At 45.0% G+C, this 72,089-nt stretch overlaps 1 protein-coding gene across 1 annotated transcript; it reads left to right on the forward strand.

The window, feature by feature from the left end:
• The first annotated feature begins 7,060 nt into the window (after positions 1-7,060).
• On the forward strand, positions 7,061-29,010 carry LOC119459616 (sulfotransferase 2A8). Its single transcript, XM_037721307.2, has 3 exons — positions 7,061-7,304; positions 17,855-18,330; positions 27,929-29,010. The coding sequence occupies exons 2-3, from the start codon at positions 17,875-17,877 to the stop codon at positions 28,415-28,417; spliced, it is 945 nt and encodes a 314-aa protein (XP_037577235.1). The 5' UTR covers positions 7,061-7,304; positions 17,855-17,874; the 3' UTR covers positions 28,418-29,010.
• Positions 29,011-72,089: the final 43,079 nt, after the last annotated feature.

A 72,089-nucleotide genomic window follows, 5' to 3' on the forward strand; every position in this document is an offset into this window, starting at 1 on the left:
CATAAAAGGCATGCGCTGTCGGTGTTTTGTTTGATGACATTTGTTTGTGGGCTGTCATTCTCAAAATTCCGTGGAATAACTTTATCAAGAATGTAAGACAAAGTACGCGCAACTGTAGGGATAGAATGGTGTGGATATATAACTCGCACATACCGCATGACATATAGCAAGGCGTGAAATACACATATACACAAATATATATATATATATATATATATATATATATATATATATATATGTATATATATATATATACTCTGCATAAAGCCAGCAGACAATGAAGCCAAGGAAAGAATCGGGGAAATAAAGTGTGATTCAAATTGGAATGTAGAAAATCATAAAGAGCAGGGAAATGAAAGTGGACGAAAAGTTAACTTGTCGCCGGTGGGAGCCGAACCCGCAACCACCGCATTACGCCTGCGTTGCACCAATTGTACTACGGCGACGGCCATCAATTCGTCCACTAACTTCGGTATTTATGTTTACTAGATCTAGCCCTAGGTGTGTTAACCAGCGCCACTCAGAACCATGGTGGGCGGATGTGGAACATCCGAATATCAACTGGAATTTTAGCTCACGGGATGCTGACGCCGACACCGTATTTTCTGCGAATAGGGGCCCTTGACGTTTTCGCGTTAAAATAAAACCGGCTGTGATGGGGTTTCGACTCAGTTGATACGATATAGCTGCAAAATAAATGCATAATTGCTCAAGTTCACACATGTAAGCATTACAAGAGTGTGTAATAGTAGATTCTTGGTTGCGATGGGTATACATGCATGAGCTAACTAAATAAGTAGCAAAAGCGAAGTAGCAGCCGAACCAAACAATGCTTGCGCAGTAGTAGTCAATTCTCGGAAGTTCTGTGGCATTTTTTAATTAATAATGTCTCTGGAAACACAATACTAACAACAATACTAACGGCCGAAAACACACCGGCATCCCGCCCAACCACAACGAGCGTGCCCATCTCGTCGCGAGGCAACTTACCCGCCGCGACGCGATCACCCAGAGGGCAGCCGCCGTTGTTGTGCGGGACCCCACCGGAGGAATTATCAACACAACCCAAATCGCGGCGGTCGGAGCTGGGGGCCACGGGGACGCCGACTGTGATATCGAGGAGTTTCCGGCCTCGTACCGAGAGGTTCTTGCACACTATAGGCAAGGACGTATGACATATCCACAACCCCACGGGCGGCTGGACAGGTCCCAGGCAGTCGACCTGAGGCGGTTGCAGACGGGCACTTTCACTAACCCCTATCACCTGCACCGCCTGTGGCCCGCGCTGCACCCATCGCCCGGCTGCCCATGGTGCGAGCACAAACGGGCTGATATGGCCCATATACTTTGGGACTGTCAACGCCCTGAAAAAGAAGGAACAAGAGGAAGGGGGAAGATAACAGCAGGACCTTCTGAAGCGGGGCGCCTCGCTGAGAGATGGCAAGCCGCCCTCCTCAGCGAGGCACCCGAGGACCAGGAATGGGCCGTCCAGCGGGCCAGGGCCATTGCCGAGGATCTCGAAAGATTTTTCTCCGGCGATGTACCCCTGGCAGCCTAGCCCCGGGCACCAACAGCCTTAACCGCTGGACAAATAAAGTTTATTTCTATCCTATCCTGGAAACACTCCCCAGTTTGTGGTATGGATGTATGTCCGCACCTAACCTCTTTCCCGCCAACTTGGGTTGCTGTGCTGAGGGAACGAGGTTAAAATCAACAGTTGGATCAAGTTAGGTCACTGGTTATGTAACGCTGGGTATGGGGTCTTGTTTAATGAACCTCTTTCACGCCAAGTTGAACCACTGCATATGTGCCGCTTTTCAATGGCCCTCTTTCACGCCAATTTTGGTCACTGCGATGTCTGACACTGGGTATATGTCACAGACCGCGTGAACAATGCGCAGACGCCGGTCCAAATTCCAAAGCCGACTTATCATCTTCCGAAAATAATCCCATGAAACCAAGGATAATTAATAATGGGCCCTCTGGTGCGCCAGCAAACGCCGGTTGCTGTCCAAAGACCGAGTCAGAGCCCAGAGTTGTCAAAACACAACAAAATATATTCTCACACAAGGCAGTTTACACACACACTTGCACACGTAGGCTAGACACAAGACAATGCAAATTAGATGGGTATTCACAAAACACAGGAAAATAATTGACTACAAGCACTAAGAGTCCAACACGTAAAGTACAAAGTGAATAGGAACACTAAGTGTACAATCGTATTCACCCGTGCTCGTCTTGGAGTCAGACGATCTCGGCGTAGCTCGGGGCAAATCACGAAGAAGGAACTTCTTCCGGAAATGCAGACGCTTGATGAACTCGTCGACTAGCTTGCCGGGGAATCCCCTTCTTCCGCAGACGGTCAGTCTTCACGTTACATCTCTTCACCGGAGCGGGCTGAACCCCTTCTGATTCTCGCACGGCGGTTATATAGCCGTCACAGTCGTTCTCGAACCTTCTTATCGGAGTGGTGCTCTCGTAGCATGACCAAAGCCTGGGAATATTCTAGTTTTTTCTCGCACCTTCGACCACCGCCGTCGAAGCATCGTCAAGGGGGGGGGGGGGGGAGGGGGGGGGTTGATGACTCATCCTATTGGCGCACGCTCACGCTGTAGTAATCTCTCTCTCGACTCGCCAGGTGAGATGGTGTCTCGGCACCCGCGCTCTCTATCTCTGGTTACCGTCGCCTCGTCTATGCTTCTAGACGTCTAGACTCCGTTAGTCGCGTCGGCTCTTTGAGACGTATGCGCTGTCCCCCTTTGTTGAAGCTGCCGCGGGCCCGGCGTGTTTCTCTCGCAGGCTTGCGTAACACGCGGCGCACGCTTTGATTACACGCTCTTTTGTGACAGTATGTGCTGCTCTTTAATGAACTTTGACGCAAAGTTTGGTCAATAGGTATGTGCCACAGGTATGTGCCGCTCTCCAATGGACAGATCGGGAAGCTGCGCACGTGTTTGATAAGTTTTGGTACGGAACGTGACATGCTCGGAACGTTGACAAAAGGCCGCAATGTCAGGAGTGATTTTCAGTTTAGCCTCTTCGTGATAGCAGTGAGAAGGGCAATTTATCGTTTAACCGTTCCAATTGTTTTGCCATCTGTCTTTCTCTCTCCGTCTGTATATATAGTCCATTGCATGAATGAATGAATGAATGTATGTATGTATGTATGTATGTATGTATCTATGTATGTATGTATGTATGTATGCATGTGCGTGCGTGCGTGCGTGAGCGTTTGTGTGAGCGTGTGTCTGTGTGTGTGCGTGTGTGTCTGTGCTTGTTTTAAGACTGCCTCGTATGGACCGTTAGGCAAATAAACGCGCGTATTTATGTTCGGTGGACATGGGTAATCCGGACATCAACACATTCTCTGCTTACACCAAGCCCGCACGTTAACCTTATCTGTGTGCGCTTTGTGTACGCGTGAATTATTATGATTTTTTCCTTATTTTTTTACGTTTTAATGCGTAAATTTCGCGTTCTTTGCCTACTTTAGGCAAAGAATGCGCTTTATGAAATCTTTATTGCATTGGCATTGTCGGGGTACGTCACGCACTTTCCCGGGCCTATCTTTCTAGCTAGCTATCTATCTGTCTATCTATCTATTCAGCTATCTATCTATCTATCTATCTATCTATCTATCTATATATGTTCTTACGCAGACCCAGTGGCTCAAGTTGTCTTACAGGTTGGGCCGCTATGTGTGTCCTAGATGACGTGATGCCGACGTGGCGGTTCTATCGTCCTTATTCCAGCTTCACCACCTGACTCTCGTCCTGCCTTCGCCGTAATGCATCCGGCGCCAATCCAGTGCCCAAGGTGCCTAGTAGCTTTTACTACTAGGCCTTGTGGTCTTGATATTGTCGTGGTCGTTGCATCATGGTCGTTCCAGACAAGTCCTCCGACTTTCGTCATGCCGGCGTCCCCACGCCATCATCGCCATACAGACCTCATGCAATCGTTGTCACTCCGCCCGCAATGATACCTTCGTGGTCATTGCATCGTCGTCACTCCCCTGAGCTTCGTTTTCCGACCCTCGTCCTGTCGTCGTCATCATGCCATTGTCTTCCCACAGTCTTCGTCACAAAGTCGTCATCACGCCGTTGTCGTCACACACGTCATCTCACTGTCCCCGTACCGTTGTCATGTCATCGTCGTCACCTGCGATGCCGTGGCCGTTGTTCCACCATCATCATTCTAACTTCGTCATCCGAATCGTGCCATGCCGTCGCCGTCAAGCCGCCGTCGTCATGCATCCGATGTCATGCATCCGTGGTCATGACGTCGTCGTAATACCGCTGTCATTGTCGTCATTCTAGCTTCATCTCGTTGTCGTCAAAGCGGTTTTTATATCATCGTCATAATTTCAGAATCGTCGTCTCATTGTCGTCATACCGCTTTTGTCATTCCATCATCGTAACACAGTCGCCGTTCTGCCGCTCTCCTCGTGGGTGATCTTGGCATGCGAGTGCCATATCGAAGTGGCATGATACCGGAAAATGTCGCATGTAGCCGATGTCTCGGAATGACCATTACAGAATGTAAACAAGCGTGAATTCAACAATACCGCGTGTCGCTAACATTGCCGGATGCTAATCGCATAACCGTCGACAGTCATTGTGAGAAGCGTTCTGCCGTAATTTTTCATTTTTTTCGTACTCTCCATATCCTGAACCAAGAAGGAGAAACCATCACTGCTCTACGGTGATCAAATATCCTTCCATGTTATTGCTTCAATTCCAAAAGGTGGTATCGATGCGAGGCCGATTTTGGCAGTGATTCATTAATTAACAAATTATTAGATATATTCCGGTATATGTTTAGATTGCAGAACTTGAGCCTACCGAAATCCTAGACAAACGATTCTTTTTTTCTTGCATATGTCATCGCTTAATTATCTTCATTGCAATGTCAGGTGCCTGGTGTTTTCAGCAAGACCGTTTCTTGACCTCATTGGTTACACGTACTATTCTTGTTTTCTTTTACCTGAGCGGTAATAAGTCTCTATCTACTCCCGCTCGTCTGGGTACGGCACATTGCTTGCCGTCATCACAAGGCGTGCGGCAAGTACCGCGAGCATGTGCCCAGTAATTGGGGCCGAATTCTGCTTGGGCGTCGTTTGGTGTCGCATGTCCCTTTGAACGACTTGTGCGCTGACAAGGCACTTGGTCGTGCATCCAGATGTCTCCATGCTGCATCTGCATCGTATCGGTACACCAAGAACCTGCTGGCTAAATAGTATCCAACTTCGCTGGCAGAAATCATCGCAAAGACGCGAGTTGTGTTGCGGTTACCTTTATATTATCGCGCCAGTATGAGTGCCGAGGTCCCGGTTGCAGTGGCGGGAATAGCTATATGTTCATTGTGGATCAAATCTCTCCATAATGGTAGCAACTTTGTGCTGCTCACAATATAAGAAAAACTACTAAAACTTATTGACTGATGTGTTAAAAGCATTTTCGATAGAAGCTGAGAACCGATGAACCGAATACCAGCAGGTAGCCCCTATAACCTCAAATTAGCTAACAACCTCTACAAGCTCTAACTTCATATCTGGTTACGCATGGAATTTCCGGTTATTATTTGCCAATACATTCAAATTTGGTTATGTGGCTATTCTGGGAGTTGTTGAGTTCAGCATCGAATTACTCTGCTGTGCTTATCATATCGCCGCAATTGCTGAAGTAGTCCTTACTTTTAAATACTGAATTCAACTGAAAAGTACCGCCACATTTCATTGGTACGCATATTTTGCCAGCTTCTTTAGCACATCATTGCTTTAGATATCTACGATCATCTTGAGACAAATAAGGTCTTTTTGATAGCCAACATGGTTACAGGAAAGGATTGTCTTGTGATACTCAACAACTATAATTCACGTGTGAATTACACCATCAGAGCTGAAATTTGGGCTAGTATGTGCGAATTGATACTTGAGTGGAAGCAAAAAAAAAGCAAATACGCTCACCCTGTCTCAGCATCATTTCTTGTTTCCTCGCTTTTTTTTTTTTTTTTGATCTTCAAGTCGAGTGTGAAATACACTCTGACATGAATAATAACAAGCGCATTTACTCCTTGAAGAAGCAGCGTCAAACTGTCAGTATGGAAGGACACGGCCGAGTATGCTCTTAAACCTATGCAAAATCACAACGTCCCTTATGATGTCATATACACACGCTGGATATTTCCAAGTTTTTATCTGTGGTCTGCATACCGCTACGCATAAAGCATAGACTTCCTTACAAGTTTCAAGAAGGAAGTGCTTCTGAACCACAAAGCAAGCGCTATGACAACAGTTACTCGTGCCTGTTTGCGAGTGAAATCTGAAGGCGATTCGAAGAGTGGTGGTTAGCTGTTCGATAAAGAACTGTGCTTCGCCACTTGGAGTTAGTTAACGTATCTGTCGTTTGTGCACCGTGGTTTCGACTTCGACATGTTAGGATTTAGAAATGTTCGGGCAGCTGCAACAAAGACATATTTCTGCAAATTACTCGAGTAGGTCGGTAGCGGAGCGTAATGGCATTATTGGACCATTTGTGAGATGTAGACGCTGTCATAGTATCGAATCGAGAGACGGCGAATAGAACGCGTCTTTTTTCGCTCTGTGGAAGCACCCGTCAATGTTTTGCAAGCAGATGGTGCAGTTTTAGTACCTGTGACGAGAACTCCGATAAGCGGCAGTTGTTTTCGACTGGAACACACGCTGCAGGAACTTTAACGTGGATGAAGCGCATATTTTTTTTTCTGTTTTGCATGCTTATATGACTGACGTGTCCTAACGTGAAACATGTCGAAACTGGTGGCATCCGCCGGACGTAGTTTCACAAAAATAAACTCCTGGATCCGGCCTATGCACGGACTAGAAATTTAAGCAGATACGCCTGATGTACCTTGACCCATGAAATAAACCCTGTAAACCATAAAACAAACTAGTGCCGGAGAGTACCGCCATATCAGTAGATCGGAGATTGGAGCCAAACAAGTGCTGAAAGCTGCTGTTTTTTGTTCATTTTCTCTCAACTGCGTACGTGCATGACATTCGCAACGTCCCCTACACGTGTATACACTGAGGATTTGCGTCTATATCCTATGGCATTGGTCGCTTTGTGCAAGCGTACAATAGTATGCTAGCAAACAGAGCCATAAATGTTAGCGTGACGAGCGCAGCATAGGCATACGTCGTGTCTCCGGTCACGTTAAAAGTATAGCCTAGCCCAAACGTCCATTCGGTCTCTTTTGACAGGCAGCAGATCTGCATTCCTGGCTAACAGAAGTTGCAACATACGCTTTTACTCTGACAGCGGGTGAGATGCATTATCACGTTTATAAGGACTTCTAACTCCGAAAGTTCGTTCTGCGGAAAGTATGTGATGTTAGAGTGCCTGTGTTTAAATGAGGGATTCCGTTGTTTTATTTTAGTCAACCAGCTGAAGTTGAAAAAAATCTTGTAGCCCTGCTGTTCTAAGCGATAATGACTGTGCAGTATAGCTGAGCCGTATTAATTGAGTGTTTCTATACGACCGCACCACAAGTACCCCAGCTGCGAACGTCACTAATTGGGCACCCCACGTTCATGTAACCAAGTTCGTCCAAGAAAAACGGCACCTTCACTTTCCCATGTATCAGTTCATCATCGACTTGAACAGGCATCGTGTTCAAGATGCCTGTGGGACAGGCATCTTTGAAGAAATTTACTGTTGAATTGGAGCAAGGGGCCTCAATTGTTTGTTTCGAAAAGCAGTTATCACCGTGAAAATTACCAGCTAGTATTAGTTCTTGCGCACGGCACACAATGGTTCAGGAAGGTTAAAAAGGGATTTGCGTCCCTTTTTAAAAGGAGATGCAGCCATGTGTATTGCGACTCAACCAAGAATCGTGAGTTTATAGACGAGCATTTTAGGCACCAAAATAAGACCGCTTTCTATGAAACTCATATTATGACACCATATTATGACAACTTTCTATCACATTAAGCTAGCATGAAAGTGAGGCGTGGCGTCTAGATGCAGAATTTTCTGCAACCATATCTACCATGGTATTTCATACTACGTGTCACAAAGGAGGCCCTATTAAGAAAAGGTGAGGCACAAATAGATATATGATGTGTGTTTCGTTGGCTCGACGTGTTATCGAAACTGTAAAACCAAAAAATAATAAGGTAGTCGATTATATCACGATGAAAACTAGAAAGAAACGTACTAATATATCAGTCACAACAGCCGTAATTTGCACCATTTATAAAGCTATTCGGTTCGAGGACATGTATCTATCTCGAGTACATGTAACATCCTATATATATTCTGTTCTTTGGAGACATACAGTAAGATAATGCTCATATCTAGTGTATCAATTGATAAACTATAGATATGGGTGGGTAAGGTGTACTCTATGTGCCCAGTCATTATGCACAAGTACCTTTGCTCGGTTATCAGCTGGATATGTGTAAAATTGGCGCGAATCAGGCTGTGCCTGTATTATTGCAATATATTCTGCTCGTAATTTGGTTAAAATACCTTACTCCCAGTGCATCTTGTTGGTAAATCTTGTGCTTAACCAATTTTGTTTTATCTCACCTAAATTGCTGCATGCCCTTACTTCACAGTTTTAATTCGAATAATTTCGTGCCTCAGTCGAGTCACTTTGCAGTAAATAAGTAGGCGTCCGTCTCACCTAGTTTCGGACCTCCTCAATAAATAGAAATGCATGGCCGAAGATTATATCAAACCTCTGACCTTCCGCACGGGACCTTATTCCTCTATTAGGCACATTTATCTTATGCCAAAGCGCACCAGCTCTGTGAGACGTTTGGCGTGTGCGTCCCGGACCAGATTGTGACGTTCTGTGCTCGCGACAGGTTGCGCTTTGGCACACGGTCTTAGCCTGCACAGCCTTCAGAATCTTTTCGCATTCCCCTGTCCTTTTCTAGCACCATCTAACGCTACATAGAAGCTGTGAGGCACGTGCCGCCTTCATGATCACCTCAGGTCAAACAGGTTTTCAAATTTCTTGCCGAAGTACAAAGGTAATTGTAGTTTTAACGCGCGCTACATGGCCTAGACAGTACGTGTGCTTGTACAGCATATAGTCACAAATAAAATCACAGTCCGTGTTTCCGTGGCTTACGCCCGGCCAGGACCTATGCATAATCGCACGATTGACAAGTAATAAATTCACGTGGACCGGTCGGGGTGCAAAACGCGCTGTCACGGTCTTACAAGCGTCGTCAGCGTCGTCTTTCGGCTGTCGTCACACATTCGCTCACGTTGCACATACACTCTGGTCTACCTGGTAACTCTTTCAAGAAACCCAAATGGCGCTGGATAGCCAGCTAAGCGCAAAATATTTCGCATGGCGTCGATACACATAATGCGTGGCGTCTGCACAGTGTTTTCTGGCATGCGAGACCTAATGACATACGCACTCAAGCACACACACACGCACACACACACCATCATCATAATCACCGTATTTTTATGTTCGCTGCTCGATGAAGGCCTCTCCAAGCAATCTCCAATTACCCTTGCCTTGCGCTAACTGAATCCAATTTGGTTCTGCAAATTTGCTAATTCCATCACCCCACCTAATTTTCTGCTGTCCTCGACTGAGCTTCCCGTCTCTTGGCACCCAATCTGCAACTCTAATGGTCCACCGGTTATCTGTCCTACGCTTTACTTGACGTGTAAAGCTCCATTTTTCTCTCCTAATGTCGACTACAATATCGGCTCCCCCCTATTGATCTCTGATCTTCCTGCTTTTTAACGTTACAGCTAACACTTTTCGCTCCATCACTCTTTGCGAGGTCTTAAACTTGGTCTCGGGTTTCATTGTCAGACTCCAAGTTTCTGCCCCATATGTTAGCACCGATAGAATGCAATGAGGTCACAGTTTTCTTTTAAATGATAGTGGTAAGCTTCCAGTAAAGATTTGGTAAAACCTGCCGTGTTCACTCCAACCAATTTTTACTGTTCTGTGAATTTCCTTCCCTTCTCATATATGTCCTTCTTCAGTTTGTAGATAAATACACCTGATTTGAAGAAGGGGAACCGAGGGACAAGATTTTTGTTAATCATGGCCATACAAAGCGAGCACTAAACCAACCAAGTGGCACTACGAATTGTGCTACGGCGGCTATCAATCTGGCCACTATCTTGGGTAGTTATGAATAATAGATCGAGCCCTGAGAGTGTTAGGTGCGTTTTCGCTCGCGAAAAACGCACCTAACACTCCCAGGGCTTGATCTATTGCCCTGATCTATTGATCTATTGCCGCCAACGTGGCGAGAGCCCGCGTTGCCGCCAACGCGCGAGCACCTGCATGAAAAATAGAGCGGCGCTTTCGCGCCGAGTTTTCCGGTTCGCCAGACAACATAACTCCCAACGACATGAATTGTCTCGGTTACCGCACATATAATATGCCCTTAAAATTACATAACACTACAATAAAGGAATCTTCGGGTAATTAGACAGCGCCATTTTCTCCAAAGTTTATTTACCAAGCTTCATTTCAAACAGCAAGATTGTCTGCGAAACTGCGACTATGTACCTTCCGCATGCTGAGCGACAGCTGCATGTTTAAAACGTCGCGTAAAAAATGGAGTGTTGGCCGCTTACTACCGAGCAAAGGAGGCGATTGCTACTATTTAGGGCCTCGGTGAAGGTTTTTTGTCCATTTTGGGTGAACGATGCGCAAACGAACTAGTGTAGCCCGTGTTTTCTTCGACGCGAGTCCCAGTTCTGCCGAAGAAAAAAAAAAGTTCCATCAAAGAGTTTCCGCCGAGATGCGCGGAGAGTAGGGCCACCTGGTGGAAAAATGAAAAAAAATTAAACGCCAAGTGACTGCACTCGGAACTCTGATTGGCGGACGCGCACTCTAAGCCACCATAGCGCCGCGTCGCGTGAGGCGTTTTTTTCTACTTCGATTAGCAGCACGCGGCGGCGCGATTTCGTAATGGATGCTGCTGGGCACGCGTCATAATGACGCGCGCGTCCACGATCCGCGCGTCCACGATCCGCGCGTCAATCACGCCTGAAATCGCGCCATGTGGTGCCGGCTTTAGACAACGTCACTCGGCGGGCGGATGTGCAACATGCTGTTTTTATCCGATGTCGTCACGTAACGCGTGAACTTTGGATGGCCGGCACGGGGCTAATAAACCTTCATATGCGCTATCTAATTACATCGAGACTACCACATTGGAGACCCTCGGTATGAATAAATGAGAGAAGGGAAACCCAGACGCTCGATTTTTGTTAATCATGCACACAAGGAAGCTAGGATAAGCAGATATATATTGTAAAAAAAAACAGAGACAGACACACCCATTCCTGGGCCGGCTGTTCTAATCTCTTTCTCGTCGTCCTCTTCCCTTCGTTCGCCCCCTATAGCGCCCGGTGTCCTAGCGCCCGAGCCCAAGTGCAACTCTTTATCTTCATTACACTCTGCACGCTGCTGAAGATAGCTCTGGCGGTTGTGAGGGCGCGCTGATGCTGGAAACCCATTGCATGGTTGTCGTCGGAAGTAGTCGTCGTCGTTAAGACCGTCCAGCGCGCAACCAGCTCCTCGGGGGTTCGGCACTGACTGTTGCGCTCTGGTCGCACGTCTCGTCGACGACCATCCTGTCGCAATTGGGCACGTAGGGCAGGGGATATTGCACTCTGACCAGCCGCTCTGCTCAGCCGTCACGTGACTTCCTCGCCACGCTGCCGCAAACTGATCGAGGCCCGCCGTTGCGCTAGAATAAGCCGCGACCGAAGAAAAACTGCGACCAATGCGCGACTTGTCTTCCGCGCGTCTCGTCCGCAGTCTCGCGCGTCTAGGGCGTCTATCGCGTGCGGGCAGGTCTTTGATGACAATGCCTCCTACGAGGCCTCCCTTAGTGCGGTGTGAACGGCCACGAGCTCGGCCAACGACTGCGTGGACATGCAACGATGGAGCATCTCCCTGTCAGGATCCCTGCATTGGTTGGGTTCCTGGAGTTGTAGCGTCGTCACCTTCATGCACCCCGGCGTTGATGTGTTAGGGAGCCGCTTCACTGACGGCTGTGGACCAAAAGTGGTCTCGTTCTCTGGAAGTGATAGTAAAGTGTCGGAAGTGGTAGACGCAGAGTCCGAGACCCGTAGTGGTAAAACTGGCTCGCATTCTGGGTCTACAGCGGGGCAGGTGGCGAGGCAATCTGCCAAAACGTTCCCGGGTGCCAAGTCCCGGGTGCCAGAAGAATGCGAAGTCGAAGTAGCAGCGGTGTTCTGCTCCGTGTTTATGGGTTGTGGTGGAGGCGATGACGCCGGTTTGTGATCTGCCGCTCGGTGGTTACTCTAAGCGGGAGCCGCAGTCGCCGTGCGCTTCCCACCGTCCGCGATGGGGCCGACGACGACACTCGGGGAGCCGTCTTCTGCGGCGGGGCAGCCGGCGGGCCTCCCTGGCGAGGCGTTGCAGAGAACTACTGCCGCGTCTAGGTGTTGCTCCTCAGGAGCTCCGGCCGCAGAGCACTGTTGGCCGGGCTCGTCGCAGGCATACGTGAGCGGGCCGAAAGCAGCGATCAGAGCTGCATGCCATTCAGGCCAGGAGCGCTGCTTGAAGCCTTCGTAGTTTTCACATGCCTTGGCGGCACCGCAAAGTGGTTGTGTCGCAGCCAGCCATCATTGTTGTTCAGGCCAAGCATGACGTTCACCAAGATATTGATAGTGTCAAGCCAAAGGATGACGTCGTCATGAAAGCCGTGGAACGCTGGTATTTCCACGAAAGCCGGCTGCAAGGAAGCGTGGACCGCGTTCCCAGGAAGGACGCAACCTCTGACAGATACCAAGGTGGTCGTCATACCCTGGAGCTGTTGTGTCAGTTCGGCGATGGCATGGACGAGGGTATCGGTAGATTCCTGTCAGAGAGCCGCCCAGGAGGCTTGGACGCCGTCTCCGGAAGGTGCAGCGGGTACATGCGACGGTAGTAGGGTGTCGGGCTCCATGCATGCTGGAGGAAGCGTGAACGGCGTTCCTGGGAAGGAGGGACCCGGCATGCCGAAGAACCGTGCGAAGAACACTTAAGGCGGAAGCGCCTTAGGGCAGGTTCATTGTAGACTGCGCCAATGTAAAGAAACAGAGACAGACACAGTACCCGTTCCGGGGCCATCTGTTGTTGTGTTGTTGTTGTTGCCTCAAAACATGGCTCGTACCCACAGGGGGGATTGACCAAATTGTTTGAAATGTGCGTCTAACAAAATACCAAATGGGGGTAATGGGCAAACATTTGCCATGAAGCAATAGTCAATTCAATGCCAAAAGAAGTTTTGAGAAGGCATATTCATAAATTTAGGGAAAAAATTAAGTGAAGTGTCCCATGGTTGGAACCCTAGCAGTGAAGCCTTCCTGACGCTTCGATAAACTTGTGGATAGCAGAGATCATTGACCCATAGCCTGTGCCTCATGGACACACACCAAACATCAAACTGTTTGGTGTAGTAAGCACTAAACCCAGCTTACTTGTAGGAAATACGAGGAACATTCTGCGAAGGGAGGAGAAGCGGCGGCAAGAAAGAAAGAAATGGTCCATAGTTTCTGGTTCATTAAAAAAACACAGGGTAGGTATGAATAGACCAGATCTATGAAGGTAAAAATTTAGGTGGGGAACTGTACAACGGAAGCATGATAATGTCACCTCGCATTGTCGTGAAAGGCATTTGCTCGTGTTCCACCGGAAATTTAGATATCGAAAATCCTCTGCGGAAAATAGGGAAGATTTATTACAATTTAGAAATAAAAAGCGTTTCAATCTAGCACCTGTTATAAAAGCGAAATCAGGAAGGATATTTTAGACAGGACCATTTAGTGACAATGATGCGAGCGAGTCAGCTGATTCACTTAAAGAAATTCCGCTATGACCGGGGACCCATACAAAGCGGACTTCAGACAAAATGTCTGGAACAAGAGTCAAAAATATACTCAGTAGGTGTGACCGATTAGTAGAAGTTAAATGTGTACAAACCGACAGCGCATGGGTAACAATTATTACTTTCGATGTCTGGGGACCAAATTTTCTAATGGCTAGAATGATGGCCAGAAATTCTGCAAGAAATAATGGGGTGTAATCTGCTAGACGGATAGCAAAAGACCACTTAAACTGATTTTAAAAGATGCCCACTCCGGCCTTCTTGCATTTTGTGTTGCGTCCGTAGAAATAACCAAGTGAGACTGATATTTACTAAGGTGATCTTGAAGGATACCTTCAAGTATGTGTGATGGAAGACATTTTGCGTTTTTTGGATAAATATCATCAAAAATCAATTTCACCTTTAACGAATCAGTTTTTGGAGAAATCAGGCACGGTAGGCAAACATGAAGTTTTGATGACGGCGTCTGAACAAGAACAACTTGAGGATGTCGATAACGCCGCCAATGTGTTCTGAAGAATGAATCCGGAGAATTGATGAAAACGGATTGCAAACGGGATAAGGATGCATCATAAAGCTTTAAAAAAGTCAGGACAGTAAGTTGCCTAAACCTGAACTCAAGCGGGAAAGTTCCAGCCTCCAGATAAAGCACATCATTAGCCACAAAACGTGGCAACCCAAGACAAAGACGTAGCGCTTGCCTTTCTAGCAGCAATAAAGATCTTAGCTTGTAGGCTGCACATCATGAAACAAGACCACAGCCGAATTCGAGAATAGAAATCATCAGCAACGTAGCCATACTCATACCCGTCTTTTTATTACTAAAACGGCGCAACAATCCCATTGCACGTTCTCCTTTTTTATAGCATTTGTTTCGATTTCCTGCTGCCAGTTTAGTGTACCATCATAGGTTAACCCCAAGTACTTCACAGCTGCAACTTGCGGTGTCGGCTCATTTCGATAATGAAGAAAAATGAAAACGGGATTTGATAATGGAAATACAAGTAACGCGCATTTCTTAACGTTAAGGGAAAATGACAGTCCGTCCAGCCAGACCTCGAGTGCAGACTAATAGGATTGTAAAATTTGGTGCAACGTATCGATATCCCGTGATGAGGACAAACATGCAGTGTCATCAGCATAGAGATAGAGTTGCACATCCTGATGAATTGGGCAATACTAATATCTTTCTCGTCGTCCTCTTCTCTTCCTTCGCCCCCTAGCGCCCGGTGTCCTAGCGCCCGAGCCCAAGTGCATCTCTGCATCTTCATTAAAATATATACATGTATATATATATACATATATATACGAAAAATGAGAAGCACAACTTCGCAGTTATCTTAGGTGTATTGACCCAACAGTTTTGGTCGGTGGACCGACCAAAACTGTTGGGTAAATAAACCTAAGATAACCGCGAAATTGTGCTTCTCATTTTTCTAAATACGCTTGGCCCATTGAAAAATGCAGTTACTATATATATACATATACAGAGAGAGAGAGTAATAAGCTCTTTACTGCAAGGGAGAGATTTTTGTTTCACCGGAACGCTACTCAGAATTTTGAGGTGGGAAGGGAATAAAGAATACTGGACGTGAGTGAAGAAATTGAAGAATAAAATACGAGTGAACATAACAATCACATTTACCTACAGGTGAAGTGAACCTTGGTTAAAGCCTTCCTGAGAAGCCAACCTAGAGAATGAGCTATTTCAGTTGTAAGCAGGCTTTCTCAGTATCCGACGTCGATGCAACTTGTACCTAAATATGCAGGGCTACACTGGTGAAATTGGCCGTTATGGCAGTTCCCTACTGGTAGTTCTATACAATTCTTTTAAATTGTAGGGCAACACTTTTATTTGGTTATACATTTGTCATTTGAGAATACCACCGAATAAACTGTAAAATGAAACTGATAGGTGTTGTCTCAAGTCTTAAAACTGCCGAGTATAATAAAGAACGAAATATTTTCTGCATTGTCCTGACTGGGTCGGCTGCAAAGCGATTTGCTTTCCTGAGAGAGAAATATACGCTCTGCGATTAGACATTATTGACGTTGTTAGAAGCGGCAGATAGTGGCATAAGGAAATTTCGGCGCTGTCGCCAAACCAACAGTTCAACAAGGGGCTTATTCCACAGGACAGAGCTCATATCATTAGCAAGATTATGTACTTTAGTGTAAGTTACATTTTTTCATATTTCAATAACTTCCAAGTTATTCGTATATTACTTGGCATCATTAGAACTATTTCTTTAATTGTTATTTCAGCCGAAACAATCATTAGTAGTGCTTACCTGTGAATAAATACGAAAAAGCTGCGTTATACGAATGTATAACGACAAAAACCAAAATTGAGAAAGTCTTTCCGTGTACATGGTGGCCCAACTATTTCATTTTTGCTTTCATGCTCATTTTTTTTTCATTTCACTTTGCATGTATGGCAAACAGACACCATAAATGAGTAAGGAAATTTCTAATGTATGTCATAACATTCGATTGCTGATATTTTCTCTTACTGGAATCCACTGGGCTTACCGCATTGTTCAGTGCGGCATTTATATACAATCTGAATGAAATGGTAAATCAGTTTTGCGGTAATTCGCAACGCCTCGGAAAGCTAAAGAAAGGCAACACTGTCATCCACGTTACTGTTGAACGAAGCTGCAAATCAATGTAAGTATCACTCTTTAATGGCTTCATACAACTCCAAGTGGATCACAGCTGTACGTTCAACCTCAACACTTCACTCAAAGCTATATACAGTCTTATTGCAACATACATTTTTACGTAGAATGTCATCGAGAGATATCAATTATGATTATTCAACTATCCCTTCGTTGGGATACTTAGTTACAGTCCCCGAGCCTCGGACGAGACAGAAATCACTGAGTGACTTGAGACAAGCTACACTATTCGGTTAGGGCATAGCCTAACAACACATTACAAGGTTACATATAAGCAATGCACACTCGTAATACTTTGCCGATGGCGCGTGGTGCCCCTACAGTTCGGTTCATTGAAGTTTTCAAGTCGCGGTGACTTACGGCGCGATGATCATAGTCTGCTGAAGCTTTCCTCCATGCCAGCCAGCCGGGATCCATGCTTAGCACTCGCTGTCATTGCGTATGTGTCAGGATTAGCGCTGTCCGGGGGAAATCCGGCACCAAAGCTGCGTTGCCGGGCAGACAGATGCGGGGACAGTAAGTCCGACTCAAGCCGAAGATGACGGTCCGACAACAAGCTTGGACGCCAACGGCTTAGGTTGAACGGGAAAGGCCAGTCGTTTTAGCCGAGTTGTAAGCGGGGTCTGAAATCATGGATTAAGTGTAGACGGCTTCCTTGAGATAGCAGGACATGCTGCTCGTTGCTTCCCATCAGAATCCACCGCCGTTGACGGCGGTGTTAACTGTCACGAATCGTCACCACGCACACACAGCTCCTCTTTTTCAATCACATCAGATAAACAAAAACAAAAGCTGTTACGTAAGAGAAGGATGCTTAAACATCGTCCATCTTCCGTCAAATGCTCCATGCAATTGTCGCTGCCACCGGTTTAGGTTACATAACTGGAGAGGAGACGAACAGCGTTTCATCTTGAAAACCTTGTTTCTTCAAGGACATGAAAATGGCCGACGTGTATCTTGCTTAGAAGCCTGTGTATCAAATATATTGATTGTACAACCTATAAAATAGCTTCTCTTATATGCTTTGGCATACCAAAAATAAATTCACCTGTTTGAATTTTTGAATAGTTATTCGGTGTACGCTTGTAACCTCAAGCGAGAATATTATTTTTCACTCAGCCAAATTATCCCGGAATAACTCTTTGCTTCGCAGTGCTTCTCTGTGCTATTTATGACACCATTATAACAGGCGTGAGACCAGATGCTACAAAAATTATACATGATTAAGTATGAGTGTTCGGAAGATATTTAACACAAGGAATGATATTTTAACATTCCTTACTTACATGTGCAGGGACTCTAATTGCTGGCACGATGGACGATGAACTGTACCAGGAATTCGAAGGACTGCGAATTTTGGATCTGTACCACGAGGAATCGCTCAGCTCGGCGATAAGATATAATCCTCAAGACGGAGACGTCATTCTCGTGACGTACCCGAAGAGTGGCTCCAACTGGACGCAGTTCATCCTTTGGAACATACTGACACGGGGGAAGCAACCTGATGACGTCGGTGAATTCGGCCTGCTATCTCCGTTCCTTGAAGTGACTGGAGCGGGGGTAGCGGAACACCCAGCGAAGATTGGCCCCATAGCCACTCACCTGCCTTACAATGTCTTGAAACCGGTGGACCACGCAAAGTACGTCTACGTCGCCCGGAATCCTTATGACTGCGCCGTCTCTTTGTACCACTTCGTCAAGGGACTCACACCGACGACATACACGGACGTTTCTTTCGAAAAGTTCCTCTCATTGTTCCTCACAGGAAAGGTAACCTACTGCTTCCGACACATTTGGTTCTTGAGCCAGTATAATGTTAGTTACCACTTAATGGGGGTAATCTTGTCGCTTACTTATCGCGTGTGACGCATAAGGCGCTGCCCATCTACCCCTGGTTATTCTTAAGCCACCTGTTGTGCACTATAAGTATTATGCTTTTAAGGAAGGAGCGTTTAACAGGTACGGCCTTTCGATTTATTTTTGGGGATTATCTCCTGCGACACTAAACTTTGATATCAGATTTTGCGCTAACCGATACATTGTTCTTTGCTCCAAGGTTTCAGCAGAAAAATAACTCTTGGGAATAGCTGCGTATAGCTGGTGTAGTAAGTGAGTGGCTGCAGACGTGTATTAGACGCGTGGTGCCCCTACAGTTGGTTCATTTAAGTTTCAAGTCGCGGTGACTTACGGCGTGATGATCATAGTCTGCTGAAGCTTTCCTCCACGCCAGCCAGCCGGGATCCATGCTTAGCACTCACTGTCATTGCGTATGTGTCAAGATTAGCGCTCTCCGGGGGAAATCCGGCACCAAAGCTGCGTTGCCGGGTTGCTCGCTGTCGGAAAATCATCCTTTGGGCAAGCGATGGAAACGACTATGTCAAGTCCACAGGTAAAAACACCTGGTAGTAGTTAAATAAAACAACTGATTTCCCTGTTAGCCTACAAACAAATACGTACCCTTCAGCCTCCACCTAATATTCGCTGAAGTTTACAGTACTCCAAACTGCCGGTGCCATGGCCCTCACCCGGCTACGCTTCCGCATATGCTGTGGGAGTGCCCAGCACAGTACACTCACATTCACACCACGACCCTCTCGTCGAGGTTGCGTGAGGCTCTGCGGAGCTCCGCCCTCGACGACCAAACCTGGGCGACCCAGCACGCCCGTGAGGCGGCGGCGAGGCAAGCCCTCGACGTCCCCTCATGGGAGGAATAGGCCCGGCCATCATAAAGTGCTGGTTCCGCAATAAATGTTTATTCCTCCTCCCCCCTGTTAGCCTCCTGTGCCATCTGAGTAGACACGTCTGTTTCGCTATTCAATTGCCGACTGAGTTCATGAAGTTTGCAGTACAGCTATCACGTTTGATGAAGAGAGCTAATCGTCAACAGTAATATCCTGTCGCAGTGATCACTTCGTCTAAATACGTGGGCCTATTTTACACAGCCAGGCCTATTATATTCAGCAAGCACTAGACGATTTTGTGGCCTGCTTTAGTCATTCGTGTTTATTTTTTCTTTCATGATTCGTGCAATATTAATTTCATTGTCACCCTAAATCCATGCAGAAGCATTGCCGAACATAATTCTAAATTTCCGGATAGCAGCCGGACACCTTGCCATGGCGTAGCTTTTAGCTAAATAAATTTGCGAGAGTATTGAATAATGAACAAGGTTGGTATTCATAATCATAATCTGAATTGACTAATAAACATTTCAGTAACGTTACAAGCATGCGGTATAGAGGAAAATTGCGAAGTCATCGATTCTATTAGTACCCCCTAAAAATTACGTCTAGGCATCATGAGAACTTCTTGTCCCTTTTGAACAAAAACCTTCATTCTATAGCTTCCACGTGCTCCAATTCCTTTTACCTCTTTGCTTTATAACATTGTAATTTTTATGGCGGACACTTGGATCCTACGCTCTCACATTCACGATTTTAGGATAGAACCGACTATATAGAATGCTGTTGCCAATGATGCAACTTTGCTGAAGAAACCGAGAAATCAATATGCCGTGAAGCACGTTACACTTTCGAAACCGGTGACGAATGAAATCTAAATTCTTGGACGAAGCGTGATTAGGCCTTCGCTTTGTTTTACCTACAAGCTTACCGATTAAACACCTTCTGTACGACAGCGCGATATATATATATATATATATATATATATATATATATTATTGAAGAAGAGCGACGATGCAGTGGGGCATCCTTACCAGTGCTGTCTATTGGGTCAGTCTCTCCAGCGCACAGCTCGGACTCCGCCGCTCGCGCTCGCGGTTCCTTGAACTGACGCAACGGTTGGCCCTAACGCCTGTGCGCAATAAACGCCTTTGCAATATATATATATATCATCAGAAGCCAACAAACAATGGCACCAAGGAAAACATAGGGGATATTACTCGTACTTACTAATTGAATTAAAGAAATGATAAATTAATGTAAATGAGAAAGAATGAAAAACCAACTGGCCGCAGGTGGGGAACGAACCCAGGTCTTCGCATTACGCGTGCGGTGCTCTCACCATTGAGCTACCGCGGCGCCGTTTTCCCATCCACTTTCCGGGGTATTTAGGTGTTACAACTAGAACTAACCCTGGGAATGCTAGCCAGCGCTACCACTCACAAACCATATATATATTTAAAGTGAAGTAGACACGCGTATGCAGCGGTTTATTGAAATTGCGGCCGAGGTCCGGCCTTCATCAGAATGAAGGCCGAACCCCAGCCGTAACGCCAATAAGCCGCTTCATGCGCGCGTCTCCTCCACTGTGAATATTTACCCGGACCCAGAATCGCTATATATATATATATATATATATATATATACACGAGAGCAGGAGGGAGAACGAGGTGCTTGGTTTTGGTAACCATAACCTTATAAAGTCCACAGTCAATGAAGCCAAGGAAAGCATCGGAGAAATGAGCTGTTATCAAGCAAAGTAGACGCAAATGTAGAAAGTTATCAAGCAAAGGGAAATGAAATGAAAGGGGACGCAAAGATAACTTGCAACCGGTGAGAGCTGAGCCTACAACCCCCGGATACATCTATAAAAAAATCAGAAGCAAAACTTCGCGGTTATCTTAGGTTTATTTACCCAACAGTTTCGGTCTGTGGACCGAGCTTTTTCAAGGGATGTGTATAGCTGTGTTAGCTAATGTGTTAGTTAATACCCCTGGCACACGGGCACTCGAAGGTCTTTTAAGTAAGAAGGCTTCTCCCGAAAAAGAGTTTCGCCCGCAAACACAAGGGAAGTTTCGGCCGGTCCACCGAGCGAAACTGTTGGTTTAGTAAACCTAAGATAACCGCAAAGTTGTGCTTATGTTTTTTCTAAATACGCTAACTGGAAAAAAATCCACTTACTATATATATATAAACAAAAAGAAAATAAAGAAATGTACGTGAAAGAGAGAGAGAGGGGAGAGAACTATAGAGCGAAATCAAGAATTTCAGCCAATAGCCATTCTAGAGTTTGTGTAGGAAAGGCTTACTTTAACGATGGCGCGATTTACGAGGACCACCCCTTCAGCTTAGCGAGCAGACGCAGTACAAGAAGCGGTTGCAGGTAAACGTGGGAACAGGGTCAGTGCACGCGGTGCTGTTTGTTCTCTGCTGGGTTGGACAGCGTCCCGCCACGGTGCCCGTGAGGGAGGTGAGATGACTGTACGCCGGCTCCAGTTGAACCCGCAAGGCGCGACTTGTTTGTTCATTTACACCTCAATGGGCATCGTTCCCGTAGCCAGGAAAAAAGGTTGGGAAGGATCGGGGAGGAAGGTGTCATGCCCACACACTTGGAATTGTTGAAGAAAGCAACCGCGTGAGGAGACAGCAAGAACGGGTTGCTACAATTACAAAAAAAGCTACTCAAATTCTGAGAATTGTCTACGAATGCGTAAGCACTGTTTGCTTCGGCTGTGACTTCGCTTTTGGTTACTTTAGCTAATACCACTGGCACAGGGGCGCTCGGAGGTCTTTTAAGAAAGAGGACTTCTCCCGAAAAAGAGTTTCGCCCGCAAACACACGACAGGGAGCGATCTCTTTTTTTCAGAAGTGGTCTTTCCTGGAAGCGGAGTTCATCGATTTCTTTTACGGCCGAAAAGGAGTGGCCTCGAAACCAGTGGGCGTTAGCAATTATTATATATTAAAGAAAATAAGCAAATGCCTATTTTTCTGTCGCCTAGGCTCATCATAAAACGTAAATATATGTCTCGCATAAGGTGTACTAAACCCAGTAATGCTCATTTTCTTCTGTACTCTCGTAATCAGGTTGAACTGGTTCTGCAAACGCTCTTTATTAAGTCTTATTAACGTTTCTTAAGCTGGCGTTGTCAAATTTTTTTTGAAAAGTGTATATTCTAATATGTTTTCACTTTATATTTCGAGATACATCAATTTATTTTGACGGATTTGGTTTGGAACGGTAGCGCCACGCTTTCGGTAGCGTGTCCAGAAGGAATCACTAAAAAGAGATCGTTGTTGCCGTGTGTCTACTGCGCAACACCTCTTCATTAAAAAGTCTATTAACTTGGTAAAAGACGGCTTACGTAAAAGACTTTTTGCGTGCCCGTGTGGCCGAAGTATTACTTGCTTTTGTTAACATATGTGCATCTACCGATAGCCTTTCAGTTGGAAAAGAATTGATTAGACTTTACTCACGGCATCGGGCGCCTTCGAAGCGATCGTACCAATTCAACCGGAACGCCGGGCACGAGCGCGCCTCGACGCAGCAGCGCGGGCGAAAGAGAACACCAGCTGCCGCAGTATCGAGTGAGGTGTAACCCTTCGCTGTCCCTCTTTCAAGCTTGTGTTATGCGAGCGTTTCTTGTTTTCCCAAGCTCTCGCCTTCGCTCTAACTGCGCCTCGGTAAGGCCCAATGATAACGTGCCAACGTGTTGATGTGCGAGCTTACCGCGAGAATTCTGTTCATAACTCCAAGGACGCCCAGCGGTGTTCATTTGGGCATTGCGTCACGGCAAAATCCCAAATTGGCCCCACAGCCAACTTTCAAGCTGACCCAACCCCAAATTTCAAGTTGACCCGCACCGAAATTGAAGGTGGCCCAACCCCCCGATTTCAGTTGGGCCACACAAACCGGCAAACTTCAAGTTGACCCAGTCCTAAATTTAGGTTGCCCCTCATGCTAACATCAAGTTAGCCCACCCCCAAATTTCAAGTTGGAACACCCACCAATATTAAGTTGGCCCACCACCAAATTTAAATTTGCCCAGCCCCAAATATGAGTCTGCCCACCCCAAATTTCTAGTTGGATAACTTCGACATTTAAGTTCGCCTACCCCTCGACTTAACTTGGCCAATCACTACACCGCTAGACTACTTCAATACTACTACAAGCTTCCACATGCATTTTCTAAGGAGCCCTATGTATCTCTTTGGGTATTCTCCTTTCACATTTAAGCTACAGATCATCTACACTTACACTGCTATAACGATCAAATGTATTCGCAAACTACGAATTTTTGTGCAGCTACAAGGCGTTACACGTTTTGCGTGACACGCTCGGGTTTTCGCCAATGAATGCCTAAGCACTAAAAAGTCGCTGTTTCGCCGAAAGGCAAAGCATCGATTGCGATAGCAAATTAGTAGTCAGCTATAAGAAGTGAGGATATTAGTTTTGTCGGCCATACAAACATGCACACATTCACTTACTAACTAAATTAACAAGCACGGTGTCACGTGCGCAAAGGTAAACATGAACACATCTCGCTCAATAACCGCGGAAACTCGCTGTCAAAACGTGGCAGTGAGGAAGCACGGCTTCAGCAGTGAGCGAATTGACCTTCGTGTTGTCTCTCCATTCAACGCGAACTAAACGTCGAAAGCAATCGCATACGAAGCTACCGGCACTGGGCGTAATTTGTCCACATCACAGATCGCTTTGAAGATGAGGCCCTTGAAGGCGCGCTTTTACTCCACGTCGCAGATCGCTGTCAAGAAACGGCACCCGCGCGCGACAGAAGACGGCGCTCCTGCGCCCCGCGTTTCTCCCTCACGCGCCCGAAATTGAGCAGCAATCGTCGGCTGACCGTCGCAAGCTTTCATTTGCACATAGAGCGTACGGCGACAATGTTATTGTGTTTGGACTTTACATGGAACATCACGGCAACGACGACGACGACGAAGGCGAAAATTAAATTAAATTATAGGGTTTTACGTGCCAAAACCCCGATCAGATTATGAGGCACGCCGTAGTGGAGGACTCCGGAAATTTGGACCACCATGGGTTTTTTGACGTAAATCTAAGTACACGGGTGTTTTCGCATTTCGCTCCCATCGAAATTCTGCCGCCGTGGCCGGGATTCGATCCCGCCACCTCGTGCTTAGCAGCCCAACACCATGACGACGAAGGTAAAAAAAATGCGCTTGAAGTGTCCATGTAATTGCTATCGCAATAATACTTGGAGGAGGCTTAAGCTTCGGCTTTAAGAGTTCAATGCAATAGCATTCAAAGGTCCCTGATTGCTTCTCGCGCTTCCCGGCAACTGGAGCTTATGTAACGGGAAACGCTAGCGGCGAACGCTATGCACGAGGGTGAATGAATGAGCTTTTTGGTAGAAACGCGGCCTCTTGCGTCGCCGATCCCGGAGGTTGTGCACAACCTCGCCAAAACAATTACATCATTTTCAGGTTTCTGTTATTGCTTCACACTTTTAATACTTCAGTCTGAGAAGATTTAACGTTAAAGGCATGCACTGTCGGTGTTTTGTTTCATGACATTTATTTAGGCCTGTCATTCTTAAAATTCGGGGTAATAACTTTGTCAAGAAGGTAAGACAAGGTATGAGCAACTTTAGTGATAGAGTGGTGTGGCAATATAAACTACATATACCGCATGTTTACAGCAAGGCATGGAATATCCACGCAACTGAATATTATTTTCTCTAACGAACAGCTCCGCCGACATGTGCACCGGATGTTCTGCTACATGGGGCCCTTAACATTACCGCCTAAATAAATAAATAGAGAATGAGAAGCCAACAAGAGAAAAGAAAAGCAGTTGCACGGAAACAAGGTGCACGTAATTAAAAAGATCACCAATATTAAAAGGACTAGGTAAGCAGTCTGCGACGATATAATACGATAACCGTAGGCATCTGTGCATTCTGGCCGGGAATGCTCTGTTGAGTACGGACAACAGGCGCCGTCCCAGAGCGTGGCGTGTAAGCATAAACCAATCATTGATGCATAAGTTGGAAGGTAGGGCATAGTCGGATACAACTTAAGTCTGCAGTGAAGCCCCGCCCACGCCCTCATAACCACCAGCCACTGTTCCTCCGCGAGGCTGCAAAAAGTTCATACTTCAAACTTTCCCTGTTCCCTTAATAAGGCGGTAATCACAAGAACAAAATAATTAGCGCACAATTCTATGCGTTTTCACTCGTCTATTATAGTGGAACGTACAAGTACGACAAGTACACTCGTATCAAGTACGACGCCACTTTTGAAAAGCTTGCATGACGACAATTTTGTTTGCTTCTGTGATTGGCTGGTGGAGTAACACAACCCCGCGCGGTTCGTGTGCCTTTGTTTCCAAGTGCTGTTCTTTTTTAATTGTATCCTACTATAGTTGGTAGCATAAAGAAAACTTGGCCCACATTCAAAAAAAACTTCTTACGCTAGAATTTTTTTGTAAGAAATAATTTTAGCCAATCTGGATGCCAGACATATCATTAGCAAAGGCGACCAGCCAATGGGAAAGCGAACTTACGAAAGAAAAGCTTTGTTAATCTGGCCCCTTGTTCGTGGAAGAGGATTTAGTTTTTCAAAAAGGAAATAAGAGGGCGCGAAGTTTTTAGATAAACCTTCATTTACCTTCTAATGATATTAATGCTGAGAAGGCACCATAGCGTTCACTTATTTTATTTGTATTAAATTGGTAGGTGACATAGAATTGGCGTTGTTCGGGTTCTCTGGTAGAGCGACAGTTGCTTTCCAGTAATGTAATTTTAGGTGCTATAACGTAAATCTCTTGCGAACTGTTTCCATTTCTATTTCTACAATCAGCCCTCCACGATTGGTGAAAAATTTTGCAGGCCACACCCACATCATCTCTCTGTCACGCAACCTCACGAGAAATGCAAAATCTGGTCCCCTGATTTGAGATGCTCTCACTGATAAGGCATAATTTGACCTAACAAAATAAAAAAAATAATCATTTGCAATTGCATATATTTTTCTACCATCTGCCCACCGCCATTTGTCAAAAGTTTCTGGGCTGTGCCCACCTCGCCTTTCCGTTACGAGACGTCACGAAAACTGCGAAACGCGACCACGTGGGAATCACAGTCGAGTTTACATTTTATTAGGTGTCTGAATCTGGACTGCGTGCTCTCTGCAACTGAAGTCGCCTCCATGTGTTCGCATACCTTGCATCAGCTTTTTCCCTCATGGACAACAGACGAGAGTCGTTCTTTGCGTTTTTCCGTGCATGATGTAATTCTTTATGCTTTTTGGCCACCTATACACAACGCATGCGAACTCACTCGCTTTGTTCAATTGTAGTAAAATGCCCTCTATTATTTTATTGAAGTTTGTGCCGTTGCTTTTGCATGATGCCACCAGGTTTCTGCTCCTTTTATTGAAGTTTGTGCCGTTGCTTTTGCATGATGCCACCAGGTTTCTGCTCCAGCTGAGCGGCGTTTTTTTTGTTCGTGTAGTAGTTGGTGGTGATCGAAATAAGCCGCTATGGTGATTCCGTCATGAATGATAGAAGGTGGGTAGGGCTGATCAAGGAGTACGTCGCCCAAGGACGTAGAGCTTTCACAGAAGTCGCCCGTGCGTGCGCAGTCTTTTGAACGTAACGTATAAGCCTGCGAATAGGAAATACTGCATATATATATATATATATATATATATATATATATATATAACTTTTATCTTGCTTTACACCACAGTATAGCGAAGTAGCCCTAAACAATGCGTGTCTGAGCCAATTGAGCAATGTTAGGCGTGGTTCAGGCAAAACAAGCATAAAACACTGCGCAAAACAAGAACGGCGAAATATATGACTGATTTACCTCAGCCTTGAGGGCAGACAGAAAGTATCAGCAGGTTTAAGGGATCCTCCTTCAGCTGCAGTTTTTATATGCGAAAGTAGGAGGCTTTTGTAGAGGACACCCTGACCAAGAATTTCCTCTTTGTGACGCACAAGGTCCTTCTCATTCGCTGCAGTAGATGCTGTTATGTATCCGAAATACATACACTAAGGCCGTCGCTCTTACAATTTGTGGCGTCCAACACCTGGCGCAAGTTACAGAGCGCGAATGTTGTGGCATACACCAGGGGTAAGCGAGGTCGCCGCAGAAGTGCACAATCTAAAATTATTTCAGTTGGACCACGCTGATCGGAACTTCCTTTCTACGTACTTTTGGGATCACATTGTTGCATGTTCGCAGTAACATGTGTCCACATAAAGCGTTCTATAACGACCTTGCCACTCACAAGAACACGACCTCATAGACGCAACATTGTATGTTGGTTAAATTTCACCAGTTTTATTGAATCTACTTTTCCATTTCTTTACACCAATACCAAGTGTGAGTTTTCTTAATTTCAAGTAGCAATTAAACTACATATTTCAAGATTAGTACAGGAACGTAAAAAAATGTTTTATTTTTAGTTTAGGAAGTGAAAGAACACGATTTGCCTAAGCGATCAAAGCAAGCTAATGATTTAGGTGAATAAATTCACTTTGTGCTAGGCGAAATTCACTATCCCCAGTTTCATGTCAGCTTCACGGCATCGTCAGTGAAGGGATATCATAAATTGAGGGATATGCTTCATACGGAGAGCGGGTATTGTTTTTTAAATTGTTCATAGTGAGATTATTTTCTTTCCTTTCCTATTTTCAGGCATTTTATGGTGACTACTTCGACCACGTTCTACCATGGTACGAACACAGACACAAGTCCAACATCCTATTCATCACGTACGAACAGCTCAAGGCCGACACAGGAGGAATGATTCAAAAGATCGCGGATTTCCTTGGTGACGAACACGGCGCCAGCCTGCGCAATGACGACACTATCCTTCCAAGAATATTGGATAACTGCAGTATAGAGAGCATGAGGGCTTTCTTGACGGACGCAGTAGTAGACAGGCTGAAGAAAATCGCCAAGGTAGCATCAGAGAAGCAATATAAATCCTTCAAGTTATTCGAGAAGCCACATCAGGCGAACGTACAAATGCATGAGGGTGGTGGCTTTGTTCGCAAAGGAATAGTGGGGGACTGGAAAAATTACTTTACACCAGAACAGGTGGAACGCACGAAGATGTGGATCACGGCAAAGGCTGGAAAAAGTGACTTCATGTCACTTTGGGATGACTTGTGCCTGCCATAAAGAGTTGGCAGTGAGCAGTATTTCAAGCCTCAGAATAGTGCTGGTATGAACGTATCATAATTGATTACTCGTTAAATGTTTGGTAAATCCGATAGTTAGGCGCTGCCAAATGCGAAATAGTATTGGCATCGTATGCATCAATTTAAACTTTAGGTGCACGGATATAAAATCTATGCACAAACAACGCCAGACTCCTTCACTGTGCCCGGAGAAAGAATGGATGATCTGTGTTTCACAGAAGGAAAGGACCTGGGGGTCTGGCCTCTCAGTTCATCAGCGACAGACGAGTGCCCAACTTCAGACAAACTGCTCATAAATGCGCATAAATGATCGGAATTCGGAGTTTATCTTTCCCTGTTGCTATCCTAAATTCCCCTCTGAACCCGTAGGGCCTCAAACTGGATTAAATAAAGTCAACCTCACTGCGTTTCCATCCTTCCATCTCTCGCTGTTTGTCTATGTTTCCTTTTTGCTTTATGACTTGAACACTGTTAATAAAAATCTAATATTCCGAAAATGTTTTCATTCATACCCTTCTAAAATAACACATTGGCCATGAATGAACACTTTGTAATGAATATAAAATAATACAAGCAATAAACCTGGACTCCATGTCAGCGATTTGGTGCGTGACAGGGACGACCGATGGCATCGAGGGACGAGATGGGCCGTTGCGCGAACGGATCACCCGTTCTTGTCGCTAGATTGGACGCCTTTCTAAGCATTTCCGCGCACCGGCGCGCCGTATATTTCGGAGGTCACTCGCAGGCTTCGCAGCGGTGCGTTCTTCTTACGCGGCTGCTGTTCATGGAGCTATCTCGAAAGCCATCTGCGACGCGGCTGAAGTGTGCGCCCGCGGCGGCCTCATCTTCAAAGCGATCTGCGATGGGCCAAAGAGCATTCGCCGAGTGCCGGTAGCTTCGTATGCGCTGTGCTTTCGACGTTTAGTTCGAGTTGAAGCGAGAGCCAGCGCGAAGGTTAGTCTGCTCGCTGCCGCTGGCGCGATTTCTCACTCCAGCGTTTTGACGAGCTCCCGCGGTCATCGAGCGAGATGTTTTCATGTTTACCTGTGCGCACGTGACACTGTGCTTGTTTATTTATTTAGTAAGCGAAGATTTACAACTTTATATGGTCGATGAAACTACTATCCTTACTTCGTATAAGCTGTCTACTAATTTGCTATCGCAATCGATGCTTAGCCTATTGAGCGAAACTGAGACTCTCTCGGTCCGCGACGATAGATCGCCGAGCGTTTAACCCATTGCGCCACAAACGCATTTGCAGAGAGCTACACAGACGCGCCTTATATATCTAACACTCCTCCGTGTACCCGCGCTCTTGCTCGGGGCGGTGCCGCCGCCTACGAGCAGAAAAGAGAAGTACTGCATTATGACACTAAAGCCCGGCCCACATTCAGCGTTTTCACCGGCGTTTCCTGCCGTTGCGTCTCTCGGCGTCGTTGCATCAACGACGCCGGAGAGGTCACCCAGCCACATGAGACGCACGCAAACAGCGCCAGTCCAGCGTCGCACAATGTGACCAGACAGATTTAACCAGAAGCAGTGTGCAATGTCATTCAAGTGAACTATGAGTAATGTTCCCGATTAAGGTTTTTAAGCCCTGTTTATAGTTCTGCAGCACACACACACACACACGCACACACATTCACGGCAGCGCGCTCGAAGGTACGAGCGGCTGCTTTCTCAGACGGCGCCGCCTCGCCGACGAGACACTGGCGCCACATGGTGGCACGCACGCGAAATGGTTGCTGCGGAAGTCGCTTGCAAAAGTTGCCAGCAGCGCGGCCGCAGCCATGCGCTGATTGGTCGGCGCCAAGTCGGCGCTCATCGATCCGCTTCCGGCGGCGGCGCCGGCGCCGAGATTTCTGGTGTGCCTTGAGTACGACGTTTCGGCTTGGCGCCTCCCTCAGCGTCGACGCTGAGCGGCGCCGGGTCACGAAACGCCAGCAAACGCCGGGAAAACGCCGAATGTGGTCGGGCCTTAACGCGCACCGACAGTGAACGCTTCGGTGGTCTCAGCACTACGACGCCTCGATGCCAGCATTAGAAGGGACGCTGGCATCAAGAAGCACTACCAACGCCACCTAGGTGGCGTTCACCGTACTCAGCACAGCGGAGCGTGGCCTCCGCAATTAGCTCTGAAAATGTTTCTGAAGTTGATCGCGGAGGCTGCAATTACGACGCGCTGTACGCGCTGATTTGACTCGGTGACGATTCAGTTACGTGCTTTGTCTTGCGCGTTGTATTAGTGTGTCAGTTACGTGCTTCGTCTTTCGCGTTGTGCTAGCGTGTGCAGCGTAGTGCAGCTTCCATATGCACGACGGTTGCTCATGGTCGTCGACGTTGGTAGTCGTGATGGAGGAGACGTGCCACCAGGCGTCAGCGTGGGTGCATCAACGCCTAAGGGCGCTTTAGCCACAAAACACCAATAGACATTATATATCAATGTGCAATAAACATTACACTACTTCTGTGAAGACACGTTTCATTTTCGTGTTCTATACCGATTCCTATATAAGAGGGATCAACCACATTTTTTTTTATTTGCGGATGAATCTACTCGGCGAGAACCCGACCAGTGACCGACCGACCAATGAAGCAAAAAAACAGACCACCGACCGACTGAGGTCAAACCATGGGATAGTAGGCAAATCTGTGCGCTTCATGGTGAATCAATACCACCACTATAAAAAAGTAAACACATAATTAAATAAACTCCTGGGCTTTACGTATCAAAGCCACGACCGGATGATGAGGCGCAGCGTAGTTGGGCATTCAAGAATAATTGTGGCACACCAGGGTTATTCAACTTGCAATCAATGCACGGTACACGGGCGTTTTGGCATTACGCCCTCATCGAGTGTGGCAGGATATCCGACATCGAACCCACTACCTCGTGCTCAGCACCAGCCGCATCAAAAAAAGGTTGCAGCACCAATTTGGTTGATCGATGGTAAAGCCTAAACGTCAGTGCAAAAGCAAAGCCACACAGGGAACTCAATACTAGGGATGGTGCGGGATGTTGCGAAATGTCGAATTTGTGTTGAAAGGCGAATCTAGTACCCATCTGAAGCTGTGTTCATCGTGTTGTAAAGAGCAGTGAAGACTTATGGACAGTGAAGAGAAAGCTGGACATCTCCTGTTCCTTTTCATGGCTGTTTATCGGACTTATCGGACTAGTTCAATTAAGCGAATAAAGTTTTATTTAAAAACACCTAGTTTATGTTAATGGTATGCACTTCAGGGGTAACATTTTTGAAACGATTATGTTCAGGTGATTTCATTGATTGTTTCCTTTTGGCTCGCTAATTAGTGATACGGATCATATGGCATTACCCGACGATCTCCTAAGCAATCGATAACGCCATAGCAAAAGTGAGGCGGCGAAGTCACGTTGCGTTAGAGTACCTGATTCCTGCGACATGCTTGGCTTCAACGACGTCTACGCACCTACAGTGCCTTGCCTGCTTATCTTTAAAAAGGAAATGAAATTACATTTTGAGTGCAAAAGAAGTGATTCCACTGAATATCGTGACATTTTATTTCTCCATGACTCTCCGCGATAATGCAAGAACAACAGGAAGTTTAGGAAGATGCACTGATGAGAGAGAGAGAGGGGCACGGTGGCTAACTTGTCCTAAACACGTAGGAAAAGTCGCAGTTCTGACAGAGGGGCCAGGAGTTGATAGCAATAACAAAGTATTAGACTATTAAATGAGTGGACCCGTACATATACAGGCAGTAGAAATAGCATTCCAATTTGTATATCAACCTTTTACGAACTGGCGTTACTCACGCAAACGTAAACATCAGCGCAGTTCACTACGTGACTGCGAACATACGCAGTCATATTGATGGCCAAATGTGCGCGGGCATCGGGAAGCGAGTACTCGTTTCGTAAAGCGAACATTCCGTATGATAGTTTAACTACGCCGTTCCACTGTATAGATTTACTGTGGCACCGCACTAAAACCTCACCACATCGCGTGAATTCCATCTCTGATCTTTTAGGAAAAGAGTGAGCCACAAAGACCCAGCCTTTTCATTTGAATTTCTTGCTCTCGCACTCGCGGGCGATCACATGACCTCAAACACTTGTCATGTAGGGCGTACATGCTCCGCTACATTTGGGACAGCATGGCGACCATGATGGCGCAGCATGCCTCAGGTATCCGTATCATTGTGATGTCAATCAAAAGACTGTACAAAACCTTCTCGGATACTTTCCGATATTTTGTTCCTTTTCACAAGAGATATTGAAACGGCAGTTTAGCGATAGCAATGGCACATAAACTAATTCATCGTTCATATTATTTAGCGGGATGTTACTGCAGCTGCAACAAAAGTATCAGTTGTACTGGAGATGCAGGCTTAGTATTTTGATCATTTACAGACACGCGCCTAAATTTTGGAGCTATTGATGCAGTGGGCGTTATGTAGCGTTTCCCTCCTAAGCTAAGCGATGCTTAACACCTTAACCCTTCCAGACGCTGCGTACACAATTTTGTACAGCAAGATACTGCATCAACAGCGAAAGCACTGATGAAAGTAATGATGTTTAAAATGTGTATTGGAACACATACATCTTGGAACACTTTTGATTGAAATGGTGCTGCGGTTTTGAATAACATGTGCAGAATGTTTTAGCAAAATGAGTGGGAAGATGGATGGTTAGGTATTCTTACTCGGTATCCGTATGTTGTATGTGGCGTGTTCACTTCTTTCGTTCTTTTTCACAACGTCATCGACCAGGCATAATTTACAAGTGGCCGGATAAGTGCTTTTCAAGCATTTCAAAGCAGGAAATGGTTTTTGTTCTCATATTAGATGTTCCTTTGGTGAGCTTTTCCGGAGGAGTCCACATTCTGTAAACTTGGTAAAACTCACTAAAGATTGAAAATTCGGAATCTTTTTTCCAGCTGCACACTTTCTATGATACTGAAGATGCAGGAAATGTGATGAAAGTAAGTTTTCAATCCAAGGGATAAAGTGGCGTCTGAAAGGGTTAAGGGACTTTGACGGCCTCGGCTCGCAATGTGTAATCCTCACTTTTTACTTATGACGAGAGCACGTCGTCATGGGGTATTCACCACTTCCTGAATGACTTTTCCCGAAGAGATGCCGTCAATGGATGTTTTTTTTTTCATTTAAGACATAACTGGCAGTAGCCGTTTTGAATACCGCGCTTTTATTGAATAGCATATTTTACGCTAGATGGCAGCAGGCGTTCCTAGTGTGGTGAGGTCACACTGATTACATGAGATTTTCCCGTGCTTTAAACAAATACGGCTTTATCCAGGCGGACTTTTAGAGCGGTATAATGCTGTCAATCGGCAAATAGCAAGCGTGACGAAAATGTAGACTTGGTGTATCTCTCTTCAAGCGAAGAAGGCACTGATTACACTCTAGGTGGCAGGAAGTCCGAAGGCGAAGATAGTATGGACGAGATGGTCGCCGGATCCCGTCAGTGGTCTCGCTTAAACCTCAAAAATGATAAAGCGAGACTTCTATGGTTTGCATTCAAACGGCCGCTCACACAGACCTCAAACAGCAGCTGTAAATGCGCTTAGTTGTTAAGTCTCTGCGTAACATATTTTTCTTTTCGCGTATATTCTAATAACAATCCGAAGCTAGCATACCTACAGCTTGTGTGTAGGTCGTACTTTGCGCACTTTCTGACGAAATTGATTTAAACCGAAATTTAATTCAAAAAGGCATTTGCGCTTGGCGGACGGCCTAGAAGATAGAGTACGTGTGCTGCACTTCCGTACACTAGGGTGCACGCGTTACATACGTCGCTTGCGGTGGTGGGGCTTGTGTAACCCCATGTAACGTCAGTTCGTGTGGTGGTACTTGCCTAAAGTCCACACCAGCTTTGCTGTAGCTTAATTTTCGCAGGGTGGAATGGAGACGGATTTTAAATGGCCTTTTACATATATTATACTGGTGTACTTAGAACAATGATCTATCATTCTATCAATGATTTTCTATCAGAACGTCTCCTAGGATTAACTTATAATTACGCGAACCGATTTCTTGGTACCTTCAAGTTTGACCTAACTAAAGGCTACGGTATATTCCGTTAGTGAGGCAGCGCTGCATCTTACCCCATTGCTCAATTTACCCATTTCATATAGAGAAAAATGACCAATACTCAATACTACAATGGTCAGCATCATTGGGCTGTCAGACATACTTATTTGTGAAGCAAAATTAACGTTTCCTTAAGCGAAGCTTTCTTAGCCTCGTCCCCGCAAGTTTGGTGTCTGTTTCTAAGCGTTATCGGCTGCCACAGGTGCACCCTGATGTCAGAACGCAGCGCTCCCACAACCTATGTAAATTGGGCCAAAAGATGTGCAGTCTTGTATCGCCGTAAAGATTACCAAATAAAACCACACATTCTTCAATTTTAACTTTCATTAATACCTTGTCAGCCCGGCCGACGGTGGCGAATAACTAAATGTAGTGGCTAAGTGTTCACTAGCGTGTTTGATGGTGCACCAGCTCACGAGCAAGCAATTCACACGCGAGGAAATCGTCTGTACAAGTTCTTCCGGCCGCAGTAAAAGAAGTTGCTTTTCATAATTGCTCGCAGGTATTAGGCGACGCGATACCTACGCCGAGATGTGTGTTCATATCTATCATATGTTCACAAGAGTAATTGTCGACATGGAAGCCGTTAAGTACACGTATTCCTTTCCCATCAATTGACTGAACGATATTATGCGCAATGATGCAAGGAGCCGAAACGATGAGCCCTTCGTAATCTATAAATAATGAGACATGTGCATTGTAAATGAGTTCGTCGTGTTTCAGTCCTTCGTTTTCGAAAACTAAGATAGCTTCAGTTACAGGGACCAACATTCTGGATGTTATCTGCCTGCCTTCTTAGTTTCTTTTATGCGATACGCATTAAATTGACACTTGATGCGCTTCCACGCCATTGGCACCGCCATAGTGCTCTTCTGATATTAGCGGCGCCTGCACGGCAAGTGCGCAAATATCATCAGAGAGGCTCAGTGCGTTCGGTTAAAAATAAAAAAAGCAGGCGGACACATCTCCACGCACCGGTCATTCGGCTCTGCCGGGTCAAATGCAGTGGTCTGGCTTCGACTGCAGGCATGACCGTTGTGTGATATTTGTGAAAACGTTTTTCGGCAGATAATATTGTTTTATTGGCCATTCCTCGCTCCATCATGTATTACCCTATAATACATGGGGCATTTGAGGTGTATTCTGAAATAAATTTCTGCAACTCCAGAAAGTAAGGGTTGGAATTGAATTGCCGCGCAGTAGATGCACTATTCCTCGATAGTTCGAATTTTCGATGGTCGCTTTGTCAACATTGATTTGTCAAGTGCAACATTCTCATGATAAGTTGGAACCGGTTTCTGGGCATTATCTCGCCATAAGCATGAGTCTCAATCAGCCGGTTTCTCGACCAGTACATCCTTTCATTTGGTTTATGTACAATTCCCCGCAGCAACAAGAGGATAAGAGAGACACGAAGTTCTCGCGTAAGTGCAGACCATTTTCGGAAGCGAGAATGACGGCTCAGGTTACTCGAATTCAATAGCTGAGAGGCGTACCGGTTTGTCTCGACTACGATAACATCAATCAGTTCATCATCAAAGTAAGCCTCAAAAATCTCAAATTGTTGAGGGGGAGAGCTCACTATGATCGTCACTCCCGGAGAACCCTTCAATTCAAACCATGGAGGTCTAGCTGGGATGCTGTCTGGGTTGACTGCTTTCTTCCGCTTCAGAGTCGGTGTCCGTAGAAACGTCATCACTATCTTCTTCACTTGAAGAATCAAACATGACAACCACATCACTCGCGCTTTCATCATCTGAGGGAGAAAGATTTCCCGCGCGAGTACGCTGTGCGGATGTGGCCATGTTTGTTCATAACACGCGGGAAACACAAGGCACGCATTCCGCCAACTATTGAGCAAACCCTCATTCAACAAAAGCGCCAATGACGGAACCCGTTCTGTTATCTATGTTATAAATAGAAATGCACCATTTGTCGAGCTGGGCTCGTCAAAAACCTCTGTGACGCGCGGGAAACACTAGGCGCGCATTCCACCAACTAGCGCGCAAACGCCCATTCAACAAAAGCGCCAATAACGGAACCTGTGCTGCCATCTGTGTTGTAAATAGAAAAGCCCCATTTGACGAGCTGGGCTCGTCAAAAGCCTCTTGGAACATTGCGGAAGACCCATGGGTCGTCATAAGCAAAAAAGTGGCGACTGCTCATGACGATTTTAGGTCGTCATAAGCCCTTAAGGGGAAAGTAAGTGGAACGACAGTCCATTTCTACTGCAAGTTGGACGTCGCATATCTTGCAAATGGAGCCAACCACACAATTATATTCAAGTGGATATGCCTTGCAGTCGCACCAGCTAGAATTTATAGATTACAATATTTGCCATTTGGTAAATAGTTAAAAGCTTAATTATTAAATTTTTGAAATTACTTGATTATGCATTTCAATTTTTTGTGCATATCCAACTCTTCGAGTAGACCAGCTTATGTACTGGAATTCTTTTTTCTGCCGCAGAAATTGAATTTTTTTTTGAAAGTGTTCGCTGAAACATCCTGTATATCACACCGTGGTTCACTCACTGCTCTGAGTTGAAGGGATAGTAAACGTCGAGCTAAACCTATATAAGCTCTGATTCAAACTGCCGTCATCCACCCCGTCTCTCCCCTGGAACGGCTTCATGGTCTCTCAGGAGAGAGCATTTCCTTACACGTTTTTCTTCAGAAACTGGACGCCGGCCACGTCGGCTCATGCGGTTAACAGCTGTATACGCAACCTGATTATCACCCATGTGATCGTAGATGTTTTTATTTTGTGTCGTAAGGCTTAACGTATACAATTCTTTATCGTTAACCCGGTCAGAGTATATGAGATAAGAAGATAAACGGGCCGTAACAGGGAAATGCAAAATATTGAAAATGCAAGTAACTCGCTAAAAGAATCTCAACTAACGAAAAATTACTTGCCATTTAACAAGAAATGTGTTCACTAAGAAAGAAAGGCGAGAGTGCCACACTTTGTGCCACAAGGTTGACGATGGGTGCTGCTTTGGTGACAAACTAATTTACCGACCTGAGCTTGTTAGTATGTTTGTTGTTTACGAAAATATATGCTGCGTGAGCTCATGCTGATTTTTCTAGAATACTACGGCGCTTGAACAGTATATATAGGAAGCTAAAGATAGTGTGTGTTCCACAACTAGAAGTAAAACTGCGAAGTTTGATAATCATACCGTTCCTTTAAAAGCTCGAGCACACGAGTCAACCCACCCGATGACGCCCAGTTACGGCGCGCCATAATGGACTCTATGGCACTCCAGTTTGCTCGGATGAAGTGTGCCCTCTTTCATGGGCTGCCATCTCATCCTGCAGCTGAAAAAACAGCAGCATATCAGAAGCCCAATAAGGGTGCCAGCTGTATTTATCGTTGAACTGAGGTGTCCGGTTACTTAGGCAACAACGTTAAAATGGCCGGACGCTCACCGTGACTCAAGTTTCAGGACGCCACTCTGCACCAAACGTTTTGCCATAAGTGCCAAGTGGACACTTCCTTGCTACTCTCGACGGAACTGCCAAACGCTGGGCTGCTTTAAAATTCAAGAAACAGGATCCGTACACTGCTTTCTCTGGTTTCGTAATTTGCTTCTGCTTCTTCTGTTTGCTGTGGGCGGGCAATAATGCACTGCCATTTAATACCATTTTTTACGGCTTTCTAGCATTTTGTTTCTTAAACCACAGCTATTTACTGAGTGCGTGCTCGAACGACAACATGCTGTAGTTATTTGGCTGCCTCAATATAAATGTACTATCTGCATCTCTGCTCAATGACTATTAGGATAGGTTGTGCCATTATTCTTTTGTTTATAAACAGTCCCGACGGTCCCTATATATTATTTACAAAATCAGTCAGTTTAGCGAATGTGATATCTTAGTTTCGGTATTCGTTATTTATTGAGAGCTGACACTTTGCTTTGTCTAAAATACCAATCTTTTGATAATGTGTTCATTTATAGCGCTTGTTTTAAGCTTTCAAAAATAAATGTCAATTGGGTATGCGCGATTTCTAAACGCCTATTTGATTCATGTCAGTTTGTCGCTCCGACTAGCATTTGCGTATGATCCGTCATCGACTTTCGGCTTCGTATGAAGCTTTCATTCCATAAAAAACAACTTGTATTTGACACAAGTTTTGGTTTTGGTTTTGCGACTTTATTTTTCCATGCAGTGCTTCTTACAATCATTAGGGCTGTCTCTCTAGCTCTTGTACGCTCCTATTTTGTTCTTGTTTTTTAAAAGTTGAACGCGTGCTCTGAACAGTACCTCGCGTCTGCCAAGGGAATGTTTTGTGTCTCTTTTGATGTTCCTGACGGGGAGAACGCGCAGAGTTTTATGGCCACCTCTACTGTTCGAGCGTGTTATTGCACTTAGCGCTCACTTCTGAACCATCGTATGTTTCCATGTGTTCTTCTTGGACGGACTTGTGGGAGGCAAGAAAGTTACCTTAACCTAAACACCGAACCAACACAGCAAAGAAAGGACCACAGAAACAGACAGAAACGCTACAGTATTGTTGACCACGAAAAAGATGGTAATCCGGGATGTTTTGATAAAGTAGGCAGTCTGACGCCGATTTATTTGGATTTTTCTCAGAACGCAAACTTAGGACACTTTTGTACCTTTTCTAAACGAAAAACTGGTTGTTAAATGTGAACGAAATTTTGGGAACCTGTGAGATAGTGCGTTTTAAAACTTTGTAATTTGAATGAATATACGGAAGCTAATGAGAGTTTAGCAAATAAAAATTGTGTCAGAGGACAGCTGGACAACATAAAATAAATATTTTGTCCCCAATTTTGTAGCCTCTTCATTGTTCCAGTTCTCAATGGGTAGCGTACTATTGTCTTTTATGCAAAATTTGAAAGCTCTGCGACTAAAAGATTTGAAAACGTTCACACCTTTGTAATAAAAAAATTGAAATGCGTTTTTAATGTTTTTTGTCATACATATCCAGAGAACAACTGACATCAGATAAGAATTTAAAAAGCAGAAGCATGTTCTTGACCCATCTGGTTGCCACTCTTGCATACTGCATACCATATTTTAAAGTTTCGACCCAACGTAAAGTCCTCGAGTACACCGCAGATATTTAAAACCGCGCAATTGGAACAGATAACATTCAATGTGTAGGCCACCTTCAATGTAGTATATATTATTCATAGATTGTATTAGTCTCAGTGGATTACAAATTCATCGGTATTTATTGTGTTTATATATAGAAAACCTGCATCACCACAAAGTATTACATAGGAGAAAGAAGTGCTGTAACAGATATCACACATTCTTGCTCCCAATAAAAAAAATAAACACAGCCAAATTATCAACGCATATGAATTGATGTGTATGAATGAAGTCAAACTTTGCGCAGAATACACCACAAATTTATTTACTGGCCTGAATGGTACCACTGAATTCACAATGAAACACCATCAGTATATGCAGATGTAGCTACAACTGAACACAGTACAATACGTTGGGACTGTCAATTTCTGTACTAATAGCAAATATCGATGCTTCCTAACAATACGGCATTTCCACGACAATCAAACAAACTTGCTCAAGGCAAGCTCATAAGGGAATGGCACAAGCATTGAAATTTTAGCTAATCTCAGAGCATAATTTTAATAACAACTTCAGGGAGCAAGAAAACACACTTACATACACGCACACTCTAGCACCCCCAAACACTCAAGAAACGACCTCATCTTTCACACGTGCGCAATGACGAAGTCAGCGCTTGTCTGTACGTGTCTCCTTCTTGTGGTCGTCTGTTTGCGCTGTTGCCCAAAGTTTCACGAAGTCAATAGGTTTGATCGCAAACACTGACTTTATTAAATTAAATTCAGTACAGAAATTAAAGCTGTCATTTACAACATATGTCACTGTAGGTGGTCTTTGAAGGAAGCGATGCTAACGTATGACTCATTATTGTTCAAATAGAAATAGGCCTACAAAAATATTACAAATTTCTTCTGTACAACATTCTTTTTCCTGACGTGCCGACCTCTTTTATGACGCTGACTTTCTTAAATCGACAAACGTACTTTACTGACTTGCGACTTGAGCCTGCATGATGTACACCATAGGAAGTTCAGTTTCTCGTCTGCTGCTTTCCTAATTATTGATGCGCTTCCATCGGCAAACTGGCCTGATGTGTTATGAAACTGCTGCAAAGTGCGCACCTTTGGATTGTATACATGAACTTCGTGCAAAACCTTATCGCTTCGTAAGCTTTCTCTCTGTAGGCGATTACAGCTAACACCGATAACGTAAACAACAAGGGCTGTTGACGTTGTGCTATTACACGAAGAGGGTTGATGTAACTAATGGCTTTTTTTGACAAAACGTTTTTCGGCATCTGGTCTCATTCATTTGATGTTCCAAAGAGAGCGATAAGCAATTACCGTTATTGTGCCTTATACTATGCACACAACCATAGTAACAGCTTTTGTCTTGAACAAAAGAAAAGCATGAGAGAGAAAATCGCGGAACAATGAATATGCGATGAAGATATTTTCTCTGCTTCAAAGGAAACTGAAAGCCTCTTAAGGTGCAATAAAATAAAGCCTGCCAAAAAGCTGAAATATGTGCGCAGATAAGGGAAGGTTTCTTGTGAAAGAGAAAGTGAGCGGGAACTCGACATAACGGCGAAATTCAATAGGTTCATGACTCTCCTTTGCTTACCATCCCCACCATAGGAATATCTTGAAAGAAAAGCGTCGATACCGTCCAAGAGCTCGTCTGAATATGCAGAAGACGTGTCAGTTTATGCCGAGTAGTACGAATTCTGAAGAAAACACGAGCAGCTTCGTGAACTACGGAGCTGTCCGCATTTGTTCGTTCTTCTTGGACTATTTCATGGTTGGTTCAGACTTTGTTCTTGGAAAGCATAAGCTCTTCTTCCCAGGAATGAATATCCATGAGAATCAATGGATAAAATCCCTACGTAAAAATGCAGTACTTGCAAGTGTGCCTTTACGAATGATTCAAACTGTGGGACCTCTGCAATGGCAAATAAGCTTTACGCCTTTTGAATAGGCTCAGCTATTTATTCCATAGCGTAACTAGCTTTGTTGCCTTAGTGTATTGTTTTATTTTCTTCGTTTTTAAAAATATGTTGAAAACTTTACTGCACAAAACGATGCCTTCGCACTTTCTTGAAAAAAAAAAGTTATCCAATTTTGGCATGTCTGCTTTTACAGTTTACTTCCTTCTGGCTTGACGATATGTGATTAAGACTGAGGGGAAACGCCACTCAAAAAACGAAAACGTTTAATGGTACACCTCTTCCCTAGAAACGAAATATGCTGCAACCTCTAGCTTCGGGCCGTGTGGTGTTTAAAAAAATTACTCAGTGGTTTAGCATTTTTGTCACAATGTACTCTCTTTCCACGCGCATAAATATAGTGATGCCATTGCTTCCTAGAATATTTTGATTTCCCTGGAAAGCGGTTCTGTTTGTATATGTAGCGGAATATAATATTTAGGGCGAACAATCACTGCATTAACATGCTTTATTGTAGCAGTGATTACGTCATCTCCGAAACATATAGATCGATGGTAGCCTCAATGAATATATATATATATATATATATATATATATATATATATATGCATACAAGATGAAGGGTTTCGCGCCAGACACGAAGGTATATTCAAAAAAGGAAACGACGAAGGCCGGTCCTCCGGCCGTAACGTCAGTCCGTAAATATGCCATAAAAGTTCGTCTTTTTTTCCTTTTTGAATATATATATATATATATATATATATATATATATATACATGCTACAAAAAGTTTGGAAGTTGGGCGGTTGTGTGCAATTGGAGTAAAAATATCTAATGGCAATGCCTCCTCAACTGTAGTGGAACAGTCTACAACTCCGCTTCTTCAGTACCACTGCTGTTGTGACCGTGGGTTGAAAAGCAGTATTTTTGCCGTGGCGGCGAAGCACTATACTGAGGGGGCCAACTTAATTCGTGCTATTAGGCACACCAAAGTGATAGTAAGGTGGAAAGCTGAGTGAGTTGGAATTGTTGCATTTTGGTAACGACGCGCTCGTCCTGTGTCCTTCCTTTTTGTGTTGTCGTCGTTTTCGGCGCTGATTTCAAAGAATGCATACTGATGGGTGCATTAATGATGTTGTACCGCTTTAGGTGGATAACGGTAATGAAACAATGGCTAGCGAAACAATGACTAATTGGCTTTATCGACTTGAGCGGCATAAAAATGTGGGCGGTAGTAATGAAACGTACTCTTAGCTCGGTAGGCTATGCCCGCACTTGTTACTGAGTGGCCTATTCTGTACGGTACTTATCACACATAAAAATATACTTATGATGTTAAGGAAGTGTTACGAACATGTGCGCAAAGAGAGGCAGCTTTGTGCACAAATGCACTAATGAATTACAACAGGCAACTCCGTCGTTGCAATACCTTTACTTTTCAAGTTCACAACGCCGAATACTCTAGGTTGCAAACTGAAGCAGCGAAGACAAAAAATAAATTAGATGTGGCAAGGTATTATTGACATATCCATGCAATTAGCACGGTCGTACACATGAAAGAGTGAAAAAAGTTGTGCTTTCCGCTTTATTCAATCGGTTATGGTGTCTGTGCTGTCACATCGTCGTCATTACGCCCGCATCGTCGAGTCATTGTCGTCATTACGTCATCATTCTATTGTCATAGACTCGTAGTTTCCTCTTCGTCATTAGGTCATACTGATACCAGTGACGTCATCCCGTCCTAATGATGCCTTCGTAGCCATCGCAATGGCCTTATTCCAGCTCCAACTTGTTGTGTTCATGCCGTCTTCGTCACGCTGTCGTCATCAATCTAGGGTCGCGATACAAATGTCGTGATGCGTTCGTCGCCATACTGTCGCTGTTCAATTTTGGCCTCGCCATTTTTGTCAGACCTTGGCCACTACTTCAGCATTCTCAGCCCTTCGTGGCCACGATGTCGTTATGATACCATCATCATCCATCAATAGTTTTTATTCCGTTGTCGGCACGCCATCGTCATCCTTTAAGCACCATCATCGCATGTGTTCATGCCGCCGTGGGCATACATTAGTTGTCATGCACTTGTCGTCATGCCGGGGCTGTCCCTTCTATCGTTGTAATTTTGTCGTGGTGACTCCAAGTCATCGTGTGATTGTCGTCATAGAGTCGTCGTAATTATGTCGCAGTGATTGCAGTCTTGTAATGTCCTTATTGTCATACCATCATCGACTTTGCGTCGTCCTATTTTCGCTATCGCCATTGCGTTGTCGTCACAAAGTCGCCATCGTACCATCGCGGTTGGGCCGTTGTCGTCATTGCATGCTCGTCATGCGCTGGATGGGCTTAATTGGGGGCTACACATTAACGTTGAGTAAGCCGTTTCTTGGTGAAAATGCGCTGAAAATTGTGTTTTTTTACTTAGGAAGTGTCGAACTTAAGAGGAACGGTGTTCTTAGTAACATGAATAAAGGCTTCATGATTCCCATAGCACGTGGAATTTGCTAATCTTTTTATGGTGCCGCAGTATCCCAAATAATAGAATGTGCTGCCAAACTTGCGCAACAAATGCTACGCCTTTAGTACCGTGCAGTCATTCCTAAAATATGCAAACAGTGTGCCTTAAGCGCCAAGGAAACACAAAAGAGAGGAGAAAGGCGGAGGGGCGTGATCGCTTTGCGCACGACAGTAAGGAATGCGGAAAAAATATGGAGTAAAGCCTGGCAGTAAACTGTCTTGAAATTTCGCAGCCTGTGAATTAGGCCTGTTTTTGCGCTACTTTACTCTTTGGAACATCATGCACTACGCGTTTCTGCAGTATGTCCCTTCTAAAGACACATCTTCAATACTTTCACTGCAAAACCAATATAACAGAGGACGTGTCCTTTGTTCTTTGGCGTCTTGCTGAGAAAATTGGTGCTGTCGAATAATATATTGGTAGCAGCTTGCCCAATTTGCATTCCTAATATGTTTTGGTTACATTGAACTTATATGTCCTTCTTTCTTCGCTTCGGTCTTCTGTAAGTTGCAGCAATCTGTTGGCGTACGGCACCGAATAAACCTCACCTTTACACGTTTTTAAAGGGAACAACTCGTTTCTGCTGTCACAATTACTTCGCGCTGTTTTGGGTCTACTTCATTAGTTTGGCTCCTTGAGTTACATTCAATGGTTTCGAACATAAAGAGTTATTTGTTGCTTCGTTGTAGTTTTTCTTTGAAGTGATACGTCTATGTATCCCATACCGGAGTCAGCAATGAATAAAAAATACGCTCCATTTTGTGAGCTATTGAGTTATTCATATTTGTTTCGGCTATCTTTCGCAAAATTGTTTTGGAGATTACTCCTTTTAAATTTTTGAAGACATTGTTTTGCTTCCGAAGAGGGTTGCTGCCCTTTTCTTGGCAATATTACATTTTGTGATATTCGTTTTGTTTGTATTGTGTCCCGCAGTGCGAGGGTTTGATTCATTAATTACTATGAACCAGCTATTCATTTGATACGACAATAGGATGGGCTGTCGCACATTGGAGGATAATGTTGTAATGCATCTTAATTCATTTAGCATGGACAGCACAAAAAGACAAATCGCATGGGCAAGCGCACAAACAGGGATATTCATTGGTTGGTTCCTCCTGTTCACGGAGCTTGTATTTGAACGTAAACATGCCAGCAATCTCTATGTTTGACATAATAATATTTGGTCTCGAGCCTATAAGTCATGTATGCCTACGCTCAATACCGTATTTATTTTCCAAATACTCGAGGTGGTGGCTAAATACACGCTAGAATTTTGGCCTCTAATAGAGAAAGTAGCATAACTGTTGTCAGGTTTACCATGATAGGTCTGCGAAACTTGGGCAAAGCCTGAAGTTATTCAGACTAACGTAACCTTTAAAATGAGAAGAAGGGTTAGTCGAAGTTAGTTTAGAGTCGTTTACCTGGCTTTCCAAAGACAGCGCAGTCTCGATTTCCATTTCTTAAGCAAAGGAGGAGAAAAATAGAGGGTAAACTATGGCTCCCTCATGGAAGTCTCTTCGCAAGCATGTCACTGTAAGCATGCGTGCGGAAACGCAAACACACATATACGACCATGCAAACTTTTATTAGATAATGCAACGTTAACACGAACTCACTATTAGCCGTTCAATAGCAGTGAAGAGTGGAAACGACAGTCGCTTAATGCAGAAATCCTGTTTGGGCAAACACGGATAGCATACATTTTTTCCGAAATAGGATGCAAGGAAGCTCGATAGGTATAAAGAATGGCACAAATAATGCTCCTAATGCAGTTTGTGGAAATTTGCAGACTCAAATACGGCATACTTTGTCCTGTGTTTGTAAGATGGTGAAGCTAAAGAGTGCTAGGATTTGTTGAAGACCGTAACTAGGTTATAACCCAGTGACATCCGTTGTTGGCACCGCCACAGCCGTCTTTTCGAGAAGTCGAGGCGGAAAGGTAGGGTATTAGTTGTTCGTACGCCACCGTGTCAACACGGCTGGCGAGCAAACCCTATGTCTACACAAAGCTGCGGGCGCCACTAACGATATACACTTGTGAACAGGGTGCTCAAGAGTTTTTCCATTTACTGCAAAAGCGCACACCCGCAGTTCTGGGATAAATCATGCGGTGCTGTGTGCGGCAGCCAAGAAGGAAAACAATTTTACTTTAAATTTTTTGCTATTCTTCTAGCTTTTCGCAAACAAAAAATAGGGTGTAGTATTCTGAGAACTGAAAGTTATCATGACAGGGTCGTCCAACTATACTCAGTCAAGTATACTCTGTCAACCATACTGAGCATCGCTGTAATAAAGATACCGGTCAGTATGGTTATGCATAAACACAAAAAACTGGCCTCTTAGCGCACATTCTAACGGAGCTATCATTTAAAAATCGATCATTCTAAGCCTCTGGCACGGACAGCGACAGCCATTTCGGCGCAACAGTCCGAATCCACATCTGATACCTTGGTGCGCGCACTCTCGCACTCAACTACGCAGCAACGATTTCACCGTTGAATTCTTCCCCACATTTGATTCCCACGGTCGATAACAGCACATAAACCCACTAACTCCCACGGAAACTACTTCAGTCTGACCTCCGAGCCACATATGCGAAAAGAAAACCACGCACCACGACCATGACGTGCATGCGGCACTTGCAGCGAATAAAGTCCCGGTCTTCGAGATTGACAACCTGTAATCCATGGGGTGGTGGCACCGGCAAATGCTTCTTCCTTCCTCAGCCTTTAATGCTTATCTTGCTCCTGTGCGATTTTCTTGCAAAAAATACATAATCACAATGATCTGCGCTCAAGGTTTTCCAGTTTGCTGGGCGACGCCTAACTTTAAACATGCTCTGCATAATTGTAGCTGCAAAATGTGGGGTCATGGCGCCTCTAAACTACAACACCCGCGCACATGCTACCATAGTGTTTGATTGCGCGCGTGCTAACTGGTAAATGTTGAAATTGTATAAAACCTACCTACGGCATAGTTGGCCTGCATGTCTGAAATATATAAACAAAAATATAATTATTTGCCATTTTACCACTAAGAGGTATGTGTCTGTCGGCTAAACAATTATTATCCTGTCTTCTTCTTATTTCTGGGGTTTTAGGTGCCAAGACAAGTTCTGATTATGAGGCACGCCGTAGAGGAGGGCTGCGGATTAATTTTGGCCACCTGGGGTTCTTTAACGTGCACTACAACGCAAGCACACGAGTGTTTTTGCATTTCACCTCCATCGAAATGCGGCCGCCGCAGCCGGGATTCGATCCCGCTTCCTCGTGCTCAGCAGCACAACGCCTTAGCAATGAATATCCTGCAAGCGCGGATTTCTCCTGAAGCGTTTTTATAGGAAGAGGAGGAAAGAAAGGGAGAAGGCGTGCACGTCAACATGAAATGTGTCTGCTTGGCGACCTTACGCATGTAGCGTCGAGTAGCATGCGTTCGAGAGAGCTGTCGCGAATTATACGTACTGCGATGTTCAGCCAGTTTGTTAAGGGTAAACTGCAATCAAAACTTATTTGAAAGAAAACCCGACCGGCTTTTTTTCAAAGGTGAAAGCGAGTGAAGCGGAGGAGTGCTTATATCGGTTTTTGGAGCTTTGACAGGCGCGCAGACACTTTTCGTAGCCCTTGAGCGTATATGGCGGGAAGTGTTCCTTACGAACGATTGATGGCGTCGTCGGGATGTGCCAGGATTAAAAAAAGCTGCCGACGACGGTTGTTTTCTCGCTCCAGGATGACAGCGCCACCATGGCTAATCCGGTGATCAAACAGCTCGCAATGCGTTGTCGCTCTCGACGCTTCGCCGTCGCCGTGAGGTTCCGTATAATATCCAAGGGTGATAAAATCATCGCCGCGGGCCGTATAATGTATGTGAAAGCGCGCGAGGGACGCTCGCTTTTACGGAGGGCGAGGGTACGGCGGAGAGCAAACGCGACGTCTAACGTTGTGCGAAAACGCCGTGGGGAAGGGAGGGGGAGTAGGAGGGATGGAGGGGAGGCAACGGTTAGGTGCGGCACCAAATGCGTATCTTGCGACCGGGCGCAAGGGGATCTGGCGACTCAGTCTCCCACGCGAAAGGAGGAAAGCGGGGAGGCAGCGCGGGAGGTAGGGGGTGCGGCTTCTACTCTGCCAGCAACCACGAACTTGTACTTTGCGCGGCTGAGGGCTGTCGCGCGCACCGTATGTTGAAAGCTATCTCCACACGGCTCTTACCTTTGTATGCACTGTGCTTTCGCCGCTCAGTTTCCGTTGAAGCGATGAACATCACGAATTAACCTTCGCTCCCTGCTGTCGTGCTTGCTCCCGCCAGCGTTTTAACGGTAGTTGTGTACGGTCATCGAGTGTGATCTATTCATGTTTGCTTCTGCACGCTGACACTATGCTTATTAATTAAGTTAGTAAGCGAATGTGTCCACGTTTATGCAGCCGATAAAACTACCATCCTTACTCCGTATAACTCTCTACTAATTTGCTACCGAAATCGTTACTTCACCTTTCGGGCGAAACTGCGACTTTTTAGTCTCGCCACTATACGACGTGTGGTATTTGGTGCAGGTAATCTGGTACGCAATGCCCTGCGTCTTTTCCACGGGAACGCGGTCTTTAGAAGGAGGAAGTATGGTACCGACCGCAGAGAGAGGCTTGGGAGCGACGTCAACCCCTCCCCTCGCTGCACACCGGCTAATGTCTCGGTGGTTCCCCTAACATATGGTATCGAGACGCGATGCAGTTGCCTGGGTGGTGCGGCAACCGCCGTCTTTCTTCCGTTCTCGGTTCCGTCAGCGGAGGGCGCGGTGAATAAATGTAAATAAAAGTGTACAGGGCGAGAAGGCAAATGAAATAACTCCCATTGACCGTTCCCCGTTTCATCCAGCCCCAATTCGACCACAACATGGCAGCATGTTTTTATGTTCGTGCGCTGAAATGATGTTAGCCACATTCACTTATGCATTCTGAAAGCATCTGCACAGAAACAAACTTGTCTGTTTGAGTTTGAATAATTCAAAAGTACTCCATCGTGGGACTAACTATTTTCTTGCGCGAAAAGACTGAAGCAATATTTATTATTGGTATTAAAATGTAGACTGTGGCATGCGTGCATTATAACTAACGGAGACTAGCAATGAACAGAGCCACGATTGTGGGTATTTAGAATTTGTCGTCGAACCTCTGCGACGTCGAAGGCACACTTCTGCATTAAGCTTTATCACAAATATGAGTGACCTGTGACGAGAAGAAAGCGGCCCCAGAAACAATTGCAACGTGTGGTTCAGTGCCTCTGAGCATAGCCACCCCCCCCCCCCTCCGCCACCCTTGATATCACAAGTTGCCGCCTTATTGCCCTGCCGTTGTATAGCTTATTATTACTTCAAATGTAGGCCGCAATGAGAAACTGTCTATTTTACCTATTCCTAAAGGAGCCACGTCCTCGTGAATAAACTAGGTTCTCGAAGTTCGCGTATAGCATCACGGTCTGTATTGCTTGTGCCTGCAGTCATCATAATAAGTAACATTCGGGACTTTAACTAAAGAAAATCTTAAGTGACGCCATGGTAATTTGTGCAGCATGTCATTTGAAAAATAGCTAGTTTTTTGTTTGGGTGAGTGATAGTTGGAATATCATGTAAATACAGAAATTATGTAGGTGACTGCGTCACATCTCTGATGCTTTTAGTTTTAGGCTGAACATCGCAGTAAAGACAAAATAATCAAAGCCTCCTGGGAGATTAACGCTGGGAGACAGAAAATCTAAATATTTTTTGCACAACAAACGTAGAGGGGGCGCATAATTAGTTTATGTATCCATGTATGTTCACTGAGAACCTGCACCTTTCATTATGAAGCAATAAGGCCACACACTCAATGAGCGCCATATACAACAGTTGTATATATACGGTATTCTACACTCGTGGGCCTGCCTTCTTCCTGCAACAAAATGTTAGCAATGCTTAAAAGAACAATACTTCAAGAATGCCTCAAATTATCTGTAAAATCCGATTATCCATGAGTTTGTAGAAAAAGGCTGGTGGATAATGTTGACTGCGTTTCTCAAGCAGCCGGTTAGCGGCATCTAAGTTTATTCTCAGCAGAATAGCGGACAATGAATCGTGAAAGGGTCTTTAACACGTCGTTGGCTAGAAGTTACCAAATCTTTAGCAGCCGGAAATATGGTCATGATGAATGAAGGCCGTGGCCACTGTAATCATGATCGTTATTTGTGAATAAACGGATTTTGAAGCTTTACAAACTATTGTTAAGATTAGCTGCACGTAATGTTGGCAGTATTTATTACAATTTGGCGTGTTTACCAGGATAGGGAAAATAAATAAAATACCGGTCGTTTTATTCATTATAAAATTACGAAAACTAAGACAAACTAAGGCATATATGCTGATATTGAGAACGGGTGCAAAACGCACTAATGCTTGGTACTTATGCCCTGATGTGTTCCTTCGCAGTTGCTATAATGCACATTTCATATCGAAAATTTGCAAGAGTGATTTTGGCAATAAATATGAATTTCGGGGTAGTCGATGTTTTCTTCGATGCATTGCTAGTACACGCTGCAGGTGTTGTTTCCAGACTTTGTGCCCTTTGTAAAGTGATATTCAATCTTGTTGCAGGTCTCGCAACACTTTAACAAAAGTCACTAATAGCACATGGCGAGGCGCGCCGCATGGCTAGTAGAGACAGCTAGGTTGAACCCACTTTATTTAATCTCATTTTACAGCGTAAGCTGTTATGGGCTCATTCCAATAGCCGTTCCTGGTCGCGATGATGCCGCCGCCGCCCCGTAGCCGCTATCACCGGAAATGCGAAAAAAAGTACCCGCTCTCCGTCGGCATCGTACCCAGGCCGGCTGCGTGGGAGTCAGAGACTTTACCACTGTGCCACGCAAGCGCTTGCTATGAGGCAGAAGAAAAAGTTCCATTTATACACGCCCTATAGGCCGGTGCGCGGGCGCAGACGACTCGAGCCTCTGCCAGTATGGTGGCGCTCTCTAGTTAACGTGCCTGCAACCAGCACGGGCGAACGATATGAGTTCAGAGAGATTAAGAGAAGAATAGAAAGTCCGCTGTTGATATCGCCGACGTAGCAACAGATCTCTGTTCTATCACTGATGATCCAGTCCGGATCATAGATGGTCACTCAGCCTGTAGTTTTCAAAAATCGCAGCAGCGCTTTGAGGCCTTTTGCAGCTGTGATACGCGAGGCCATGGTCCCAAGATCTTGCTCAAGTGAACGGTCTTCTATCTAGCCTATTGAGAACGGTGCAGAGGTCATGTTCAGTAGCATCTATAGTCTCATCGACACCGCAGGCATTACACTCGGCGCTATCAGCCATTCCAATCAAACACCTGTAAGCATTGGTGAATGCAACACCCAAGTGTAAGCAGCACAGCATTGTTTCCCATTCGCGGAAATCGAGGCATGCATCGATTTCGAGAGAATGCAACCGATGCTGGGTGATTCAGCCACTTCTCCAATGTCATACTGTGCGCTAGCTTGCTTAGGTGTTGGGCTGCGTCAGTCCTCCGAAACAAGATTTGCTCCTTTGTGTGCTTTCTTAGCAGCTTCGTCGGCGATGTCGTTGCCGGAGCAATTGAAACACGACGTCGTGTCCTTTTGCGATCGTATGGTGGTGCATTATCGTATCTCCGAGACGAGTTGTTCGCAGGGCCCGCGACGAAGAGCTGGCAAAAGACATTCTAGGGCTGCCTTTGAATCTCCACCGATTAGTCGGTAATATAATCAATGGCACCTCGGAGGGTAACAAGCTCCGAAGCGGTCGATGATGTCACGTGAGAAGTCTTGTACTCATTGATCATGATGGTATAACCACTGCGCCGGTGGAGCTGGTCTGAGTAGAAGAGCCATCCGTAGTGGATTCGGTCAGAGTAGAAAGTGTGCAAGCAATCGAGAACTGCTTGATTCAAGGCCAAGGTAGGCAGGTCCGTCTTTTTTTGCAAATCAAATCTTCGAGTACTTCAGAGCGTGCGGGCATTACAGCGCCTCAAATCAGGACAGTTATCACGGCTCAAGACCGCTATCCCGCTGTTAGATTTGCCCACGTATTCTGGGTACCTCTTCGGTAAACGTTATGGCGTCTTCTCGAAAGGTACGAATCACTGCTGAGGAAGCGAATTCTAGAGCTACGTGCGCGGCTACAACCAGGTATCATCGGCCTCAGCAGACTGCTGTGCAGAGAGCATTACAAGCCACAGCTTGCCGTCGATGCCGACACCGGGCGGAGAGTTCAGATCGTTCTCGTCAAAATCAAGGCGAAGACACTTTGCCGCGAAGACCTTGTTGTGCGTGGTGCCGAAATTGGAGCTACTCTTGCGCCGCTCAACCAGCTTACGCTGTGACTGTGCTCCATGTGCCGCGCAGGCCTGCGACCTTTTGGCACTAATTTCTCAATGTAGGTCACAGAATCTTAACGGAAACGTACAGAAGTACCCACAAGGAAAACATGCAAGGAAAACATGCAAAATATACGCGCACGCATGCGGTAACATGATATGCAACGTTTGCATAGCAGATAGTCAATGACGTTTGCAAAACAAAATTCCATATCTCTGCCGTCGCCATGAGTGCCTTTGTGTAACGCTTCCAGTGCAAGATACAACAGAGTACTATCACAACCACACAACAAAGGGATGGCGAAGACAGTCGATAGCTTCAATGCTAGAGCTCTACATTGGTGATGCAGAATATGTGGACTCTGATTCCACGTGCGGTTAATTCTGTTTTTGCCTACATTCCATTATATTATCGAATTGAACCAACTTTTAATCGCCGCTGTTCTTTCCTAGCTCTGTTCGGTTCACATAACTGTGATTAACAAAAGTCAAGCCTTCAACTTTCCCTTCTGCTTGTTCAATAATGTTAAAGAAGTAACCCACACGTGAAATTCGCGCGCAGTGGTCCGGTGGTCACCCAACATTACTTTCTAAACAGTGGTAATTTGTGTTAATTTCTTAAAAGTTTGCTAACTTCCCGAAACAACTTTAACGGCACAGCTTGAGATATGGATCGTAAGTATAAGCCAGCTCACGCATTCATTACTCGTAGTTTCTGTATCTTGTGTGTATATGAGTTTGCAGCACTGCTCCCAGAGAGCCAATATTCTTGCATCGTTCTGCAATTGATTGCCTTTTTAATAGTTCGAGCAACCAAAAATTTACTTTCATTCAACTCTCCAGCTCAAACAACTGCGGCAAACTTCACCGATCTCTTTCTTTTTGTATTTGTCTCGATGAATAATCATATCCCATGGAATGCCGTTGCACCTATGCGTTATCTGGTGGAACGCGTGCACGTTAGTTAAAAAGTTCAAGAGCACCAAAATCGCTTTACATATCTCTGTGCCAGCTTTTCTGTTATGTATTTGTACACATTGAAGTATGGATGCAACCAACCTTAATAATGAGAAATTTGCCTGCAGGCTGTCATTGTGGGATGATACTCCAGTCTTAGCTATACATGTCTGTGCTTGAATATCAGCTGCGTACATCTGCCCTCTTCTTCGTAATTTATGCTCTTATACCTGAAAAAGCACGATACCTCCGGGTTGTTTACTTTAGGTGCCGCTTCTGCTACAAGTTCATGTGACCAAGCATTTCCGCTTACACTCCCCTTCATACTGGATGCCAGACTACGTCAGTATGCACCAAGTGCCATCTGTATTTCCCGCTGCCAAGTAAAATTGCTGTACCGCTCACGGCTGGGAGTGGTGTTTGCGAACGCTTTCTCTTAACGTAACGAAATGGCCGCTAGCCCTACATGCGACTCCTGCAGGTGCGAGGAAACGATGTAGCACCTGTTGTGTATTTACATTAGTATGGCATACAACACCAACACCAACTTTACACCGGCACGACTCGAGACCATTTTCTGAGTCAAAGATACTCGGACCATTGCCACATACATCGCTGGCGCAAAAGGATGTCCATGCACTGGTGCTATTCATGAAGTGCACCAGCTTGAGTAAGCGTTTGTAGTGCAGCGCGTCCTCCGGCACCCGTAGAAGTGTTCGGTTTCGACATGTTTTAATTTTCTAATACCCTTTCTCATACTTACAGTGTAGGGTCATCATCACCAGCCTATATTTGTGTCCACTACAGGCCGAAGGCCTCTCCTTGCCATCTCCAATTAACCCTGTCTTGCGCTAACTTATGCCAACTTGCACCTGCAAATTTCCTAACTTCATCACCACACATAGTTTTCCGCCGTCCTTGACTGCGCTTCGCTTCCCTTGTAACCCATTGTATAACTCTTATGTTCCACCGGTTATCTACCGTACGAGTTGCATGGCCATTCCCACTCCATTTTTTTCACCCACTGTCAACTAGATTATCGGCTATCCCCTTTTGCTCTCTGATCCACAGCGCTGTCTTCTTTTCCTGCCTCTTAAGGTTACGCCTAACCTTTTTCATGTCATTGCTCTTTGCGCGGTCCTTAACATGTTTCGAGCTTCTTTGTTGGCAACCTAGTTTCTTCGCCACGAGTTAGCACTGGTAAAATGCAATGATTGCACACCTTTCTTTTCAATGAAAGTGGTAAGCTCCCAGCCAGGATTTGGAAATGCCCACCGTATGCACTTCAAACCATTTTTATTCTTGTGTAGATTTCATTGTGAGAGTTCCGGTCCTCTGTGAGCAATTCAGCTAGATAAACGTACTCCTGTACAGACTCTAGAGGCTGACTGGCGATCATAAATTATTAAGGCGAAACCCTTAAATGTTTCATCAAACCTGGGCCTTGAAAATGCGGCATGCGGTGCAGAAAGTGATGTGAGATCGCCTCGTGCAGAGACGCGCTCGTGCCACTGCTCGCGCATTCCTCGATCGTAGTCTTCTTCCACAGGTGGCTCCGATGCCGCTCCGCTAGTGGAAACATTCAACATAACAACAGTTTCTCTTGTGATGAACGTCGATTTCGTGCACAATAATGTTTTTTTTTTTCGGTGATCAAAGTACAACGTGACCAGCGTCGTTTTCGTCACAGTGCTCGTAACTCTGTGGCCATATTTTTGTTCATTTTCTGCCTTGTCATGAGAAGTGGCCCGTTCCTGGTTCTCAAATGCTGGTTCGTTTACACTTATTAAGGCGACAGCCTTATATGTCTTATATAGGCCGTTTCAAAACCGTCGTCGACACGAAAAGGTCCCCTAAGGGAAAGAGGCGATAATGCGCACAAACCTTGATTAAGAGTGGAAGTATGAATAAGCAAGGGAACTGAAGTGACAATTGGTATACAGAGAGGTGAATGAGGTGAATTAAGACAGAATTGATGGAGAAATAATAGTGAATTGAGGGTGAATTAAAGGGGTTTAGTTTGATGATAGAAGTCAAACGTGAGGTAATCCACCTTCTGGGGTATTTATGTTTTGTGTTATGTTCTAGTTGTAAAACATCAATACCCCAGAAAGTGGATGGGAAAACGGCTCCACGTTAGCTCAATGGTGAGAGCATCGCACGCGTAATGCGAAGACGTGGGTTCGTTCGTTCCCCACCTGCGGACAGTTGTTTTTAGTGGCGAAGCTCCTTAGGGTGTGGGTCTATCCCTCCTTTGTAGTAGTAGTAGTAGTAGTCGCCGTCGTCGTAGTAGGTAGCCACGTCTACTTTTATGAAAAAAGTGGTCGCAGTTTCACCTGAAAGGCGAAGCATCAATTGCGATAGCAAAATTTGTAGAGAGCTATACGGAGTAATGATAGTAGCTTTATCAGCTGTATAAACTTGGACATGCAGCAGCACCGGCAACACGCAAAACTAATGTCGACGCCGTTGGTGTTTTGCCCGCGTTCGCACAAAATGCGTGCGGCGTTTCCGACTGTTGCCGCAGCCTCTGATATAAATAGGCACTTGGTGCCGCAGCTAAACGTCGCCTCAACTGCGCATTTCTAACGCGTTTGTGCTAGCGCGTTACGGCCCGTGTAAGAAGCTGGTGTAAGACGCTGTGGCCTCTCCGCCTTACCCCCGTATTCATAAACGCTCCTCGACTTGAACTTGACTTGCCACCGCCTTGGGCAGCGCGTTCGAAACTCGTTGAAGGCGGTGGCAAGTCAAGTTCAAGTCGCGAAGCGTTTATGAATACGGTGGTTATACTCTCTCAGCAGTCATGTGATGGCGTCGGCAAACGCGGTGCACGTTCCGGCATGTGTAAACGGCTGCGTAAGACGCTGTGGCTTCTCCCCCTTACTAGAGAGTACTGCACGTTTCTAACGCGTTTGTGCTAGCGTCCCTTTAAGCGGGAGATGGTGCAATTATAATGAAGGGCGCTGTTATAAAATAGGAATGACGTCACATATGGCGCGTGTCATTGGTGGAAGTCAATCGTTCGATTTAGTGCGGCGAGACTTGGCGAATTACACGGAAGATTCACGGTTTACCGATAATTCCCTCCAGATCTTCGCCCACTCATCGTCATTCACCCCGTGGATATGCGGTGTTTTTTTTTCATCCGTTTGCATTTCCATTAATTTATCATTTCTTTAATTCAATTAGTAAGTACAAGTAACTTCCCCTATGTTGTCCTTGGTGTCATTTTTTGTTGGCTTCTTATGATATGATTAATAAAAAATCGGGCCCCTCGGTTCCCTTCTCGTTCACACACAGACACACACACACACACACACACACACACACACACACACACACACACATATATATATATATATATATATATATATATATATATATATATATATATATATATATGTGTGTGTGTGTGTGGGGGGTGTAATTTGTAGTAATTAAATTGTGGGGTTTTACATGCCAAAACCATGCTCTGATTATAAGGCACGCCGTAGTGGGGGACTCCGAAAACTTGGACCACCTGGGTTTCTTTAACGTGGACCTAAATCTAAGTACACGGGTGTTTTCGCATTTCGCCCCCATGGAAATGCGGCCGCCATCGCCGGGATTTGATCCCGCGATCTCGTGCTCAGCAGCCCAACACCATGGCCACTGAGCAACCACGGCGGGTAACTTGTAGAAATCGCCTGTACGAGAAATTTCTCCTACTTTGTCCTTGGTGCTTTGTTGGTGTCTTATATGATTATAAAAATTGCGCCCCTCGGTTCCTTCTTTCTCGTTCATTACATATATTATTGAGGGAGTGCGAACGAGAAGGGAGCTCTTTAATAGAAGGCAAGTATTTTCGGTTCGGAGGAGCGCTACTCAGCATAGAAAATGAAAGGGGAAGGAGCGGCTCTAGAGGAGAGTAAGATTAATTAATAATAAATACAAGTAAATATCACAATGGTACTAACGGTTCAAGCGAATCTTCCTCTTAAAGCCTTTCGAAAAAGCCAACATAGAGAATCACGTGTTTCGGTTCGTAAACATGAACCTTCACAGCAGGGGCGTAGCAAGCAATTTCGTTCGGAGGGGGCAAGCACCTGCTTTTTTCTACGTGACGTGATTGATACTAAATATCAGTAGTTTAAACAGACTCCATACATGTATATCCAAGACATGGATATATGCCCCCATCCCCCCCCCCCCCACCCTCCTTCGCGTGTGCTTGTGCATAAATAAAGGAAAAAGTAACGTAAGCTCAGTACAATACAGTAAGTATGACAGGTACAGTGGGCGTTTGAGCAACGGTCTCTCATCGTGCCACTGAATGGACCAGTCTTCGAAAACGCGTCATTGAGACGACCCGCCCGATCGGAGAAGACATCATTAATTGTTGAGGCTCATTCACACCGGCGACTGACAGTGGTCGCGCGACCAAGTTGGTCGCAAAGCGACCAGTCGCAAATGGTCGCAAATGGTCGGTTTTCTCGAAAAGCGACCATTTTGGGCCAGTCGCTCACGGCTCGATTTTTCAGTCGCGCGACCGTGGTCGCAAAGCTGCTCAACCAATCAGCGCCATGCCGAAAGTGATGTGTGTCGTCGTCCACGCCAAATGCAATGTCCGCGTCACGATATGCAGGCTACAGGCCTGTAATTGGTGTCTTGTCTTGTGATTTTGGGACGCAGCAGTTGCAGCAACGTGTCGAATGTACGCGGTCGCATCCGCTGGAAGCTAAACAGCAGGAAAAGAAAGCACAACACAAACCCTTTTTCCAGCTGCCGTTCATTAGATGAGCACGCCACTCAAAGGTGAACAGCGGGTGAACAGCTTTGCTTTAATATTACGCACCGAATAACACGCAATGCGAGCTAGAAATTACAACTTGCTCTCGATAATACTCGTTGTCAAGCGCACAAAGTTCGGGCTGGAGGTGGCTTGCGTGGCCGGTCACTTCACGCGAGCGGAGGCACGGGCGCACCCACGAGCGTCGCGTTTTCTTCGGAGGCTTTCGCGCTGCCACAGCTGACACTCCGGCGGAGCACATCAGCACAGGGACGACGTCTTCCTGTTCGCTCGAATCAAAATCCATGGCTGTTGCCGGAACGCGAAACCACTTTACACAGTGCCAGCGAAGTGCGCGCTAACTGCGTAGATCCCAAGAATTCTCGCTGAAGAACGAGAATGTCCGGGATTGCGAGTTGCAGGTCGCGCTAAGCCGGGCTTGCGGTGTGAACATCAGTCACCTTCGGTCGCTTTTTGTTCACGAGTCGCAAATGGTCGCGCGACCTCCTCAAGTCGCCGGTGTGAATGAGCCTTTAATCTCCGTTAAGCGTATATGGCGTCGTCCTCGTCGGGGCGAAGTGCGTTTCACAAGTCAAGGACGGCTATACACGTAAAAATGCCCGTGTGACCAGGCTATACCTACTCCCATAGCAATAGCTTGTTCGCTGCGTCTTTGCGCTAGAAAACTTAAATACGCGCAAAAACGCGTAAGGCGTTTTTTTTTTCTTTCCTAAAGCTTTCGTCGCCCTGCTACCTCATACGAGAGAGTTGCATTTTCTGTGGCAAGTGCATGGGGCCGCTGTGTCTTCCGCTGTGTGCGAGCGTGCAGCCGTCATTTGCCTTTACGTTAACAGATTCAGAATTGCACAGAATATTTCACCGCACAGCATACATATGGCATGTGTACGCATTTTAAGTAGTGCGTGCAACTCATTTCTGCTTCACTTACGCCGGCGCAAACAGGAAGCGGCCTTGTACCTCACAGAATTTCGACTGATTGGTGTACTAGTGATGCATGAATGAACTCCGGTCTTGTTCAGTGCATAGTGCACATAATCAATTTCTCAGGACGCGTGAACTCCGACGAGAACTGTAAGCGCCTGCAACAAGAGTTTACTTACGCTGTACTGCGCTCAGCAGCAATCCATGCTTGTCGGCTGTCTGTTTCGTGCATTCTGTTGCGAGTCGGTGGAATTTCACTGCTGGCATCAACCCCTTCGCGCGTACATTGCTGGTTTGGGATTCCACAACACAACAGTAACTACCAGCCTTCCGTAGGGGCGACATCGCAAACAAGAGACGTTTCGCGCGCGAGAGAGCGCGGCCTAACCGGCACCTGAAGGGAAGCGGCGTAAATGTATACCGGAAATTTCGACCATCTGGGGTGTTTAACGTGCACCTAAATCTAAGTAAACGGGCCTCGAGCGTGTTCGCCTTCATCTAAAATGCGGCTGCCGCATTTGTTGATTCAGTTGTTGCGCATTTGTTGCTTCAGAATGCGGCCGCCGCAAAGCGGCCGTCACATTCTCGCCCAAAACCTCACAGAGTGTCAAAGCCTTGACAAACACCGTGACAGTTTTTTCCATATGCAGACATGATTCGCTGTAAATTACCAACACAAACGGAAGTGCCCAGGAATGAAATAGTGATAGTAGCACCGGTTTCTTGCATTATGTCAGCGCGAAGCGACGAGAACAAAGGGTGGGTAAGTGGGGGGGGGGGGGGGGGGGTGCGCAAAACATTTTGGGGGGGTCAACCCCCCCCTGGCTACACCCCTGCTTCACAGTATCCGACGTCGATGCAACTTGCACCTAAATATGCCAGGATACACTGTTGAAATAAGCAGGTGTGGTAGTTGTTATAACAATTTTTGAAAGTGCGAGGCAATACTGCTTATTTGTTGCAGTTTTTTCCGGAGAGACTACTCTTTATGCTTTGTAGAACCACGGTATAGGTACCATCTCAAACGTTTATACTGCCGACAATAATAAGCAATGAGATATCTTTTGCTTGTTGCCAGGTGTGGGCCTGCTGCAAAAGATCACGAATTCCTCAGAGAGACAGATACACTCTGTGATAAGACTTTATTGACGTTGTTAAAAGCAGCAGACTGTGCCGTTAGCATACTTCTGCGCTGTCGCCAACCTAGCTGTTCTGCAAGCGGTGGACTGCAGAGGACAAAGCTGGTATATTAGCAAGATAATCTACAGCAGTGTAAGTGACTTTTCGCCATCAACATTATCCAAACTTTGAATTTATTCGAATATACTATGGTATCTTTGAAACTATTGCATTATATGCGATTTCAACTCAAGCATGCATTAAATGCTTTTACTTATCAACCACGAGGAACAAGTTGCCTCAAACCTTTATACAGTGCTACGACCAAAAAATTGGAAACATTCGTTTACGCGTGCGGCGGTGGCCAAACTCTTTCATATTCCGTCTCATGCTTCATGTTCCAATTGAGTTACAATGAATGGCAAATAGATGCGCTGTAATTAATTGTGTAAAGACATTACTAATCTGTCTCGTATCAATCGAATGAAAACACAGATTGTAGTAATTCTCATGGTCTTCAAACTTGATTTATTGCAATATACTGGGATCACTGTATTGTTCAATGCGGCATTTATATACAATTTTATTGAAATGGTAAAACGAGCCTTGCGGTAATCCGCAGCGCCTAGGAAGGTACAAGAAGGCAAAACTGCCATCCACGCGACTGTTGCAGAAAACTACAAATGAACCTAGTGTGTTTATATAGAGCCTTCATGCCACTACGAAGTGGATTACACCAGTACTTCTGAATATAAATAAAATGGAAAGCACTTTTTTCAGCACTATATGTTTAAACACACTAATAATGAACACTATATTTTTACGTAACATATCATCGAGACACCTAAATTATCATCATTCAACTATCACATCGGTGTGATACGATGTGTGTGGCCCGGTATCTTGGACAAGACACAAATGACTCAGTGATACAGACAAGTCACTATATTCGAATGAGAACCTGTCGTTACAAGACATTACAAGCTTATTTACAAGCAATGCTCATTTGTAACGATTTCTCGGCGGCGCGTCAGCACTAGAGTAAGTTTGCCGTGGTGACTCTGGTCTCAATAAACATACTCTGCTGAAGCAGTCCTCAGTGATGGGCGTGCGGGATTCACTAATACGCAGTGTTATTTGGTATGTAGTCAATGACGCAACTACAAACCCAAAGTGCCCCTTGGTCAGGATGCGTCAAGCGGGCCCACTTGGCAGGATCTAGCCTAGGAAGCATGCCAAACTGCCAGTCGAGTTGAAAGCGTGGACACAGGCCGGATCAACAGATGTTGGTGCTGGCCGTGGCAAAATCTGGCACCACAGCTGGATTTCAGTCGAGAAACATGCTGGGATAGCAAGCCCGTCTCACGGAGAAGATGACGGTTCGGGCACACGCTTGAGCGCCAAAGGTTCATGCATACCGGGAAAGCTGAATTGTAATCAGGGCTTGCAGTCAGATTGGCTAGCCTCAGGGTTGTCGGCGGCTTTGAGATAACAGGGCGCACTTCTCTTTCTTTTACACTCGCCTTGCACCGCCGTTTACGTGTTATTTATCACGAATTGTAACCATCCACAGACAGCTCCTCTTCTTCAGTCACACTAAAAATAAAATAAAACCTGATACGTACGTAAGACAAGAATGTTTGAGCTTCAGGCTCCTCCGTAGAATTTCCCACGCAGGAAGTTCTAGGAATCTTCTGAAGAAAAAAAAATAAAGTCCTATGATTTCGTGGGTGCCGTCGTAATTGTTGAGACCTTCGGGAGTTTGTCACTTCTTCTGTTTTAGGTTACCACAGGAAAAGACGAACAGCGATTCATCTTTTAAACCTTGTTTTTGTGATTGCTTAAAATGACCGGCTTGTGTGTGCTTAGACGCGTGAGTATCAAAGCTATTGATTGCACATCCGATAAAACAGCTCCTCTTATATGCTTATTTATAATAAAACAATTTGAACTGTCCACATTTATGGATACTTATTCGGCTTACTTATTCGGCTTGCAGCCTCATGCGGCAATACTATTTTTCTCGCAGTCAAATGGTTCTGCATTGACCCTCAGTTCGCAGTGCTTGACCTTGCTAGCTATTTCAGCTATACGAACAACACAAAACCATGTGCTACAAAAGTAATAGAGGAATAAATATTACTTTTCAAAAGCTGAAGAACTGCAATGTGTTATGTTTTTGGTTCCATGAATAATGTTTTCACATTCCTTACTTCCATGTGCAGGGATTCTAACTGCTGGGACAATGGACGAAGAACTGTACAGAGACTTCGAAGGACTGCGCCTTTTAGATTTGTACAGTGAGGAATGCATCCACTCTGCGATATGATATAAACCTCTAGACGGAGATGTTATCCTCGTGAGTTACCCGAAGAGCGGCTCCAACTGGACGCAGTTTATCATTCGGAACATACTGACACGGGGGAAGCAACCTAATGATGTCGGTGAATTGGGCATACTGTCTCCGTTCATTGAAATAACTGGAGCGGGAGTCGCGGGAAACCCAGCGAGGATTGGTCCCATAGTCACTCACCTTCCTTACAGCGTCTTGAAGCCAGTGGACCGCGCAAAGTATGTTTACGTTGCCCGGAATCCTTACGACTGTGCCGTCTCTTTGTACCACTTCGTCAAGGCACTCACACCGACTACATACGTGGATGTTTCTTTCGAAAAGTTCCTCTCACTGTTCCTGTCAGGAAAGGTAAGCTTTTGTTTCCGGAACATCTTATTCTTGGGTCAATATACTGCTAGTTCGCAATTCACCTTGTCTGTGTTCTATTCGCTAACATATTTATCGCTACGGATTTAGGGTGCCCATCTAGTCATAATGATTCTTTAGCTACCTGTTGCGTGCTATAGGTATTATGGCTCTAAGAAACAAGCGTCTTATAGGTATGACTTTGCTACTAATTTCCGCAAATGGTCTCCCGCTAAACTTAACTTTGATAGCAGATATTGCGCCTACTCTTCCTCCAATATCCAAGCATAAACACATTACTGCCGGCAGTAGTTGCGTGCAGCAGGTGCAGTTAGCGAGTAGCTTGAGACGTTTACTGGTTTTGCTGGCTGTCGGAAACTAACACAGTGGGCTAGCGATGTAAACGACTGTGCCATGTTCGCAGGTAGAAATGCTGACAGGATTAGTTAAATGAACGAACTGATTTCACACCCGGTCCCCCGTGCAGTCTGAGTATACACGTCTGTTTAGCTATCAAATTTTGTTTATGAAGAATACAGTATAGCTAGATCATGTTGTAAGAGCGACGAGTGTCAAGTATAGTTACTCTGTAACAGTTATCACTTCGTTTAAAAACAACGCATGCACTCTAATTTTAGACGGGTGCGTTTATAACATAACGCAGAGAGTTGCATAACTGGTGGCCTGCCATTGTGCGATTGTTAATGGATTGTGCGATGTCTCATTTGTTGTCACACTAAATCCATGAAGGAAAAGCACCGATCATACTTCTATGTTGCCTGACAGCAGCCTGATACCCAGGTTTGGTATGGTCGTTAGCTCACATAATTAGCGAGTTGTTTATAAAGTAAGAAGTTTCTTGCTCGTCCTCGTAGTGCGAATTGATAGTAAACGTTTCAGCAAGATTCCAGGAATGCGGTGTGCAGAGTAAGTTGCAAAGTGAATGATCGTATATGAGTATCTTCTGAAAAAACAGCAACTATGTAAAAGCACCATGCGCATTTCCTGTCGCTCTTGAATAAAACATTTGAATCTGGCTGCCAGGCACTGCAGATGTTTTTAAATGTTTGTTTCGAGAGCATTATCCTTCGCATTGTTCAATCAAGGATTGTACACCCTCACATTTACATTTAACAAATGAAATCGAATTGCATATATAACACCATTGGCAATTTTGGCACTGTGCGCAAGAATCAGAAAAACCAGTATGCCCCGATGAAAGAAGTTTGACATTGCAACATTTTGAAACCATAACTATCCAACAAAACATGACTGTGCCTTCGTTTTGTTTCAACTAATATCGGACTCACTCAACACCTCTTCGTACCACAACATTGTACACACAACCCTCGCCACACACACAAGCATAATATATATATATATATATATATATATATATATATATAGTTTGTGTTTGTGGCGAGGGTTGTGTGTAACATGTTGTATATATATATATATATATATATATATATATATAGAGAGAGAGAGAGAGAGAGAGAGAGAGAAATGAGGAGCACAACTTCGCGGTCATCTTAGGTTTATTGACCCAACAGTTGCGGTCGGTGGACCGACCTTTTTCAAGCAAACTTTTCCCTTTAAAAAGGTTAGTCCACCGACCGAAACTGTTGGGTAAATAAACCTAACATAACCGCGAAGTTGTGCTTCCCCTTTTTCTAAATACGCTTGGCCCATTGAAAAATCTAGTTACTACTATAGTAAATATACATATATATATATATATATATATATATATATATGTTGTGTAGGTATTTGAAGAACTCCACGATGGAAACTCAACTGAACTTTTTGTAATTTTCAACACAAGCTTTTTCAGGTATATATATAATATATATATATATATATATATATATATATATATATATGAACGAGAAGAAAGGGTTCCCTTTTTTCTCGTTCATTACATAACGAGGGCTCGAATCCGGCAACATTGATGCCTTCAGGGATCATATGTGGGTTTATTGACCGGTTGCCATCACCCAAAAGATCACGTGCTCGTGACGCCTACGGCAGAAAGGATGTTCCACATCCGCCCCTAGGCTTGTGAGTGGTGGCGCTGGCTAACACTCCCAGAGTTGTAGTTGTAAAACTTAAGTACCCCAGAAAGCGCATGGGAGAACGGTTCCGCGGTAGCTCAATGGTGACAGCATCGCACGCGTAATGCGAAGACGTGGGTTCGTTCCCCACCTGCGGACAGTTGTTTTTTCATTCGTTTTCATTTCCATTAATTTATGATTTCTTTAATTCAATTAGTGTGGGCAAGTAATTTCCCCTATGTTGTTCTTGGTGTCAATGTTTGTTGGCTTCTTATGATATTAATAAAAATTCGGGCCCCTCGGTTCCCTTTCTTCTCGTTCATTACATAACGAGGGCTCGAATCCGGCAACATTGATGCCTTCAGGGATCATATGTTGGTCTATTGACCTGTTGCCATCACCCAAAAAGATCACGTGCTCGTGACGCCTGCGGCAGAAAGGATGCTCCACATCCGCCCCTAGGCTTGTGAGTGGTGGCGCTGGCTAACACTCCCAGAGTTCTAGTCGTAAAACTTAAGTGAAGCGTGCTCAAGCAGTTGAAGAAGAAGAAAGACAAAATTTGTAGTAAAGGGCCCGGGGGTCAGGGGAGAATAAAGAAGAAGTTAGAAATGGCGACGTGAAGAGTACTTTGTCTGTTTATTATGTGTGGGCTTGTTACAATAAATACCCCAGAAAGCGGATGGGAAAACGGTTCCGCGGTAGCTCAATGGTGAGAGCATCGCACGCGTAATGCGAAGACGTTCCCCACCTGCGGACAGTTGTTTTTTCATCCGTTTTCATTTCCATTAATTTATGATTTCTTTAATTCACTTAGTGTGTGCAAGTAATTTCCCCTATGTTGTTCTTGGTGTCAAGGTTTGTTGGCTCCTTAAGATATATATATATATATATATATATATATATACAGGGTGCCCCAATTATCATGCAGCAAGATTTCAAAATATGCAAATGCCAGGTAATGCTGTTTACCACCCTTGCCACCCGGAATGCAATTTTTGCATTCCGCCTAATTAGAGAATTAGTCGTAATTAATTATTCAACATCACCAATATTATCATTAAATGAAAAGTGCCAATGCGAAAATTATAGACCAACATGAGAAACTACCGATACAGCTTCCTGGTGCTCAATACGTGCCACATAAACGGGATTTTCTTAGCGGGAAGGAAGTCTGCGAATAAAAGCAAAATTGCTGCGCCACTGGACACTCGGGGCACTTTGCTTGTATTCGCGGGCTTCTTTCGCGCTCGGAAAAGCCCGTTTATGTAGCATGTATTGAGCACAAGAAAGCTGTATCGGTAGTTTCTGATATTGCTCTACAATTTTATCATTGACACTTTTGATCTCATTATAATATTTGAGAAGTTGAATATTTATTTACGACTAATTATCTAATTAGGCGGAATGGAAAAAAATAAGTATCTCCAGGCGGCGGCAAACAACACTACCTTGGTTCTGTCTGGCTACGTGGCATGTGCATACTTTTAAATTTTGCATGCGTGATATTTAGGACACCCTCTATATTATAAAAGAGACGGAAGGAAGCCAAGGGCCTGATCTTTATTAATGATATCATAAGTGGCTTACAATCAGTGACACCAATAACAGCATAGGGGAAATTATCTGAATTATTACCTGAAGCTTCTGAGGCGTCTCTGCACCAATACCACATTAGAATTTTTGTGCAGTCCAGTAAACATAGATATTGAAAAAAATGCCTTACAGATGTAGCATTGTTTTTTTTTAATTTAGGCAGCTCAAAAACATGATTTCTAAAACCTATCATTCAGGGTAATCAATAATTTTTTAAGACAATGTTTGCCTTGTCTTGCTAAGGCGAAATCTGCACTGGCAAGTTTCATCGTAACACTCATTCTTTAAAGTGACACAATACGATGTCGTTCTTGAATCTATAACTTTGCGCATCGTCAGTGCAAATATAACAGAAAGAAAGTGATGTGCTTAATATCATGTTGAGCTATTTAAAAAAAACTTCGCATGTACTTTCATTGCTTCGTTTATTTATATTTTCAGGCATTTTATGGTGACTACTTCGACCACGTTCTACCGTGGTACGAACGGCGACACAACTCCAACATCCTGTTCACCACCTACGAACAGCTTAAGGCTGACACAAAAGGAATGGTTCTAAAGATAACGGAGTTCCTTGGTAGCAAACATTGTGCCAGCATGCGTAATAATGACATTCTCCTTCAGAGAATATTATATAACTGCAGTACGGTGAGTATGAGGGGTATCTTGAAGGACGGAGTAGTCGACTGGCTTAAGGAAATGGCAAAAGTAGCGTCGGAGAAGCCATTTAAGTTTCCTAAATTGTTGGACAAGACGACTACGGCAAGCGTGCAGATGCATGAGGGTGGTGGTTTTGTTCACAAGGGATTAGTGGGCGACTGGAAAAACTACTTCACACCGGAACAGATGGAATGCACGAAGACCTGGATCATGGCAAAGACTCGCGGAAGGGACGTCATGACACTCTGGGATGATCTGTGTCTGCCTGTGGAGCCGGCAGTCAACAATGTTTCAAACTTATAAAACTGTGGAACAAAAAAAAAATACTATGAAGCAATTAGAATTGATTAGTCGCTAACTGTTTGGTAAGTCCAGAAGTTATGCGGTATCGAATGAAAAATGTTAGGGGCATCGTATACATCAATTTTAACTTTATATTCACCATGTTTATGGACAAGAAACACCAAAATCGCCTGTGTGCCTTCAGTTCACTCTACAATCGCTCCTTTTACAGAAGCAAATTTCCTGGGAGCTTGGCATCACAGCTCATCAGCAACATAGTGTGTATATAGTTGAATAGTGCGTATGAACGAATTATACTCATGTCTGCTCTCTTTCTCTGGCAGTGCTCCATCCACCTCCCCACGCGTAAAAAATTATTGGGTTTTACGTGCCAAAACCACGATCTGATTATGAGGCACGCCGTAGTGGGGACTTCGGAAATTTGGACGACCTGGGGTTCTTTAACGTGCACCTAAATCTAAGTATTTGGGTGTTTTCGGATTTCGCCCCCATAGAAATGTGGCCGCCGTGGCCACGATTTGATCCCGCGACCTCGGGCTCAGCAGCCCAACATCATAGCCACTGAGCAACCACAGCGGGTACCTCCTCGCGCGTAGCGTAACAAACTGGACCAAATATTCAAGCTCTCTGCATTTATTTTCTTCGCTCTGTCACCTTCTATTTGTTTCCCTCAATATTGTATGACCTAAATGTTGATAATAAAAATAAAACGTACCTAAAATGTTTACACCTAAATGTGGCAATGTCTTCCTTTTTTTAAACACCCTACTATGAGGACGCATTCGCCTGTCATGAGTATTTTGCAGTCAATATAAAATGATATAAGGATTGTAGGCGGGGAAATTAGCAGCCACGGCACGAGCTGGACTTACCGCGGCTGATAAGGGACGGGGGACGACGTTAACGGTCATTGCAGGTCACATGAACTGATGCTGTATTATCGTCGTCTGGTTTCATTGCGCACTGTGCATTGCAGTGTGCGTGTTGAATATGCAACTTTAGGCGACCTCTCGAGTGTGTTTGCTACCACATTGATGAGTGAGAGCCACTTGCAGCGCATATAAATATTCAAATATCAGTAAAAGCTGGCAGGACGTCATACTGCACCATACGACCAACGCAGTCCATGCTTCGTATTCTGCTTTTGTGGTATTTTTGTTGTTCTTTCATTAGTTTGCAAGCGGGATTTATTTGCAATAATATTCACAATCAATAATGTCATCGTGTTCATGAAGTCCATGAATAGAGGTCATTGCATACACACTAGTACTGATAATTTTAAACGGGCTCCTTTGTTTCCACAGAAAAATAAGCGGTAGCTGTTCTGTAAATCTCGGTCTTTATAAGGCGCTTAAGGCATGATACAAAGACGAAAACTTTGTCTTCAACACATGCATCAATGGCAGCTTGTTATCGCAGAAAATTTCTCGTGCGTGCAAGTATAACGCTGCACATCACACATACGATACGACATTTCACTCAAATGCCAGGGTGTCGGCGAGGAGAAGACTGTACCTGCAGACGTGCTCACAACATATTTCTGCAAGTTCCTTCATTTACTTTGTTTTACTGCAATAACAATTAGGCTGACACTCGACGCGCATTTTCGCTGTCGCCGTTGGCGTTCATGTGCTGTCACTGCACCGATGCGCATGCACTGCCCATGGTTGTAGCTGAGAAGGTTTCCTAAGACGCGCATTGTATTCGGCATCAAAAGGGCTGAACCTTCCTTCCAAGCTTTCAAAAGTCATAAAAGACTAATGGCTGTGACATGCCTTAAGGTGCCGTTACCTAGCTGTGTGTGCACAATAAGCCCCAGCTTCAATATGCAGGTAAGGCGCTTATTACAAGCAGGTTAGGTTTTCTGTGCAACGAAGTAGCCATTGTTTCAGAACGCGTTGAATGGTTTATCACGACTACAATGCATGACGACGAGGGCGTGAAGAGAACACTATGGTAATGGTGGAATAATGCCAATTGTATGACGGCGGTGGCATGTCGACGACGGTTTGACGATCAAATTTACCAACCTGGAACCAGGACGATGATGTGGTGACAATACGATGACGATGTTCAAACTATTACAGTAATATCACTACAACAGCATGATGTCAGTGGTATGCAAATCCTGGAATGGCGTGACTGAATGACAAGGATGGCATGTCGACGTGACGTCATCGTGCCATCAACGCAAATCATTAACACAAACTCCCAAAAATGACACTAGTATAATGGCCTGACAAAGCCTCCAAAACTACGACTCAATGATAACAAAGGCATGACGACAACCATGCGATGACGATCGTTCGGCGATAAATAGATAACTACGCTAGAGTGACGACGTTTGTGTGGAAACGACCGTTCGACGGCGATGTGATGCCGATGGTACGGAAAGCGATTGCATGAGCGCAACACGTCGACGATGGTGAAAATGCATTACAACAACGGGATCATAAACTGCATTACAACAACGGGATCATAAAGGGATAATGACGATAACGGAGTGATTACGAAGGCGTGATGACAAAGGCATCACGACAATGGTTTACTACGAAATGAAGAATGTGGGAAGACGACGATGGAAGGACGACAACGCAATGACTACAATGCTATGAAGACGACGGCTCGGTAACGACAGCATGTTGGTCTTGGAGCTCCCTTCGGGACTTTCGTGCATCACCTGCCGCCGCGGGCCGCCTCAATTCGCGTGGTTCCGGTGTGGACAGTAATTCTGGTACCGGCCAATTGTCCAAGACCGAAGTCAAGATACAGCAAGGATAAGAATTATACGAGGATGATGGCCTTATGACGAAATTATTTTCTGTATAACCCACGCATTCACCAAGAGCCACCGCAGTTTACACTATTTAATGTGCTTGTTTGAAATCTGTTCAGTAACGCCAAATTTACAAAGACCAGCCCGGAGCAACCAAGGTTGAGAAGGATATGACGACTACGACATGATAACGTCGGATCTGCTGTACCGAATTTTGGTGGACGCGACAGCAAGCGGTGAGGCTATGTCAGCAGCACAGGCAGAGGTCTAGTTAGAAATATAGAGAGTGCGAGAATAAAGCTTTATTTACTATCCAATGCCATGTCATCTGGTGGATCTTGTTCCGCTGATGTGCACTAGGTAATTTCCTCAGTGTATGATCCCAGCGGCTTGGGTGACCTCTCACGCCCGCTGCACCAGTGGGCGTGGGCATGAAGTTTAGCATTGGACAGTTCGGCTTCCTAGCGATTTTGAGTGGGGTGTATAGAGAGAAGGGTCGGTGTGTGGCGAGAACTTCAAATTGGTGTTACAAAGAGAAGCATACTCCGCGGAATGGATACGCGGGAGGAGGTACCCGCTCTGATTGCTCAGTGGCTGTTGGGCTGATAAGCCCGAGGTCGCGGGATCGAATCCCGGCCACGGCGGCCACATTTCGATGGAGGCGAAACGCGAAAACACCCTTGTACTTAGATTTAGGTGCACGTTAAAGAACCCGAGGTCGTCCAAATTTCCGGAGTCCCCCACTACGGCGTTCCTCATAATCACATCATGGTTTTGGCACGTAAAACCCCATATTTTTTTACGCGTGGGGAGGTGGATGGAGCACTGCGAGAAGAAGAGAGCCGACATGAGTAGAAGTCGTTCATACGTACTATTCAACTATATACACACTATGTTGCTGATGAGCTGTGATGCCAAGCTCCCAGGAAATTTGCTTCTGTAAAAGGACCGATTGTAGTCACGCATCCGTTTTCATGCCGTCGTCGTCACTCCATCGTATTCGTACAGTAATCGTCATCTCGTAGCCATCACCTCTTCGTGATCATGTTGGCGTGAGCAATCGTCGTAATATAAGAATTGACATTACATTGTCGTAATGCCGTCGTTGTTGTACGCTTCGGTAGTTGTATCGATATCATTTTTAGCTTTTAGCCATAGCTTAATTTTTTCTTTTAATGTCACTTTGAATACCTGCTATCCCCCTTTGCTCTCTGATTAACTCCGCTCTCTTCCTGTGTCTTAATGCTAGGCCTAACATTTTTAGTTCCATCGCTCTTTGTGCGGTCCTTAACTTGTTCTCGAGCTTCTTTGTTAACCTCCAAGTTTCTGCCCCATATGTTAGCACCGGTAGATTGCAATGATTGTGCACTTTTCAACGACAGCAGTAAGCTCCAAGTCAGGATTTGGCAATGCCTGCCGCATGCAATCCAACCCAATTTTATTCTTCTGCAGATTTCCTTTATTCTTCTGCAGATTATCAGGGTCTCCTGTGAGTAATTGATATGAATAAATGTATACCTTTGCAGACTCTAGGGGGTGACTGGCGATCCTGAATTCTTGTTGTCTTGCCAGATTTGAATATTCTCTTTGTCTTCTGCATATTCATCTGCCACCAAATTCTTACACTTTCTCGATTAAGGTCATCAATCATTTCTTATAATTCGTCTGCATTGTTGCAGAATAGGACAATGTCATCCGCAAAGCGAAGGTTGCTGAGATATTCGCCGTTGATCCTCACTCCTAAGCCTTCCCAGTCTAAGAGCTTGAATACTTCTTCTAAGCATACAGTGAATGGAATTGGAGAG

This window comes from Dermacentor silvarum, chromosome 7, assembly GCF_013339745.2.
Source record: "Dermacentor silvarum isolate Dsil-2018 chromosome 7, BIME_Dsil_1.4, whole genome shotgun sequence".
In the NCBI taxonomy this organism is placed as follows: Eukaryota; Metazoa; Arthropoda; class Arachnida; order Ixodida; family Ixodidae; genus Dermacentor; species Dermacentor silvarum.

Coding starts and splice junctions, on each gene's coding strand:
- LOC119459616 (XM_037721307.2), top strand. CDS start 17,875: ATGGACGATGAACTGTACCAGGAATTCGAAGGACTGCGAATTTTGGAT. Junction 18,331..27,928: donor CATTGTTCCTCACAGGAAAG/GTAACCTACTGC, acceptor TCCTATTTTCAG/GCATTTTATGGTGACTACTT.